At 41.3% G+C, this 55,814-nt stretch overlaps 1 protein-coding gene across 5 annotated transcripts; it reads left to right on the top strand.

Moving 5' to 3' along the window:
• Positions 1 to 1,336: 1,336 nt before the first annotated feature.
• TRAF3IP1 (TRAF3 interacting protein 1) lies at positions 1,337 to 46,570 on the top strand. Of its 5 annotated transcripts, none has more exons than XM_052792402.1 (15): positions 1,337 to 1,533; positions 2,362 to 2,430; positions 6,718 to 6,879; positions 8,752 to 8,883; positions 9,027 to 9,497; positions 10,712 to 10,789; positions 18,489 to 18,564; positions 23,894 to 23,992; positions 29,580 to 29,664; positions 30,443 to 30,526; positions 31,171 to 31,291; positions 31,442 to 31,478; positions 32,312 to 32,388; positions 43,221 to 43,444; positions 46,167 to 46,570. In XM_052792402.1, the coding sequence occupies exons 1-15, from the start codon at positions 1,411 to 1,413 to the stop codon at positions 46,330 to 46,332; spliced, it is 2,004 nt and encodes a 667-aa protein (XP_052648362.1). In that variant the 5' UTR covers positions 1,337 to 1,410; the 3' UTR covers positions 46,333 to 46,570. The 5 variants fall into 5 exon arrangements, with proteins under 5 accessions (XP_052648362.1, XP_052648361.1, XP_052648363.1 ...); XM_052792401.1 differs by having other exon boundaries at positions 29,577 to 29,664; XM_052792404.1 differs by having other exon boundaries at positions 1,381 to 1,492; positions 29,577 to 29,664.
• Positions 46,571 to 55,814: the final 9,244 nt, after the last annotated feature.

Below are 55,814 nucleotides of genomic sequence, written 5' to 3'. Positions count from 1 at the left end.
GGTCTCCAGACTAAACTTAAAGCTATCTGTTTTATGGCCTTCGGGTACTTTTTCAATTCCAATGCCTCCCTTTAGGTCCACGGGGACTCGTGGAGCTTTTGGTTCTTCAGTTAAATTGAGCTGTGCTTCCTCAGGGTACTACCTCTTCAGCAAAATGAGCATGCCAAAGGCCAAATTGAACAAAACCTCTGAGATTCCTTCTCAGGCATCTCAGACGCTTTGTAGAGAGCTGGTGGCAGAAATCCAGATAAACCACACGATTCCAGGATAAACAACCCACTTCCCCAGAGCAGCTTCTTCCCAGTCTTCTTGCTTCCTCTGAGACTTCTTCCGATGCCCTTGGATGTAGAAGGTGTCAACACCTCCTCTTCTTCCCAGGCCCACTAGATCCTGTAGTCCCAGTCCTGTCTGGGAATGTCATCAACCCACCAATTGTGTTGGGCTGGGGGAAGACAGAAATTGCTTCACTGCAACCACCTGCTCTCGGGGGCCCAGGTGTAATGACCCAGTCAGCATGGAAGCTGTCTGCTTCCTTTCCTCTGCTGAAAAAATAACCTCTTTCCTTGCCTGAACTAATACCAGATAAATTTGCTTTGTAACGTCTCTCTTTTTGTCCCCAAATCTGATTCATTCTTCTAAGGTTGTTTAGCAAGGCAGGGGAGCTGGAGCTGTAAGTTGAAGCACAGGCAGCACAGCCCCCATGCAGCCCTGTTGAAGTTCAGCTTTCAAACACTCACGGTCATGACTGACCAAGCAGAAAAACAGTATTTTCTTTCTCAGGTTCCCAAACCCGGTCAGGGAGATTGGCAGTGATGTGGAGGCTGGGGCACAGCCAGGTTTTTGCTTGTCTATGGGGGCTGCGATAGGGGGAGGACGAAGCGGGTTTGCAGGGAGGATGTAGTACGCTGCCTGGTGGGAATGGGCCTGCAGGAGATGAGGACAGTGCTGGGGCTCCTGTGCTTTTCTTTAATGGCCGTGGCCTGGCTTCGCTAGGGCATGTGATGGGGCAATCCTGACATTGGCTCCTTCTCCCCTATGCATCGCTCTTGCTTTTAATTCTTTACCTCAAGAACGATTAAAAAACCCAAAACGCGAACACCAAAACATACAGTTGAAGTTTGAGCACTGTTTATCTGCTGATTATTCAAACAAGGGCCTGGGGTGTGACTAGCTGCGTGAGCCAAGAGGCTTCGGGGCTGATTCCAGGGGCTCTTCCCGCAGGCGCGGGGCGGCGGCGGGGGAGGGCAGGGCCTAACCAGGCCGCCGGGCCGGTTGCTAGGGCCGCGCTGAGCCTAGCAACCGCCCACTCCTGCTCTGCGCTTGCGCAGTGAGGCGCCTTGCGCCGCGGGGCACGCCGGGAATGCTCGGAGCAGCCGGCGGCGGCGGCGGCGCGGTCCCGCCGCCGCCGCTATGAACGAAGCGGTGGTGCGGCGGACGCAGGAGTCCTTGGGCCGAGTGATCCGCAAGCCGCCGCTGACGGACCGGCTGCTGAGTAAGCCGCCCTTCCGCTACCTGCACGACGTGATCACCGAGGTGGGCCGGGAACCGGCCTGCGGGCCCGCTCCGCTGTTGCTAGGCAACAGGGCCTCCCTGCCGGCTCGGCCGCCCCTGGCGGGCGGGGGGAGCGAGGGGGTCGGCCGGGCGCGGGGCTGTGGGGGGGCTCTGCCGGGGGCCACCCGGGAGGGGGGGACCCAGACACCTTCCCGGGGCCTGCGCGGGGCTGGGCGGCACAGGCGGGTCGGTGCTGCGGGAGGGGTACGCTCCGAGTAGCAAGTAAATCCTCGGGGTTTTAGGGCAGTGAGTAAATCGCCCCGGTTTTAGGGTAGCAGGTAAAATCTCAGGGGTTTTGGCGTTGCTGGCGGCGGTTAAGACCAGAAGAGGGGTCTGACTCTTTTCCTCAGTCTGCCGTGCGTTTGATCTTTCGTGAAACCTGCCCGTAGGTTGTTTTTCCACCTCCCACTTAAAAAAACCAAAACACAAGTCTTAATTTTGACATTCACCGATCTGCTGCATTTGTATATAGTCACATGCAAAGAAGTCAATAAGGGAATAATGCAGAGCTGTGTTTAAAATGCATATGCTGGTGTTTACATTGTGAATCTACCGGATTCACCAATCATCAAGGTTAAAGATGGAATTAAATAGGAAGGGAGGCCCGAGCTGTAAGCAAGGATTAAGTCTCCTTGTTCCAGAGCATGTTCAGAGATGCAGCAGACCTCCGAACCTGCTTTAGAAATAGTTCTAAACAAGGTATCGTGTCTGAAAACAAATAAGGCCAACATATTTCCTATTGTCGCACCAGCTTTATTGAACAGAGGCCTGCAAGTGTTCTTAACTTAGTCCTTTTCTTTTATTTTGAAGGTAATCAGAGTGACAGGTTTTATGAAAGGACTTTACACAGATTTCGAATTGAAATCAGATAATGTTAAGGTGGGTACGAAACTTCCTTATTTGTTTAGCTTTAATATTAGTATTCTTTGAAACTTGCCGCAAGGTATTTTTGGTCTTTTCTGCGTTTGATGTCAAGTACCTGTCTTTATTTTTGTGAAGAAATTATAAAAGCTATTGCCTGTTGCTTATATTACGCAATGCTGAGGTGAACACCCATAGATTGCATTTGTGGATGTGACACAAACAAGATGTTGTGTGTAGAGAACTGCTTCTGTAAAGATCTCAAAACAGTGAGGGTTAATCTATGACCAGATCTAGGTTTCCAAAATACTATGGTATTACAAATGAAAAGAATCAATATGTAGCAAGATTGTCTTGAAGTAGTTAGGCATTGATAATAAATCACAAACACTAGAAGTCTACTTACAGCTTTTTAAAGAGTCTTGGGGTCTCTCAATGGAATGTATGTTTTTATATTTATTGCTTTATATATGTGTGTCTATACACGCATACATATATATATACTGTATACATACAAACAGCAAATAATCTTGCCTAATATCCTAGGACTTGCCAAGGTATTCGTCTAGTATATGCATTCCACAATAGGTTTATTACAGTATTCACATGGCTAATTACTGAAAGAGGAGGTTAATGTTATTACTGAAAAATGCTTTTCTTAAGTACAAGGGTGACTTTAGTCTCTGTTTGCTGCTCTTCAACTGTCTGCCTCTGCTGAGCTGATGCTGACTTCTCCGACTGCCAACTTGATTGGAAACTTTGGTTACTTACTCATGGCAAATAACGTAGTGTTTGTGTGTTGCTAGTTAGACAGCTACATCCATTGGTGATTGTTTAACATAGCAACTGAAAGTATCAGGTCTATGAGCCTGGCTTGTCATCCATACAGCCAATTGTATGGATGTTTTATGTACTTCTTGCAGCTAATTATCAGTCTGATATGTACGTTTACTTCTGTGACTGTTCTTATTGTTGTTGGGATAACCAAAATCTAAGTTATTTATGCAATGGATTGTTGTTTTTGTTGGTACTGTCCCTGTTGAAGCTTGTCAATAGGTTCTGTGGTGAGGAGCAGCTTAGCACATCCTGCCTCTTCTTGGGAGAGCACGATGCATTTTATTTGTTGATTGAAAAAGCAGATTTCTTAGCAACTCCTGAGTAGGTCTTTGTTTGCATCTACGTACTGTGATAGCTGTGAAGTTGTGCCAGTCTTGAGTACCTTTCTGAGAATTTCGTTCACAGACCATGAGATCGTGATCTTCAGGAGTTCAGGCAGAGGAGATCAAAATGGTGTAGTGTGGGGGAAAACATCTCTAGCTGTGTTCTTCTTCTCAAAACACTGGTCAGCAGAAAGGCTTGGCTCTCACAGGTTGCTTCCTTACTGTGATTTCAGTTGGATTTGTAGAAAATCAGGAGGGTAATCGTTATGCAGTGACCAAAACCAACTGCAGAGAGCTAGAGTCTGAGAGCAGCAGCTGGAGTCCATGTTGTGAATAGCTGTGTATATTTCTATGCAAGGGTGATCTGCTTTATGTAACTCGAGGGAATTGTACTCATCTGGTGTGATAATCTGGCAGTAGATGCACAGACTTGGAACGGGCAGGATGCTTTCAGAAAAAAGAAGAGGTTTGTACCCACTGTGAAACAGTCCCAGTGCTGCAGTCCACAGTCTGCTTGCTGTGGGCTGGGAAGAATTGACAGGTGCTCTTTGCAAGCTGGCTGTTCTGTGCTGTTGCAGATCATGAGGTGCGTAGACTGAAATGACGAAAGCCCAAAGCTCAAGCTGGCTCCTGGTCTGGACATCCCCTTACATGCTATGCAGCGTCATGCACACATATGTGCAGCAACTGTCTTCGTTTCTACTTTCAACTCACCTCTCCCACCTGGACACGGCAGTGGGGTCCTGAAGTACCCACTGTTTCTTCTGTGCTACCTTTTATGTCTCCACTGTTGGGATAATACATTCTGCTTCGGTAGCTGGTCCCCTACTCCTGCATAGAGAGATGCAGGAGGCAGGCTGGAAGCATCGCACCAGCCAAATCTGCCCTGCAGAGCATGCACATGGACCTCACTGAATTCTAGATTGTTTCAGGGATATATAGTCATAGCAGTCAATTGGAGAGAGATGTAAGGGGAATTTAAAGCATGAGGATTCCTTAATTGTTGGGACTTCTCAGAAACAAATACACCTCCTCTACTAGCTACATTGGATGATATTGCTGTCTGCGTGTTTATCAGAAAGGTTCATCTTGTTATATCTAGTAAAACATTGTTCTCTTATAAATGGAAAGATTGCATATCAGGCTTGCTCTTTTAATCTTTCACATCAGCTTTGTATAGATATACACACACAAAAAGGCTCTATATCTATATATAAAGTCTGAGCACTTGAAATAGGGGAGACACCTTTTTTTGAAATCTACCCAATAAAAAATATTTTCTTAAGCTCTCAGCACTGTTTCAGATGTTTGTGTCTATTTTGATAGAATTTTATTTACTGTTGCAAGTGGGAGCCGTAGATTTCTCATTGGGTTCGTGAGGATTTCTTATATGGACAGAACACACTGATAACGTAACTGCTGAAAACAATGAGGATGTAGGAGAAAATTTTGGATCTTTATTTGCAAATGCTTGCTTTAGAATAGCGTCCTTTCTCCTTCTCTAAGCTAATAGATTGCATATATCCTTGGAAGGACGGACAACTGTTTTCATAGAAGGAGGTTGCAGTGTTTCCTTCCTTTCCTTTTTTATTTTTCAATGCAGGGAGCACTAGTGAGGGTGAAGTGCTCCTGATGTTAATGGAGACAATCTGAAAATCCCAGCTATGTGGCAGTTGTTTGTTTTAATCCATTTAGAAGAGCCAAAGATGGGAAGTACCCTGACTCTGGAGACTGTCTTCCCATGCGTTTAACTATCATTTACGCGCTTGCAGCAGAACCCAGTTCTTGTTTATGGAGAGTGGCTCTGGGACTTGAGATACCATGTGAACAGCTCTGTTCAGCTGCAGTGCCACAGGAATAGATAGTGCTATGAGATGGCCTGTAAAGAGCGTTGGCCTTGCTCAGCTGAGGAAATACAGTTGCTTTCCTCTGTATCAGTATGTCTGTCAAATTTGATCCAGGTCATTCTGGATCTGTGCACCTGAGATACTCAGACAGTAAGTGCAGTGCAAAATCAGGTGTTTTACTGGATGACTACAATTGCTCCTTTTCTGAATTAACTGAAATGATAGTGGTCCACTTTTCAGTTATCAGTTTGAATGCAGTAGTTTATGTTCTTTTGAACTGACACCTATTAAAACACACATACAGAATTGTTCTTATATGGGTTTACTTTTTAACACGCTAGTAAAGTACTTTATCTCCAGTCATGAGTGTAAAGGATGAGTGAGTAGACTTCTGTGCTGGGCTGGTAAATATTCCTTGAATTTTATTATGTTTTATTAATAAAAATCCTTTTATTTTCCTCACTGAGTGTTCTACAGCTGCAGAGACTTCACACCATGATTTTATTCTCTGGGCCAGGAACCCTCCAATAAAATTTTACTTGGTGGGGGTTTGTTTATTTTGTCTTTATTTTTTTCTTATGATTTTGCATAATCACTAAAAGACATCATCTCTACTGAAGGGCACTTGGGGAAAGTTGTTTGTAAAGTATAGTTATAAAACTAAAACACATCTGGCAATTGTGGAGATAAAAATGTATGCCTGTATCCCTTTCCCACCATCTTTCGTATGTTTTCTTTACTCACTGTTAAGTCTGGTTTGTAAAGTATGTGTACAAGCATGTAAGTCCTTCAATTTAGACTCGTACTAGTCCCATAACTTTGGGACTTCTGTGCTGAAAAATATTCAGGGCAAGAACTGTCCTTCTAAGCAATATCTGCTGTAACAATCCCATTGTAAGTCTTTAGTGATTCTTTTGGTAATACTTGCATGATTTGTTAAACAAAACTTTATCTTTAAAATGCAATCCGTGAAAATAGAGTGCCAAGGGTCTTACAACGGTCTTAAAATGCACTGGAGCTAAATGATAAACATATTAAAAAGACAAAGTTATACTTTCACTTTGGTCATTCCAGTTCAGTGTTCGTCCATTATCAAAGCTGTCATTTCTTAATCAGAAATAAATACCTAACTATAAATCAGGGGCAGCCCTCTTTCCTGAATTTACAAATCACATGCTGCTCTTGTTGTACAGATGCTTTCTACAACTATTCCTCCCATCAGAGTTTTTCTAGTCTTTAGGTGGTATGTAGAATTATTTTGGAGTCTCAGTATTATTTATTAATTGCTCTTTTACCAGGATAAAGATGCCAAAATCAGCTTCCTTCAGAAGGCAATTGATGCTGTTGTAATGGTAACAGGAGAGCCACTGTCAGTAAAACCAGCACGTGTTGTGGCTGGACACGAACCTGAAAAAACCAATGAATTTCTTCAAGCAATTGGGAAGTGTTGCTTAAATAAGGTATGACATCACATAATATATTTTATACACGTGGTGATGTATTGTCAGAGCTTATTGACACTCCTCTGCTGTTTTTAATTACACAAGATAAACATTGGGTCACCACTTAATAACAACAGCAACAACAACAGAGAGATGGTGTATGATCCTTAGTAGAGTTTGAGCCAGGTCTCCATGCAAGTATGTTCTGGATATTTTAGTGCTTTTAATGTATACTGTTTTTTATTTTTCACCTTATTTCATTGGTCATTTAATAACATTTATTAGGTTTGAAGAAGAATATGAAGCTTCAGAACTTTTAAACCTTTTGGATGCAGACACATTAATTATATGACTAGATGCTGCCACTTTTTACTTTGTCTCCTTTAACATTTCAGTCAAATCTCTAATTCTGTAATAAAAGTAATTTTTCCAATATGCTTGCGCTTTTTTTTTTTTTTCTTTTTTGAATATGGAAATGCAGCAAAGGAGAAATTTGATAACCTGTTAAAAATAACTGCAGCAGCAGTTCTTAAATCATTGTTTCATTAAGTCATGGGGGTTCTTTGCTACAGGTGTTACAGAGATTTTTGAAATAGAAGGGTATTATCTAAAGCTCCTGAATTAATGAGTATGAAAAAATTGTGTATATTTAACTGTGACAAACTACAGTGTTTACAGGCTGTCTGCAAGTTTAGTTTGGATTATCTTTGTCTGATAATCTACTCGTTTAAACTTGTGTTATTTTGTTTTAATTAGCTGAGTGCTATGAGCTTCTTCCTTATGACTTGCTTGAGATCAGGAAGGGGGAAATTGATAAACATAGGCACAGAGACTGGATGAGTTAGAAAATGTGCTTGATGGAACAGCTTTGTAGAACGTTGTGATGAGATTTAATATCTAGAGGGTATAGGCTACCCATTTGACCTAAGATAATTAGCCCCTTGGCTTTTATTGTGAAACAAGCTTGATGTGCATTTTGGAAAAGATTCCTTTAGTCTCTAGCTTGATACTTTTAGTGCTGAGCTGAGCACGCTGCTTGGAGTTAGGTAGCTCAGGCAAGTGTTGATAATGTGCAGAAGTTTGTGTCCAAGTGTGAAAACCCACAAAAATTCATAGTTTTGCATTTACAAATGAGGAGAGAATCAGGAGTCAACCCCCAGGGCAATATCCGGTTTAGCGATCTAAAAGCTGTTCCTGTTTCAGGAAGGAGAATTTTCCTTCCTGAATGGGATGATTTTTTTCTTTTTTTTGTTAATGTAGTCAAACTCTCTTTGCCACTTGGACATGAAAACATGATGTTAATTTGCTGTCTAAATGATCTAATTAGTAATTGCTTGTTGTCTTAACAAATGAACTAGACGCAGAAGCTTTTAAAACAGTGTAACTGCAGCTTATTGGAAGTCATTCTTAATGTAGTTTTCTTTAGTGACTGTTGCTGATTAAGCAAGTATTAGGTGAAAGTGGAGTGGCCTAAGAGTGGATGGAAGTACAACATAATGTGGTTTTAAGAGTGTTTAACCATTCTAGCAGTCGTGGTATAAGGATTTGACAGTCATTTACCTTACCATTTTGAAAAATATTTAAGTTGTTGGAATGAGAATTGCTATTGTGCTATAATACATAAAAAGCACCATATATTTATATAGCTCTGGTACATATAATCAAATTATTACAAGAAGTACAAAGAGGTGTTGGACATAAAAGGGCATTATTATTCCTGTGAAAGACAGTTTCCAAAAGAGCAGAAATATCAGCTTTATGTATAAAAAACAACAAAAAAACAAACAAAAAAACCCAACCCCAAGTCATGGTGATTACAGAGTTAGGAAGAAAATAGATATTTAATAAAATAATTTACTCATTTCAATGATGGTTTTCTATTCCTTGCAGCTGTCCAGTGATGTTGCTGTAAAAAGGATCTTAGCTGGGGAAAGAGCTGATGCTAAAGGGAAACCTCCATCTAAATCTCAAGATAAAGAAAGCAGAGAATCCAAAACAGAAGAACAAAAAAGCCATAAAGAGGTAGGCATTTACAACTTTAGTGGGATACAGGGGTTACCACTCTTTGTGGTTTGTTTGTTTGTTTGTTTTTTGCTTGCATTTTTGTCTGTGTGATAGAGTTGCCATATATTGGAATTAATTTTTAGTTTTGACTTTCTTTTTAGGGTAGAAGAGACACTGAAATTAAAGACAGAAGCTCAAGCAGAGACAGAAGACCCAAAGGAGATTTGAAAGAGAGCGAAGAAAGAGAAAAAGAAAGTGATAAACGGAAGGATAATGAAGACAGGCACAAAGACCCTGAAAGAGACACCTTTAAAGAAGGAGAAAAACAAGAAAGGGAAAGAAACAAAAGCAGAACAACAAAGCAAGGAAGAGAAACAGAAAAAAACAAGGGAAAAGGAGACATAGAACGAGAGGATGATCTTGAGCGTGATAAAGGACAGGAAAGAGAGAAAAAAAATGAAGGAGGAAGAGAAAAGGACAGACTGAAAGGAAGAGACAAAGATAAGGCTAGGGACAGAGAACGAGAGAAAGACAGAGATAGAGGAAAAGATCGGGAAAGGGATAGACAGAGGGACAGAGAAAAAGATAGGGAGCATTTAAGAGAACATGGAAAGGATAAAGCAGAGAAAAAGGTAATTGAAGTGTTATTGCAGAGATCAATAACTTTTGGCATGCTGTGGTAGGGACTGAACATTTGTTATAATGACCTTGCATGTTTGTATTCTCTGCTCATTTAACAATTAAGTACTTTCTTTAACAGCAATTACTCTCATGAAGTGAAAGTGTCGGTGTGGATTTGATCTGGTAAGAGTGTGACTGAGGCCGTATGTGTAACTTCATGTCTCTGTCGTGATATATCTTGACTTGAGCCATCAGACTCATCTGACTGTGCTTCTTGAACATCTAATAAGCCGTTTCTTTTCTGAACTCTGCATGTCTGAATTCTCCTGATCACATTAGATTATGTTTGGCAGAGAGAGGTGGCAGCGACTATTGGAACTGTGTACTTCTATCCTCATGTGTCTCCCCAGTAATGCATGCTGTTCTTGCAGCCATAGCCGGCTTTTAGGGAAGATGGGGCTGAAGAGAGTTCCTTTGGGCCATAACCAGTCTCTCCTGAGCTGACTTCTTCTGTAGCAGGACACACAGGATGGAGTTGCACATCTGTATTTTTCTTCTGGCTTTCTAGATTAAGCTGCTTGCTTCCAGCTTGTTTTTTTTGTTTTGTTTTGTTTTGTTTTTCCTTGAAAGAACTGTTGGGAAGCCCATCTAGATTCTTGCAAGGGTGCTCTGTTTGCAGTGGACTCCACACATCATGTTACATCTTTGAGAAGGAACACATCCACCGTTTCCCCATACTTCAGGCCTTCTCAGTGTAAAGTCCTAAACTGCCTTAAGAGCCGTCTCTTCATTGCTTTTCATTTTTTTGTTCTTTTATCTTCTCTCTTCCTCCTCTAAATATTTCCTATTCTCCTTTTCTGTTCTGTTGCGTGCTGGTTCACAGTAGAAATTTGGGATTAATGGACATCAAAGATGCTTCTGTTAGGGGGTAGCTTAATTTTGTTAGATGTGAGGAAAGCAATTCTGTCAGTACCTGTCTGCTGGCTTTAAGGATTCTTGCCTTCCTGGTGTTACTCAGAGAGAACAATGTTTAACTGTTGATTTTGCTCGGTTAGTCTCCTGCGTGGGGGAGGCAAGGTAAAGAGGGCAGGTAGATGGATAAGGTAGATGGATGCATGTTGTAATGTGCTTAGTTCTACTCTATGCTCATTTCCCCTTTCACGTTATTCAGGTAAGTAGCTGGCTTCTCAGCACACTGAATCTAAAGCAATTAATTTCTTTTCAGTCTTCAGATTCTGAGGAATCCACACTTAGAAAAATGCAGAGGCCAACTAAAGACAGCAAGTGCCAGCCAGATAATGAGGTTAGTAGCATAGAAGATCTGGGAAGGTGAATATTTTTGTTTGTTTGTTTGTTTTTTAAATTTCTCTGAGCTTGGACGAAAGAAGGTCTACTCAGCTTATTTCATTTTCCAGATATTATTTCTGCATATTGATATGTGGGGTACTTCAGGAAAAATATTTATTTGTTCAAATCTTTCTGTTTATTCCTCTGGATCTTTCCTGGGAAAGCTGTTAGGGGTTTTTTGTACTTCAACAGAAGTTACTGTTTTGGAAAGAAAATGAGTCCAGTGTTGAGTCTGGGCCCATGTTTTGCAGCTGGATGATGGTAGGGCAGAATAGCGACTCAGTGATTGCTTCTGAACAGTAGCTGTTGCTTGTGATGCCATTGTGTCTGTGTCTGCTGCTTCTTGATGACCTGAGGCAATTGGGGGAATTATGGAGCCATATGGCTAAAAGTTTAAAGAGTGAGACTTCAATAAATTAACCTAAAGCAGCTCAGGCTAGGAAAAAACAGGCAGAATCCCAAGTCTAGCAGGAGTCTCTGTTGAGAGTCTGTGGGCCGCTGACGTCATCGTGTCTTCTACATGAGATGACAAATTTATAGCTATTCTTTGACTGAAATCCAACCAAACTTTTTAAATTATTGGCACTTGGAGGGAGAGCTTATAAAATAGTTTTTAGCCTGAAGCAAATGTTCATGGCCAAGTTAAACTTCCTGCAAATTGGGTCTCTAATGGAAATTCTGAGCCTCATCCCAAACTATCGTAGTGCTCTTGGGCACCACAATAATACACTGGGGCAGTAAAGTTTCATTTCCCGTCTTAAGTGCTTTTGGGAGTCATTCCAAGGCATGTGGGTTTATTACCTTAAATCTAGATGACATGCTTTCCTCTACTTGCTTGCGTAACAGTAGACACTGCTTAGTTTTTAGGTGATGAAAACACACACTTTAGACCAGTGCATGACAAATGGTCATCATCTTAAGACTGTGGAGGAGACAAATGAAATGAAAATGTTCCCAATGACTTTTTAGAGCTGGAGAGCTAAGATAGCTGCACAAAGTGGTTTAGAGGAAATTCCGGCAAGAAATAATTGGGAAATGCATCTAAAGGACTGGGGTTGATCTTCCTGTCCTCACAGTAGTTTCACAGCAGGGTAACGCCTTTATTTCCAGGGATTTACCCTGATTTAAACTACTGTAACTCCATTTGAGTCACGTGGCAGTGAAACAAGTGTATTAAAAAGGGGGGAAACAATTTACATCTTTATGCATATGAGGAGTATTGAATCAGATTTTATAGTCTCTGCTGCATAATTAATAAATATTCAGCATCTGTCTTTAGCTTTTTGTAAATATAATACAAGTGAAACAATTTGAAGCAGCCCCTCTCAAGCAGTGGCTGATATACCAGTACCTAACATGTCACCGCTCTTTTCTGCCTTAAGGATTGACCTCTTGTCTTTTCTCGTTTTGTTCCTGTTGTGCTCATTTACCCACTTCGCCTGGCTCCTAGTCCTGCTTTCTTTATCCTCATGCTCCTAGCCACAGCTTCTCTTTCTTTCCAAGCCTAGTCTTACATGGCTTCACATCATAGTGAACTATTTGTCTTCCACTTGACTTTCATCTTGCTTCCTCTGTATTTGCATTAGGTCCTTTCTTCAGACACGCTGCTTGGCAGCATAAGAACATGGAAACAGTGGGGGAAAAAGCAGTGGGGAAATGGGAACTTTTACTTCATTTGAGATGTCCACAGAATTTCAGGCAGAACGGCTTTTATGCTGCATTTACTTTAGAGAACAAAATAATTTAATTTTGTTTCTTTCATATTCTACATGTACAGCAAAGCTGGTCACTTAAAGTTTAGTTCCTGGCTTCGCTCCTATGAGATTAGGAGTCTTAATAAGATTCAATCTGTATTCATACAAGTCTTAATTTTTCTTGCTGCTAATTATCAGAGGCCAGCTTTAAAATACTACTTAAATTTTGACAGGCTGATTTTTTATTTTTTTAAATGTATTTTTCTGGTACTAAAGGAACTCTGTATGTTACCCAGCATGTAATAGTCATCACATGGGTATCTGTAGTTTTCTGGAATGAAAAAAAAGCAAGTATAATAAGTAGGAATTAAGAAGAGACATTTGGCTAACACATGGCAATCAGAAGAAGACTACTTGCTGCTTCAAGGCTAGCTGTTGCATACCACACTGTTTGTGATCAGATCGAGTTGAGTTGTATTCTGTTAGCTCTCAGTCCATCTCAGGTAAAAGTCTTGTTTAAAATGGACACTTCATAGCATGACTTGTTGACCTTCTAAATAATAAAGATGTTTGTTTTTTGACAAAAGGTGATTCAGGTCATAGAGCTTCTAAGCGTATGGTGCTGTTTATATGAAGTGACTGCAGAACAGGTATGTCATTTACCCCTAAGGCCAAACACGTTGGAAAAGTCTCTTCCATTTTACAGATGGCTGCCGAAACTCTTGGCTAAAGCTTTTTGTAATATCCTGTCACTTTTGGCCACTTCTATAATGACTTTTATTTTTGCCCTACAAACTGTATAGCTCTGGAACTGGTCACTTGAATCAGCCTTTAAGTCATATCTAATGAACTTCTACTTCTGTTGGATCTCATCTCGACTATATAATGAAACAACTACTGAATGAAAAAAGACATAACTGCTCTAGAAGCAGCAGAGAGAATCGTTCCATGGAAATCTGCTGGACATGGCTCAAATATTTTTGTTCTGGTGCTGTGAATGACCCTCTCTTTTTGGTGTCAGTTATTCATAACTGGCTCATAAAATACAAATCCATCATTAAAACTTATGTTTTAAAAAGTGGGAGATGTTTTGTGTTTGAAAGGTTTTAATTAGCAGAAGCTAACACCAATAGAACACCATCTTGCGAGCCTTCATTTGAGGAAAAGATAATTGATCGATATTTTCTGAATACGTTTATCACCACAGCAGTCAAATTGACCTTAACAAGTAGAGATCTTTCCTTGTTGCTGTTGCACACTAATAAATTCTGCCCATTAATAATGATAGCTGTTTTAGGAATAAATACTGGAAATACAGACAGTTTGAGAGAAAGAGCAAAGAAAGTCTTTGAGGGATACATAGCTTTCAGTAAAAGCATTAGAAATGAGCCATGTTTATTTGTTGAGGAAGAGTCTTGCACAAAATTAAAAAATGTATTTATATATGTAGTTGTATTTTACATAAAACTTTTACACACGCACGCACTATTTACAGCATACATACATGCAAGTATACCTGCTGGCACTGTGGATCTAAATAGAAGAAAAGTATTGTGGAGGGTTGATTGAATTAGATTTCTGTTCACAGACTTAATTCTTATTTATTATTAGTGAACTATCAGTAGATCTAATGAATTAGAGGGCAAAAATCACAGTGGCTGATTTATATAATGAGTTGTCTCCCTCCCTTGCTTGGGCAGGACTCTTTTTTCTGCCTTTGACTGTTGATGCATGGAGTGGCCGTGGCTAGAGGAGATGTATGTAAGCATGTATAGAACTAGTTATGAGAGCAGTATAAAAGTCACTGATAGAAATTGTTCATGACATCCTTACATGAATGTAGAGGTTGATTGTTGCATGGAAAGGAGGGAGAATTAACAGTTTGGCAGGATGTCTTTTCAAAGCATATTCCTCTTCTTGACCTGCTGAAACATTAGAAATCACTGTTATGTCTTAAAGTGAAGTGAACCTATTTAAAGGTTAATAAGGAGGACAAAGCGGCAGATTGGATGGTTTACAACAGGCTGCTCTATCCTCTCCAAATAGAAATGTAATTACTCAAAACTGGGAAGCGTGCATACATCCATCTAGGATTCCACTTTAATACGTTTTTTCCAGGATGGTGTGAGATAAGTGTAAGATTTCTTTTTAATGGCTCCAGTGACTGCTTTTCAAAGTCTTGGAGCCTCTGAATTTGTGAGAAGAAGAATGGCCTATTTTATCTCCCTCTGGAAAGACTCAAATCATAAATATTGTGGGATTTATGTTTTTGTGTGCTACCATAGTGATTAAATTTTAGCTTTTACTTTGCACCTGTTGCCAGTGTGCACATGTGGCTCTACAAAAATGTTAAGCAGTGTTTGTAGTCACTACCTGACATAAATAAATGACTGAATCCACTCCTCCAGGAGCCTCAGCACCTATTCTCAACTCCTTCCCCACCTGTGCTAATAATTACATCACCCAAAGAGCTGCTGAAGTTTGAGTGTACCAGATGTGGCCTGCGGGCCTGTAGAGCCAGACTCTGATGTTATGTGAGCTTTATTTTTGCTCCTTGCATAATGTTGTGATTGTGAAAGATGGTAGTAATTAAGATGAACTAAAATGAAGATTAACCACTTCAATATTAGCCATGCATTTTAGACTTCTGTCTATTTTTCTTCATAACATGCCTGTATCAGAAATAGTGTGGCCAGCAGGTGCAGGGAGGTGGTTGTTCCCCTGTACTCGGCACTGGTGAGGCCGCACCTCGAGTACTGTGTTCAGTTTTGGGCCCCTCACTACAGGAAAGACATTGAGGTGCTGGAGCGTGTCCAGAGAAGGGCAACCAAGCTGGTGAGGGGCCTGGAGCACAAGTCTTATGAGGAGCGGCTGAGGGAGCTGGGGCTGTTTAGTCTGGAGAAAAGGAGGCTGAGGGGAGACCTTATCGCTCTCTACAACTACCTGAAAGGACGTTGTAGCGAGGTGGGTGCTGGTCTCTTCTGTCAGGTGGCTGGAGCTAGGACGAGAGGAAATGGCCTCAAGTTGCACCAGGGGAGGTTTAGATTGGATATCAGGAAAAATTTTTTTACTGAAAGGGTTGTCAGGTATTGGAACAGGCTGCCCAGGGAAGCGGTTGAGTCACCATCCCTGGAGGTATTCAAAAAGCGCGTAGACAAGGCACTTCAGGACATGGTTTAGTGGGCATGGTTGATGGTTGGACTGGATGATCTTGAAGGTCTTTTCCAACCTAAATGATTTTATGATTCTATGTTTCTATTTCCTGAAGAGTGAAACGAAAGTATTGGTAGCTCTGGTTGTGGGTCCAATAATAATTGTAATAATCCAATGAAGATAGTGTAAGTCAAAACTAGTTTATGTCAAAGCAGGACTATGTACTGTCCATTCGGCTAGATTTTTGCGAAGCGTAGGATGTAGGGCTTTCTTTTGATTGATTGAATACCTGAAATTCTGAGTGTACATGCTATATTATGACACATTATATTACACCTCATGGAGGTGAAGGAGATGTAGTTTCTAAAGGGCTTAAACTAACTGTTGAAGCTGACTCTTGCACAGACTGCCCACTTTCCTATAAAGCACCTCCAAGTAGTTCAACTTCTCAGTTTATCTCACACAGTTTGCATGCTGTGATTGTCTGTTGTTAATAAGCATTTCCCCTTTGTTTGTCAAGAACTTCTTTTGAGCTCATGGTGCATTATAGCATATACAAAAGCAAAATTTGCCTTCAAAGCAAACTTACCACCATGTCCCTGACATGTAAACTTCATTCCCCTCATTCATGTAGCTGTCTCTTTGGGGCCGGTGGATACACTGTTGTAAGCTTGTAGAGGTGAGATGATGCTCTTGCATGGTCACCTAAAGTAGTTTGAGTAAAAATACTTACAAGTATCCTATATTTTTAGACACCTTGTAGTGTTATTTTCCATTACGACATGTATGGTCCATTGTCCTGTATGCAAGATATTATGGAAAATGAATGTTCTACACTGTAATTTGACAATTTTCTTTTACAGGTTATTGGAACATATAATGTTAACATTTGCATAGAAATGGAAGAATTTGTAGTTCTCATTTATGTTATAGATATGGTCATTATCAGCAGGGTTGACAATAAATCTTGAATGCAAACTGCATGGACTGTTAATTCACACAACCTTCAAAAAAGCAGATAAGGAGGAAATCCTGTGAGGTGCTAAACATATTTCAGGATTTTGAACAAGATGCAGAGATGATTATAGGGAGAGAGAGCCTAGAAACATAAAATGGTATTCTATAAATCACCTGTACTTCATCTGTTGTGTTCAGAGGTGGTTGCTTCCTCTTTAGCAACAAGTATTGCTCATGAAACCACGGACTTAGGTAAAAAGACAGGAAGGTTATTAGAAGCATGAATGGCTTGTTGGAAGCTACTGGTTTATTAGTGTGTACAGTACTGTAAGAAGTGGGAAGCCCTGTGTGCATGTATAGTGGGCCAGATGCCATCGCTGGTTTCATCATCTGGTCTACATGCACGCAGAAGACATAGAATCATTTAGTTTGGAAAAGACCCTTAAGATCATCGAGTCCAGCCATTAACCTCACACTACCAAGTCCACCACTACCAAGTCTGCCCCTTCTGTTAGCCAAGATTGGTGTAAGGGGATGGACTGCGTCCTTCCCACCCTGATCACATGCCCAGGAGTTTTGGTGGGCTGGCAGGAGTCCTCCTTTACACCTTGCACCTCCTCTGGAGGCATTTGGGCCCCAGCTGTCCTTCAGGTAGAGTGAGTAGTAAATCTGTACTATACCCTACCTAGAGTAGTGGCAGCTTTCACGGACCTGCCCCTCTGCCTGCTCTTGCCAGGATGTTTTTTTGAGCCTTTTCGTAGGGCAAGTGCTGTAGCTGCCTTCAGCTTCTCTAGTGCTATCTGTGCATAGGCTCAGTTATTCCTTTGCACACAGGGGACCTCACAGTTCAGGTGGCCTTGTCTCTGGGGACCGATGTTGATCTCATCTCATGAGAGGGTGCTGTTTATGCACGTCTTTTTCCCAACATCCAGCCAAATGGACCTACTGATTTAACTTGCTCCTTTCCAAGGGTGTATGTCCATTGAAACGTGTAACATAATGCCTTTGCAGAAAGTGTTGTCAGTCAAGCGTTCTTGACTTCAGGCAGTGCAAGCTATATTCAGAGAAAACAAAATAATTCTCGTGTGTGCTTGCCTGCTTTCATTTCCTGGCCCGTCTGAATCACTTTCGGACTAAGGTCAGAGTCCTCAGAAGTGTCCTGAATTTGCTTCCAGTTTGATCTTTTCCACTTTTGAACTCATATTCTCCTTCCTGTACCAGTTGCAACTTTGGATCATCCATTGCTTGTCTGCTGGACTTTCTGGCAGGACCCATTTCTTGGTTTGTCCAGGGTCTTTGTCCAGGGAAGTTGCCATTTGAGTAAAGGACCATGCAAGTCTAGTGGCACAGTTTTTTAGTCTTTGCTTCTATTTTGGAATGAAATTTAAAAGACTTCCCAGAAGGTTAAAGTGGAATTGTGTATCTGATGTAGCTGAAACATATAGGTGATTGTAAGCATCTTACTCCTTTTGGTAGCTCACTGGTAACTAAGCGTTGTATCCCAAGACCAGCAGTGGCATCATAGATGCTCCACAGATTTCACAAGATTGTTGTGCCTTGGATACTATTAGTTCACATTTGGAGGTTGTCTTTACAATAACAAAATCTAATCATATAGGTTCATTTAAAAGCATGTATCCAGGAAAAATACTTGCAGACTTTGAGGAAAATAGACTTGACATATTTTTAATCATATATGTGTGGGTCAGTTTTGCAAGTGAATATTTTTTATGTATAATACATATAGATAAAAAAGCAACGCATGTAAGTAAATTTAATATATAAATATATATATATTTTTTATATACGATTATATAAATTTGTGGGGCTTTTTTTTTTTTTTTTTTAAAGAGTGAAAGTCCTGCAGGAATGTTAAGGCAGCCTTCAACAAAAGGATCAAGGCAATGCGCCAAACCCGGAGGAGAAGGTAACTAGAAGGAGGATATTATTTCTATTAAATATGCTGGAGGGTTATTGAATAGGAATAGCATAAATACTTAAATATCCGTGTTTATTATTTTCAGTGCTTGTTTTATACTCCCAGTCTGCATTTATGAATCCAATAGGCAATTTTTCTGCATGGATTTGATACATAGAAAGTGGTACTCAGTTCAGTTTGCTCGTGTTCCTCGTGCACAATTGCAGATATAAATTCAGCCTGCTCTTGATATTTATTGTGTTCTCTCTGAATGGGCTTTTTTAGTTGGTCTACAACTATTTCTTTTTCTATTAGTTTCCCAAGAACTGTTTCTTTGTTTAATAATCTAGCAAGTTTAGACAAATATGGCTTGCAAAACTTTGGTGGTTTTTTTTTTTTTTCCTGTGACTGAGGATTAGTGGACAGTATGTCCGAGTTGATTAAATTAATGCACATTACCTTTGCATGAAGTCACATGTAAAAGTTTGTTGAATGTTTACAGCAGAGCGATATTCAGCACAGTATTTTTGTTTTAGTGAGACTTAAGATATGTTGTTTAAGGTTGTTTTAGTAAGATGAAAGACATTTGTGAGGCAAGATGTCCTTTCCTTTAGGGATAAATCATAAAGCCACGAACCCTGAATTTGTAACTTTATCACTTACTAATATTTGGGAAGAGTGCTCTTCCTAAATTTGGCTAGGGAATCCAAACTTCACTTATTTTCTCAGTTTTTCAATTGTTTCTCAAGGATTTGAAGTCTTAGCATTTGGTCTTCAGAAATTTTGTGTTTATAAATGAGAAGATCATATTTGTCAAAACCCCCCAAACAACAAAACAAAAAACAACAAAAAAAGGCCTGTTCCCTGATATTAACTGAATGCAAAAAGGAATTTCCCTGGATATTTGTTTGATAAGGAGTACACTACAGCATCCACATTTGTGTTACACTTTCTGGGGTTTCTTCAGTGAAAAAATGGTTGGGTGAATTCAAGACTAGCCAAACCTTCCTGAGTGATTTCCATAGCTTGAGACACTTAAAATACTCCAGGTGTAAGCTGAAGAACAGGTGAAGATAAGGTGTTAAGCAAAACCTCTGGCTTGCAGCCCATTTGATGATTAGAGAAGATTACTCTGAGTATTGCAATAACAGCACATGTTTGTAGATATTTGACTTTCTCCAATGTCTGTCATTACAGCTGTAGTCAACTGTATTGCACCTGGGCTGGTGTCAGTCTAGGACCTTCTGATTGGAGTTGGAACAGGGAAGGTGATCTGGGTATCACCAGTACTGAATCCTATCCCATGTCATCTTCCACAGTAGCTCAACCAGGTGTAAGGAACCAAGCCCTGCTGCATTTCTGCTGAGTGCTTGGGAAAGAAGGACAGATACTTACTGTTACAGAGGAATTACCAGCAGGAAATAAGAATCTGTAAAACGCCCATCTCTTTGTGCCAGCCAGGAGTCGCCCCTGGTAGCGGTGTGGCCACCACCCTGAGTCTTGACAGCGGACAAGGCGGTAGCTCTATAGTCATCTCATCCTTGCTTCAGTGTTAAGTCTGTCAAGACTGTCACTTGTGGATAATAGATCTGTGGTATCCATGCTTGCACGTTAGGAAGTGGATTGACGTAAACTATAATTGTATTGATTACAGGCCATTTTACCAGCCTCTGAGTCTTTGTTGACTGGAGCTATTTAACAAATGGTATAATCATCAATAAACATTTCTCCTCATCTGCCTTGCACCTGCATTAGTCATTTCTCTTTGTCTCTTTGGACAAGATTTACGTGAAAATTTTAGTCTTGGGATGGTTTTAACTGAGTTTAGTAGACAGTTGTGCCAGGCTTTGCATATAAGTAAATTATTTTATCTGTTAAGGTGCTTCATTGCAATTGATTATGTCACCAGCTTTTCTATGTAAGTGTATTAATTATTGTATTTGCATACTAACTGGAAACTAGATTCTCTTCAGAATATCCCAAGTACTTAATACTTTCACATTAGGAAAAAAGAAATCTAAACTTACTACTGCTTGCCCTTTGTATAAGAAAGCCAAGAAGAAGAGCCTAAAGAAACACGTAGGTAAGGAATAAAATTGGCTGGTACCCAGACCTCATACAACAGTGTGGCTGCAATTTCTGTCTGTATTTAAATGCCTTTTCCCCCCTACTCTTATTTCAGTGACTTGATTATTTACTATGATTCAAATTTTCTTTCAATGCTTTTGTGCCCAGGGCGCTGATATTTTATTTCTAATGAAGAAGTCACTGTACATAAATCAGTTTAACATCTCCGTTCAGAAGATATGATAACACCTGTGAATTGATACCTGTCAAAATAGCTAATTCTGGCTAAAGACTGGTACTGTTTAGACTAATGAACCATGAAGATCTTCATGCACTTAATCTGCCAATGTCACTATTATTAATTTATGTAAAGAGATTGTGGATTGCTGTGTGTCTTCCCAAGCATCCATGTTTTCTTTGGGTTTCTGTTTTAGTAGGTTTCCATGTGTCTGAGGCAAAACACTGAAGTTATATCAGAGCTTGGGTAGTGTTTTCAGAACAATTAATAGCCATGTTTTCAAAAGGACTTGGGGAGAAAAAATTAAAAAGATGTTTAGGCACCTTAAATACCTTGGAAAAGATCTGGCACTTTGGATATGAATGTCTGTTGACTTAGGAGCTTAATTGAAGTTGGTGCTTGAAAATCAAAAATTTTACATCACATCTCATGTACTTATGTGCTGTGAGGCTTTAATAATTTTGCAGCTGAAAAATACCATCTGGATTCCATTAAATGTAGTCTTATTTTACTACTTAGTGATCCTTAGCTGATCCTATAACTTTTTTTATTTCCCAAGATTTGAATATTTATTTTATAGCCTGAACTGGCACTAAACTACAGTGACCAGACATGCCCCATTTTATAGGATCGTCCCTTCTTTAAAATCAGGATCCAGTTTTTCTGATAAATGAAATATGGTTAATGACTTATCCTGTGTTTTGGCTTTAAGGTTAATATTTTAAAATATTCCTCATGATGCATCAAGCCAGTGCACTCAACTTTCAGTTTACCCAAGTGATAAATACTTTGGGGCATTAGCCCTCTTTTTGTTCTAAGGCAGCAGAGCTGCAATAGGTGAGTAGTGCTCATAGGTGCTCCAGTAAGCAATCCAGAGGGTAGTAAAAACCTTCTGGAGCTATGCTGATGCCTGTGCTGTTGCACACTGGTCTCTGTAATTACTGGTGATGATGATCAGAGCTTTCTATATTTTCTAGTATTAACTGGAGATAAATAAATGCGCAACAGGAGAACGCAAAAGAACTAGTGTCATGACTAAACTTGTAATAAAAAAACCTGAAGTGGTGAATGAAGGACTAGTTAAGCAAAACCAGGTATATTTGCTATCCTGGTAATTAAAACAAGTTATACCAGCATTTACCCACCTTTATTACGAACAAATTTCTAATGGTATTGGAACAAATGTTTTGGTTTGGGGTTTTTTTTTTGTAGTTAACGTTACATTTATTACTACTCAGGCGATGACTGCTTTTATAGTTGCAACACGCCTTGTGGCAAAACTTGCATCATGCAATAGAGACCATTTTTGCTAATTTAGAAGTTGATTATAAATGGAATGTAATTTTTTTTTTAAACTTGAAGTTGCTCTTCATTGAGGTCTGAACAGGTTTCTGTTCAGACACTGAATTACTTTCTAAATGGAAATGATGGAGTAAAGTGCTTCACTTTCCACTGTTGGTTTGGCTTTTCTGCTAAGCTCCAGACCTTATGGGTAACTTGTAACACTGCTGTATGGGTTGGTGATGAATGTTTAAATGCTAGTTTCAGTTTTATTAAATGACAATTCATCCTGGCCTTAGTCAGCACAGGTAAATGAAAGTGCCAGTTGACCTTTCTCTGCTGTGTGTTAATCTCCTAAACTAGTAGAACTCAGCATTTCTGCTGCAATGGACTGTATATCTTTGTGGATGCTTCCCATGGCATGGGTGGAGGAGTAGATCCTCAGCTATTGATGTATATGTCCTGAAAGCTTCAGCTTTATGGTGTATGCAGTAATTTCATCGCTGGTTTTGGAAGTGTTGGATGTTTGAACCCAAGCTTTAGGCAGGGCTCTATCTAGTAAACCTTTTCCCATGCTGTCAAAACTGTTTACTCATTTGTTCTGGTGGTGGAAATATTACTTGAGGTGTCCTGTCTGTAAATAGGGGCCCTGTGAATCTGTTCTTTACCTTTGCATTACAGTTACCGGTTGGCAGATATGGAGATTTGGAAGCGCTGGGTTCAGCTCCTGGGCAGCGCTTTGGGTACCTCTGTTTTAAACACGCATGCTCTTTCTGTATCTGTAATCTTGCCTATTTCTGAATTTATTCTGCTTCTGCTGCATTTTGAGAGTGTGAGAACTGAACGTATTACTCCAAGTGAAGGGGTATATGTGTGTATGTGTGTGTGTATATATATTTAATGATAAGACTAAAGCTAAATATTCTACCCATTCTGTAGATATCTTGACAAACTGAATAGTTTAACTTTTTTTGACCACGTGTGTTCAATGCACAGGTATATTTTCAGGAATGATGTACAAATGGTGCTGAATCGTTTCTCCTTTGCATCCCTCCACTCAGAATGTCTCTTCTCCCTGGGCAGATAATTTAGAAATCAGATCTGTACCTGAATATTTCAGCTTTCTTCTGCTGTGTGTTACTTTGCTTTTGTCAACATCTTCCTATTGTAACTGGGGGAATTAATTTAAGGTAATTGGTCCATTAAATGGTCTTTCATTTTTTTGCAAAAATAAAACTGGTTTAGGTAGCATCAAAAGTGAGCAGCGTTTGTGGACTAGGCTCTTCTGTGGCATTACCAGCAAGTTGTGGAGTTCAGCTACCAGAAATCAGCTTTTCTTGCTTGAAATTTCTTAATGGCTTTAGTATGAAATGTGTTTAAAGCTAAAGCCTTTGAAACAAACCAAAGGGCATTATGCATTCCAAGTAGTATACAAATAATATTGTGTATTTTAGCAAATTAGACTTTATTAGGTAAATATTGTATTGTTTCACCAGCTATCAGGCTAATAAATTATATCTGTAAATCGTTTCTGAATTGAGGAAGTTGCCGTTAGTTTGCAGTAACTTAAAAAGTTCAATCAGCGGTCATGTAAAAAGTCTTTGTAAATTTTGAATGTTATTTATTTACACTCAAGATGGTTTATTAAACTAGGATAGCCCTTAAAGAAATAGTAAGTATAACAGGTGTTTAACATGGCTAAATTTTTATTGTATCTCTGGTTTCATTTGACTATAAACTGTTTTGTTATAGGAACTGTAGAAACGAAGAGTGTGGCAGATGGAATTTCAGAGGACAGTGTTGCTAAACTGCAAGAGAAAGCTGAACCAGGACTTGCAGTAAAACAGAAAGGTAGGGAGAATAAAAACCTGACTGCCTTGGGAAGTCTAACTTGAGTGCTTTGGCGTTGAACTTGAATCCATGCAGCTAAATGATTTAAGGAGGGTGATTTACACTTAATCGAACTGCTGCCTTGTGTTTTAATCACATCGTGTGATTAATGTCCTGGTTTGAAAAATGTATGTTCCCTGATAAAACAGTTACTTTTATTTTCTCTTTCCTTAATTTTACAAAGTTTTCAAAGAGACCAGCACTTACAGTGTCCCAAGGAAAATACAGGGCTGCTGCGCCTGAATCCCTTGGTGACTTGTTCTATGTAAGAACTGAATCATTGCATGTTGCCTTTTTATACAAGTATTTGGAAGTCTCACTTAGTGTTTCCATTTTACAGGTTTTTAGAGGAAAATTCCATCTCTGCATTCTTATTTCTCCATATTTTTTTTTTCAAGTTGTGTATAGCTCCCAAGACATACGTTGTTAATGAGGTATTTGTATCCACCTATGGTATACATAGAGCCATAGAAGCAAAATGTAGCAGGAAGAACTGAGATTTAAGCAAAAAGCTGCGTTTTTGTTCTCTCCAGATCCAGATGCTTGACCTAGTTGGGAGAGTTGATACCATGTATGTGGGAGGTCAAAGGCTGTTTCCCAGTCCACCTGTGGCCTTCAGGGCCTCATAGCTGTGTCAGCCTAATGAAATGTAGATGGTTGGCCAAGACATTGTGTGACCTTACACAACTGGGAGAACTTCCACACTAATTCCTTTTAATCTTTTGGAGCTGTCTTGTCTGTTGGAATGTATCTGTTATGGAATATAACTTTATATTCCTCTATTTATAATTTGAATGTATGTAAGAGGAGTAACCCCAGGTTCATTATTGATTTGGATTGGATTCTCAGGTGGTATAAGAACCAAATACTATATTGACTGTTCTTTATTTTCAGGTTTATTCAATAAGATAGTATAACATAGTAGTATATTAATGAACCTTAATTTTCTGTAGGTTCTTATAGAGATGAAATCATCATTTGCACATTTAATAGCTTTCACAGTTGGAATGTGAAATCAATTATGACGGTTGATAAGAGCAGTCATTACAGATAACTAAGTTGGATGCTATTTGAAGTAATCATAAGACAGTGATCACCTGCCCCTTCTTGCTATGTTCTTGTGTCTTTAACTGCAAATGAAAGTTTCCAAAGGAAGAATCATTTATAGGATTTTAAAAACATTGTTTACTGGCTGAAATAAACTTATTTTCCTGGATCTTTTGGAGTATTATTTCTGCATTCTGCTTCAGTCTTATATTCTGTTTTTGAGCACTGAGGCTCTGAACCTTTCCATTGTGGGTTTTTTGGGTTTGTTTTAATATAAATGAGGATTTGTCAGCATATTAGTTATTCTCCCTTGGTGTCCTCCGTTAGGAATCCTCACTGGCTAGTTCATGGTAGCCTCTTAAATAAGAAGTATATGTTTAAAGCTTTCTGGCTAAAGGGTGTTTTGGCCTGCCTCAGCTGTTTGCTCCTACACCCCTGAAGTTACTTAGGTTTCACTTGCTTTAGAGATGTGCATATAAATGCACCCACTGTGGCAAGAAGGGAGGAACAGTTGGATTTCACAGTCACTCTATAAAAGTGTGGGCCTGCATGAGGCTTTTTCAGGAGCTGATGATTACGTAAGATTTTTCTGAACCATGTTATATTCCAAAACAAGCTTTTTGGGGAGTTTCAGTTTATCTTCTCACAGTTTTGGTAGTTATGTTGAGGTACACTTCTCTGGGAGGAGTAATGCCAGGCTCCTTTCTAAAGTTTATCTCAAAGTAACCTTAAGATGTTGTCACTCATTCAGTTGAGCCATCACAGCCACCTACCACCCATCCACAGAGAACTGGCATGTATGTAAAATATGAACGTCTTTTCCACCACAGGGTCTGGGAGGGCAGTGTCTTAAACCGAGTCGTGCTGATCCAGTTCTTCAGGCAGCGTGTGAATGCATGTGCTAACAGGAGGGAATGGGAAGTGTGAAGGCAGGAGTGCTTTTTTGGTAGCTGTGCCAGTTTACACTAGCAGAAGGGTTTAGGAAACTCTGCTTAGTTTGCCAGTGCCTGTTGAAGCATCCTAGAAATCACAGTCCTTACAAGATGCTTAGACACTGTCTTGTTTGCTTATGTAGCGGGCCCGTGATACCGTTTGGTTGGTTAATTGTGCATTAAGATTTATACTCCAGCTAACTGTAGTGGAATTAAATGGAAAGTAGGTGTTGAAACTGCTTGAAAATCACAGTTGCTGTCCTTCTGCAACTCCAAACCTACCTTTGGAGTAGGTTGGTTGGAGGGGAGCTGAAGATAGTTCTTTCACAAGGTTTTCAAAGGTTTAGGGGGTACTTGGGGCTGCTCAAAAAAGAAGTATTACATTCTATGAACTGCTTCGGAATTTCCTCTGGACCTTTAATTTTTATATTTGTGGACTGTGTAAACTTACTTTGAAGGGTGAGCAGTCCCTGTGCTTTCCTAGTTCAAAATAGATTGGCATGGCTTTGGCTCTCAAATCTGTTGTACAGATTGATACAATTCACCTTTTACACATCTCATTTAACTTTCAGGAGTGTCTACTCAGATATTCTATCACGACAAACATTTTGATCCTCCATTGTCTTTTGACTTTTAAAAAAAGTTTCATTTCTGATAAGTGTGTTCACCTTAGTGACCAGAACATTGATGTCGTTAGCACAGAAGTGCAATTTTGTTGGAAACGCTCCCTAATGTGTTTGTCCCTATTCTCCCAGCCCTAGTAGTAGTTCCCAAGCAAGAAGCTTGCTGTAGTTCTTGTGTGCTTCATGCCTAACTTGGTCAGATTCTTACTAAAGAATTTATTAACTTATCTGAAAAATCAATGGATTTGTTATCTCCAGGTGAATTTGCCAGTGACTCAGGAACATTATAGTGCCAAAAGACCAGCACTGAACATACCAATGATAGTTAAAAACTTCTAATAGAAAAACCAGTGCTTTTTTATAAATAAAGCACTTCTCTAGTTTAGTGCTTTTTTTCCTTCTATGCTATGTATTAAAGAATTTTTAAACAGTAACAAAGCATAACTTAGTTGTGTTTGAATGCTTTGAGTAGACTTTATCCAAGTAGTTTCTATTTAAAAGAATACCAAAAAGCCATCTATGAAAGTGCTTTGTCCTTTGGGTTAAGTGTTTTTTTAAAAAAAAAAAAAAGTTTATGAGCATTTTATGGGTTCTAACTTGCAAATAAGCAGAGACTGTGGGGAACTTTTTGCAATATATTACGGGTAGTTTTTGCAACAACCAGATTAATAAAACGTACATTTTCCATTTTCTTAATGTCAGTACATGACTTTGTTTCCCTCCTTCTATTACCTATTGCGTTTGTGGCTTCTGTTTATATTAAAAGTGAAAGCGATCCACAAAACCTTTCTTCAAATAACTGGATAATTGGGCCAGTAATAGACAGTGAATCTGGAAATCTCCTAGAAATCTGGTATATGTGAGGTCCCTGAAGCATCTTGGTTTGCTCTGTGCAGCTGTCACAGCACTGTGCTGTGATACAGTCACTGCTCTGTCTCCACTGGTGCTATGGGGCTGGGATAAACCAGGGACGTGAGATTTTAGAGATGCTCCAAAAGCTAAATTTCTTTAGCAGGCTGCCCTCCTTGCTTAATGGTAGCTGTTTCTGTGAAAACAAAAATAGTGGTTCTTGCAGGCATTGTTTCCTGGGAGCTGGGTGTATAGAGAAGCAAGGGAGGACCGTACATGCTTCCCACAAACCTGCAGAAACCTGCTGTGCCAAAGGTCAGTGATGGCTTTCCAGTATGAGAAGTGAAGCTGTGCTGTTAACAGACTGAACGTTAACACACAAAAAAATTAAAAATCCCAGATGTGCTCACGCCTCTTCCCAAGCCTGTCTGCATAAAGGCTGCCAAAGAGTTCTTTGTTCGGTCTGACTTACCCAGGCTACATGCGGTCACCAGTGGGCTGTCTCAGCTCCTGTGATTGCATGTGCAGGCTACAAGCAGAGCCTTTATGCAATATCAAATACTCTGTTAAGGAGCAGACCTCTGTTTTTTATTTCTCCATACTTTTGTGATCTCCATCATGTGGGAAAATGCCTTCTGCTGTGTGGAAGGGGAATTTTGAAATCCCTATCACATCCATTAGGCAGGGATGCTAAATTAGGTACCCAGGGAAGCGCAAGAAGCTCGTGGTACAGCCAGCAACAGAGCACAGCTTTCTGACTCAGGCCTGGCTTGGTCTTAACATAAGGACCACTCCAACTTGTGTCCCAACGACCATAGGATTGGCTGATGCATGGTGGTTGCTCCTGTACCAGTAAGACTGAGGGAAAACTTAACTGCTCAGTAGTTTTAGATGAGAAGATCCTACCTCTGAAATGGCTTTTCAGAGAATATGCACAAACCCATTAGGAAAGTGGAATGCAGTAGACTCTAGGAAAGAACTTGCATTTCTTTGCCTAAACTTGGGCTTGTAAAAGCCCAGCTGCCTTGGCCTTTTTTCTTTCAATGGTGCCATTTGTTGGTGGTTTCAGAGCAGAAGGACACTGAAGTGGACAATAGTGTTAGAGGAGTCCTTTACTGTGTGTGGCATTACATGGAAGAAATACTTACCAACAGATTGTTCATCTGAGCAAGCTTTCTAGATGGAATCCAGGAACATTGAAAGCTTTTTACCTCCCAAAATTATTAGTAGAAACACTAAAGCAGAAAGTGGTGAATGATGTCTATAATCCTGTGCAGTCAGATTGTCAAGGCAAAGATGTCATTTATCTTGTTCTGTGCGATTACAGAGAATGGTTTAACCTGAGCTTGGCAGGTGGGGGTTCATGCTGTTAACTGCACTGAACTGGTCAGAGTAACTTGGTTGGAAACCCATCAGCTGGGAAGGATTGGTTAAAGTGGTTCTGTGCGATTTAAATTTCAAATGGGGTCAGCCCTATGGAGAGCATAACTATGGTTGGATTACAGAAGAAGCCCTCATCCTTGAATTGTAGAATCCTCATTGTTGAAAGGGACGGACAGATGGAGGTCAGCCAGTCCAACCCCCTGTTCAAATCTGGGTCAACTAAGAATACCAGTAGAGGAAAATATGAAGTTAAGGTAAACAAAAGAAAGGTTTAAACAAAACCACAGCATAGAGAATATAGAGGGTTTTATTACAGCTTTTCCTCTTATGATTTTGTATAATGAGCAACTTGAAGTATTGCAAATGTTACCATGCAACTATGGAAGAATTGAGTGAGATGATGTCATTTTCACAGGAGAGAATTTCACAATATTAAGAAACAAATAAAAAATAAGGAAATCTTAAATGTTTTTTCAGCGTCCCTTTTGAATTATGAATGCTCAGAGATGTTTAAAAACTGGAAATTCACAAGATATTTAAGTTTATATAAGCTTATAGAACTTTATTTCTAATTTAAAAAGTTTGTCACGTGATGTATTTCATGAGCACACGTTCAAATATAGTGCTGATAAGATTAAAAGTACTGTTGTAAGAAAAGTTAAATTTGCCTTGCCAGCTAAGCCAAAATTGTATGTTTGTTTTGTTTAATAGAAGAAGTGGATAATATGGCTCCTGAAAAGCATGCAGTATCTGAAAATGGTGAAGTAACTAATGATCTTCCACCTCAGCCCATCCAAAGGTTTGTTTCTATGCTTTATTCTGTTTGAATTGAACTATGACATGTCTGGAGGTAATACAGTCAGTCCATTCGAAAACAGCAAGGAAGCTTGGAGCAGTATGTTTCTGCTAGTGGTACCGAATAATAAATATTATCCCACATATGGTTTGCCTTTATTCACTTTTATTTCCTTCTACAAAGAAAACTGTAACATTGTGAAGTGTTTTGGACTTATTTGCTTAATCCATAAAGTGCTTCGATGTAATGTTATTATAATATGAGGGATGTGTGGAGAGTCTAATGAGAAGAACATTGCATTACGTACATGCATTTCATAAGTACGTAAGGTGTTCATAAGTAACGTGTTATGGATAAGGTGATCTTGCCTTTTAAATCCCAATTTACTTTTTCTTTGCCCAGCAGAGGCTTGTGTAATTGTTTCACTTGCAAAAATCATTTTTTTCTGTTTACATTGCAGTGTATACTGTTAATGCTAAATTTGTTGTTAATGGTAAATAACTGTGCTGTATACAGGCTGCTTTTTTTAGTGAGACAAATCAAGAGGTGGTTTTACACAGAACCATAGGTTTTTTGGTTTTGGACACATTTTCTAGATTTTCCTAGACTCCTACTAGGATAGCAAGTATTGTGATATTGGATTGTATATTGGGGATGTTTTCAGTGTTGTTAGGCTTTGGCTAGTTTACTCAGCTCATGTGTGGGTACACATCTGTTCCTTTGGAGGATACGTGAGGCTTCCTTTGACAGTATAAATGAAAAAACCTCTTTGTTATTGCAGACGTATTCCTCGTCCTAGCAGTGCAAGACCAGCACCACCCCGAGTAAAACGTCAAGAAAGCGCAGAGGTCTTACTTCCAGAAAGGTAAGGAATATGGGAGATACAGAGCAGATGTTTCTAGCTCTTGTGCCACACTATTCTTGGATCTTCTGTGCCTTGCCTGCTGCTGAACAGCTTTAGGATGGATCACCTCACTGCTCCTTGTTTCAGACAGGAAAATTCAAGCCTGCTTTATTTGTTTTATTGTTTCTGCAAATCCAGTGCATTATCTAAATGTTGTGGTTGGTAGTCACATCTGGAAGTCCAAAAATATGATTTAATTTTTTTGCCTTTGGGAACTCTGAAACAGATAACCCTAGAATGTCAATCTAAACTACCGCTAGAAGAGAACTGTAAAACATGCAGTGAATATCCCATGTTCAAAAAAGGCCGAAACAGCCATTTGGAACTATGGACAAAATGGCTTGCTTGATCTCTGATAAGTGCCAGTCACCGAAGTAGTGTGTTTAGAAGGAAAATATACGTCCTTTTGCAAGAGAACGATGGCTAACTGTTTTCAGAGTTGGGCAGTGAATGGAAATGACAGAATTTGATGTGCTTTTAGTTGGTCGGTGCTGCTTTACTGTATGGGAGGAAAGGAGGGTACTGCTGTCTCTTCTATTCTGGATCGATCTTAATAAGTTTGGACAGATCTTAATAGGTTTTCGTTTTCATTGTGTCTTTTACAGGAGTGGTAGTGGTAAAACAGTCTCAAACGTGATCATAGACCAGCAGATTTCTGATGATGATGATGACCAGTTTGTGGTGGAGGCAGCAGTGCTGCCGCCAGAAATGCCAGATACAGAAATGGTCTGTTCATGTTGCAAATCATAGAACCTTTTTGCATACTTTGTTTGTAACTTAGTTGTTTAAGTAGCTTCTAGCTGAATATTTTTGAATAGTTGTATATTATAGCAATGCCAACTTTTTGCAACTAAAGCTGTCTTCCTGCATGTGTAGGAGCCAGAAGTGGAGCTGGTTGAGGATCAAAAGCATGGTATGTTTGCTTTTACATGAGTGTGTATATATATATATATGTAATAAAACCATGGCTTTAAACCAAATGCTGAACACTTAAAATGCTGAATAAAGCAGCAAAATACCTCCTGAGGGTAGGAGCTTGCAACTTTTGCAAGAAAAACAGAAATTATTTATCAAACACAGTCTTGTTTACTTGTGCAGCTAGATTTGCAACTGATGTTAACTACAGATTTTCTATGCATATTTAATGTCAGCAGCATTTAAAATTCTGCATAAAACTCATAAATTAATGTTTCTTACAGTGTCAGGTACAGTTTGTCTGCTCTGAGATATGAGATGGGATTGGCTGTTCAAGGCAAGTTACAAAAAAGCTTTTAGAAAAATTGATGGACCGGTTCTTAACAACATTTATGCTTACTTTTGACCTCAGATCTATTATTCAGGGGCTTCCATTATGGTTACACTGGATGTGATTTAGGCAGATATACTTATTTGCATCCAAAAATGTGTTGCAAAGGAATATATATCTATATACCTGTCGTGCAGTTCTTGAATTCTTCCAAAAGACGGGTGCAAAGGAAAAGCCTTTGTGTTAATACAGCTCAAGGACCCGGTTCTGTACCAAGGGTCATTCAGTAGATGATACTGATGATACAGTTTGCTTTAGAGGACATTGGAGAAAATAGATCAAATAACAAATACCTTGTATCTCAGTAATTAAAATACATAATAGAATGCTGTTCATGTTGCTCTAAAAATTAAGCAGTTGGCTTTGATTTTATTGTCTGAATGTTTAAAACAATATTTTAGTGCCAACCAATGCTGAGAAATATACTGATTTTTCAACAGGTGGGCTTGTAAAGAGAATCCTAGAAACAAAGAAAGATTATGAGGCATCACAGAAATCAGCAAAGACAACAGAGAGGGTAAGATGGTAATGGCCTTCAAAGAACTGTGAATATTAAATATAGTAATCGTGACCTTTTTCTCTGCCTTAAACGTTTTCTTTTTCCATTTATGATCAAGCTTTCCTCCTTGATGTGTTATGCTGCTTTTTTCCTCCGTTATTCTGTCAGATATTGTTACCTTCTCTGTGTAGCGCGCTCTCACCTTTAATTTTTGTGGTTTGGGGTTTTTTTCAGTATTTCAGTACAATTTTTCAGGGAGCCTTCTTTAGCCTATTCTTTTGTTTTCCAGAACAAAGTCTGCTGATTTCAGCCTTGCCCTAGATGTAGTAGGGCACACTGTGCATTTGTACAGCTGCACTATTATTGTTTCAATCTTACTTGTCCTCTGGGCATTTGAAGAGCAGTATCTATTGCCCAGCAGTCATTATCATTGTCTAAAAAAAAATGGGATCTCTGGTGCAGTTAACCATATAAAGTATTTTTGTTTCATGAAATGTTTCCCTAGTAATGTCCTAGCATACCCCAGCATTCAGGTCTGAATCTATGAAGTGATTTTATTTGATTTTTTTTCCACGATCAGTAGTTGGGAAAGGGAAAGTAGTTTTTGGTTTTGCTGAGTGGTTTTTTTGTTGTTTTTTGTTGTTTTGATCATTACAAAGGGTCTACAAAGGATCTAGCAGTGATCACAAACCAAAAGCAGAAGGTTGAACCCCCCTGATTTCAGTGTTAGAACTGGAGAGCTCTTGCTTTTTCAGCCTTGCAAAGCTCGCGTTACAGGAAGCAGCAAAAGACGAGCATTTAGATGGACTTTTCTGATCCATTGGCCTTTTGGAAAGTTTCTAAATCACTAAGCTAGTTTGATGTGCTGGTGAGAAGGCACCGAGGAGTGCATTGCAGAGTGCTGTTATAAAAATACAGACAGGTACGTAATGTTTTGGAAAGGCAAGTGCTTCTCATGAACTCTTAAATCTTCAATTCCAATCACATCTTCTCTCTTTTTTTTTTTTTTTTTTTTAATGTTAATTCAGTATTGTAGGTTTTTGCTACCTATATTCTTTTTCAGGAATGAGCTATAGTTTGGCATGCTGTTTTAAGATGCTGCAACTCAGACCTCAAGAGTCCAGCTTTTCACAGAGCATCAAGCTCTTTCAAATAGCCATCTGAAATCAGTAGTGACTTTTGAAGCTTTGACCACTTGACTGCCTCTTTTGGCTTTATCAGCTGTAGTAATTTGTCAATGAGTAATGATTTTATGATAGGTTATGAGCAAAGTGTACAGCAGAAAAAAATGCCTCTGAGGGACTAAAACCATGGTAGACAGTAGACTGTTTTAAAAACCTGTTCTTATCTAGAACCTGTATGACTTTATAATCACCTCTACAATCTGCAGCAAAAGTGACACAGTGTTAACTTGTAGGCTTGGATTTGGGAGGGTAAAATCAACAATTCTCTCCTCTTAAATAGAGATACTCCCATATGCTTTCGTGTCCAGTGGTAATGGGTTATGCTGCCACACAGTCCAGCCTTTTCATTTCTTCCCCAGCAGGTTGAGAAAGTTGGGATGGCAGATCAGACCCTTGGGGGAGTATCTTCCCATCTGAAGTTTGGGACTATCCGAGATCCAGGTGTGCTTGGCTGGAGGAAAAATTCCTTTCACATATTGCAAGGGCTGAGATTATAGAAGGAAATGAATTCTTAAAATAGGAAAACACCTTTCGTTTTCCTGTTCATAATCTGTTATGAATAGTGACAGCTTTATCCAACTTGCTAAATTATATACCGTTTATTATAAATGCTCAGCTTGTGGTGTCTGTGTACTGATCATTGGAACACTGTTGGCTATTTCTAAAGAACGTGTCTGATGTGAAAATTTGCCTGCTTGAATAAGTTCTGTCTTTATTTCGGAGAAAAGAAGGGTTAAAAGTTGATACTGCTGTGTTTATGTGGTCGCTCTAAAGCTTATTATTGGAGTGCATGTTGAGCTGGCACTCTTGTGAGAACAAGAGATCCAGCTGTTCCTGTTCCTGGTTTTGTAACTAGGTGGTGCTGTTGAATCATCAGTCTCGAGACTAAGTTTTGGTAGTCGTTAGTTTAATAATATCTTCTGCCAGTACGTAATTTTGCTATAGGCTGTACTGTTTGGTCTTGTGTCCTGTCAGCTCAAGCACTGGACATAGAAAGGGACAATGGGGGAGGGTTTACAAAACCGCATGGATTTCATGCTCGGGAAGCTTCCTCTGGTGTTTGTGCTAAATTTCTGCGTTTTTTTCTGAATAAGAGTAACTAACTAACTAAAACGATTCCCTTTTAACCCGTTAGATTTTTTTAAATGCATGTGGACAATTGTGTCCTTCTACAATAACCATTTAGTCCAGTTGCCCATTTTCAGTCTCTAAAACATTCATTCAGTCCTTGTTTGTCTTTTGTTGCATCTTTTGAAGCACTGATCTATGTTAGCAGCGCTGATAATAGACAACTAATTCTGGAAAAAAACGTGCTGACTTCCTAGTCCATCACGTGAAAACTTGCATACAACGCTAAGCTCCTGGAATATCATCTGATCTCATATCCAAGCAGCTGGCTGCTACTGCAGTAGGTTTCTTTGCTGCTACTGCTTTTCAAATTATGTTGTTGAAGTCGTTGCAATCCAGAGAGGAGAAGCGTAGTTTTCCTGACAGCAGAGGAAAAAGTGATTAAAAATGCTCGGAGTCAGTGACTGGGACTTGACAGATGTAGTTCAGAAAACATGAGCTGGAGACATTACTGAATCCTGGGAATATATTTTAGAGGTTAGAGACACTGTGACGCAGGAGACAGTAAAAGTAAAAAATACATTTCCAACGTGGCATTGCCTCTGGGAATATTTCACGGACCAGATATGCACAGAGTAGCAGGCGGGGGTCTGGCACACTCGTGTCGCCCTAGCATCATGAGCCCGTCTCATGTCTGAGGGGTGTTCCTAACATCATGAGGAAAGCAGTGGCAGCAAGATTTTTTTCTTGTGAGACTGCAGACCAGCAGTTTTTGGAGGAATAGTTACTGGTCTGTGGAATCTCTTCAGAGGGAGGCAGCAAAAGTAATTAAAAAGAAGGAAGAGTTGCAAGTGGTTTATTCCTGCCAAGTGGTCTAGGCAGGCAAGCGGAACCATGTCCTGTTATGTTGATGGGACTGCAAGAATGGGTCAATGAACTCTGGCCAGTGTGCTGTGCTCAAATGGCCATAGGTTTTGTGCCAGGTCTAGCTCTGCAGTCTGCTGGGAAGCAGTATCAGTCTGGGATTTGACCATTTCTCCCCAGACTGTCAGCTCTTTTATTTAATTTGTTTTCCATCAAACTCTCCAGAAGAAATATCTTCTACATCAGTATGCAACTGTATTCCAAAACATATTATGCATTGGAGAGTAAAATGTAATTGTACTTCTGTATTTTGGAGCAAGGTAACCAAAAGTCCAGTGAAAATTTGGAAGAATACTTGCTTTGGGAAATTATGTATGACGAAGTGAAGGTTATCCTTGTGTCCGTCAGTAAGAATGTTCATCTTCCCTCGTTTTGTTAAACTATTCAATAAATACAAAATAAATGAAATATTTTCCCAGTTATATTCATTAGTCTTTAAAGCCTTGTTCTTCTGCCCATTGGGAAACTGAATGGAGAAAAAAATACGTTTGTAGTCTGAGTGCTGGAACTTGGCTAATACTTTAAGTCCAATATTTAGCAAAAAAATGATCACTGTATCTACCTGATTTATTGTGGATTAATCACCTAGAAATTAGGTGGAGTTGGTGAATTAATACTTAATCCAAATGTAACACTGGTGAACTCTTGGGGATGTTTCACACCTTTACTTCTAACTGCTGATTGCTGAGGAGCATTTATTTGTGTTAAAAGCATTCCTCTGAAACCTTTTATGTGCTGCATTTTGCAAACATGCATTTGCTTTTTAAGAAGTTTTAATAAAGAAAAAGAAGAGAAAAGGAAAGAGGGCTGGGGCTTTCATCATCTAGGTTTTGCATGTGCAGAAACTTAAAATAATATACACAATTTTCAGGTCAAACAAAGAGGTCATTCTGGAAATACACAAGATTTTTGCTGCCTTGATTAGCTGTGTTCAGCCTAACAAATTCCTAAAAAGACTTCCTAAATGTATTTGTTTAGAATCTAACCCTCTAATGTTAAACAGAGAAAGAAACAGATGTTACATTTTGTATTCCACTTCATTTATTTGATGTGTGGAAAATGTAGGCAGGTTATTAAATAGTTTAAGCAAGTGCGATCACAGAATTTCCATCTTTGCACTACCAAATACAGTTCATGGGCTTCAGAAAAGAAGCAACTTTGAGGTTTCTGTGAGGAACAAGTGATACTAAATTGCTTAGCACCTGGATAATATTAACTTTAATTACCAATGTGATAAATTAAATATGTACTTCTAAGCTTATAACAAATACAATCATTGCTGATTCTGTTTGTTTAAAGTTCTTCAGGTCATTGATTTTTACATTAACCCATCAGCTGCACAACATTGGGTGTCCCCTCCAGTCAATGCAATTAGTAACGTGTCATGTTAACCAGATGTATGCATATGTCCCACCATTTAAGTGTTTTGAAGAGGCTCACCATTCAAGACCACAGCTTCTCAGCATCCTGCCAGCTTAATATGTCATAAGAAATGCTGCCAGTAAAATTTAATAGGAGTTACCTGCAGAAGGGCTTTCATCTTTGTGTGACAGCTCTGTTCATGACGGTGTGACGTTAATGCAGTGATCTGAATAAAGCTGCAGTGAGAAACTTTTAGTGCAAGCATACAATTCCTCAAACATAAGAACTGTACCCAGCAGTCTGGTTAATTACGAGCACCACAGGAGCTTAAATTGAATGAGTGTGTGCTTGAGTGTCCTAGTTGCACTACTACCCACTCTCAGAAACAAAAAACCTATGGTCCCCACGTAATTGTGTTACAAGCTGTGAACACAGGAACAGGATTTTTGTCACTCTTGTGATATTCCTGGTACCATGGCTCCTTTGCTGTGGCCCGTGCACACAAAAACACAAAATGTTCTCTCCTGTAGGTATGGTATAAATACAACATGAGACAGCAGATGGATATGTTAAACAGAAAGGATATATAAAAGTGCAGTGAGATAGCTGTGATTTCCATCCCTAGGAGAGGATGCCATGCATCAGCTGTGTAGCAACAGTGTGTTGTAAGACACAGTACAGGTGACTCACATATTTCAAGAAGCTTATCAGTGGATTTGGCTGGGGCATAGACTGGTGTGAAAGCAGTTGTTTAACACAAGGAACAGGTTTATTGCAAATTCTTTTTGAACAGTAAAGAGGCTGCTTTTTCAAGAGAAAGGGGGTCGTGGACCCAGAGTTTCAGCAGTTGAGCAGAAAAGGAAAGCTGGGCAGGACTGGCACCCAATATGCCATTATGGTTGAATTAATACTATCTGCTATCGTTAATTACCGCTAGAGTTGTCTGTTGGCATGTGTGTGGTCAGACTAGACTCACAGCATTCTGCTTAGCGTGCTGAATACTGCACCAAATACGTGAGGTTTTATGAACTGACTTCTCCCCAACATGGACTGAATGTGAAGGAAAACAGACTGGCTCTGGGGGCTGAGGTGGGGTGTTTATGTACGTCTGAAAAGTCCAGCTCTTTTTAGAGGTATCAAATATGAACTGGGGGGAAAAAAACCACCACCACCCCACGCCCCCCTCCCCCAAAAAAGAGAAAAAAGCCCCCTTTAAAGAGCTATCCTTTTATTTTTCTTTTGGTACCTTCCAACTCAGAAGCAGGTCAGACTAACTCTGGAAAATCTAATGGTAAAGAACATTGTGTCTCCGATTCCTTGGCCTGTTACTGAACTCGGTACCTGGCATAAGCAGAAATAGCATCCTGTTCGTTTGAAATGATTTAACATTTACTGTTTTCCCTGTGTTTCTGTGAAAGAGTTTCTTATGGTAATCCCAAGTGGATAGTTACAATCTACTTAAAATGCAGACTCTGTAAAAACCAGGAAAAGAAAACACCCTTTATGATCAAAAAATATTTTGTACAATAAAAAAAACCTACCTTGTTGTTTTTGCATTGAATGTATCAAAATTACTTGTCCAAAATGAAGTTTCTGTCCTGTCCTATAGAAACAGGTAGGGGGGAAATGGTATAGCTCAATAAAAGTATGATTACTTGGGTCTGTTTTCATAATGGGACCTAATACAATAGTTAAAAGGGGCTGTAGAAACTATTAAGTACTTGATGGATGTTTGTTCTAATCTGATTCATATTTTAAAACTGTTAATTAAAAAAATGGAAACAAAGGAGAAGCTATATAAAAGTGAGCAAGTACTGTTTCTAGAAATAAACTTTTCAAACAGTAGGGAAAAAAAAAATCTTATCACCTCTTTAGCTTAGTAGATGTCAGGCACTTCAAATGCCCTCAACAGCCCAGCTATAGGAAATGGATGTCTTGTGAATGATCCATTTTTAAGGAGCTGTGCACAATGCAATATTTATACTAATTGCTTTAGCGAGGGTAAATTAAACACAAGTAAATTCTGGTGGTTTCTGGAGCCCTGTTGATAATTTCCCCTTTATTGATGAAAAAGAAAATTCCTGCTTTTTAATTTCTCAGGTCCCTGCATCTGAGTCCACATTGTGTTCTGTTCACATTGAGGTAATGGGAAAGGCAGACTTTTTCTCAGGAATCCAAAATAAACATTTATCTTGGTGCCTTATGAAAAACACGAAGGAAAGGAAGCATGTTGGGCCTACAGAAGTGATATAGGCTTTTATATGGGGATAATTTATTGATTCTTGGGCTTTTGTGAAAGGAGAGTTCATTGAGGTGTAGGGCCTAATTAAATAGACTGGAACAATTCTGATTCTGGCATTTTTCTTAAAACTGAATATATCCTGTTACATGTTTGTGCAAAATGAGCAAAGGTGGCATTCAGGACTCTTACCACCCACGTTGCGTGTTGTAATAAACCATCTGCCGTAATTCATAGTGATTTAAAAGAGTGTCCCACGTAGATTTTAACCCATAACCGTAACTATGAAACTGAGAACAGACACTATGGCTTTCCCCACCCCCCACCCCTTGATTACTTATAATCAGCAATAGCTGGCAAAGCTTGGGTGCTCCATGGTGATAATTCTCTGTCCTGAGCTCAGCTTTCTGTAGACTGCAGGAAATGTAACATGGCATCTTGGTAGTACAGGTGTTAGTGAAATGATAGAAAGAATTGCTGGTTATTTTTTAACTTGTGTGAGGAGGGACACTGCTGTGCCAGTTGAGCTACTGCACCTTCAGGTGTTGGGAAATTTTTCTTCGGAGCTTGAAATTTAAGTGCTTCTCCTTTAGAGAGATATGCTAAAAAACTCTTGCAGGTTCTTACACCACTTCAGTATCATATAGTATGTATTTCAAAGACACAGGGTTTTTTAACAAGCCTATTGATGTACCTGTTTAAGTCCAAATAGTATTTCATGGATTTTTAGTGGTAGTATGTTTCAGTACTTGAAATGACTTTGGGTGGGATAATATTTTGTCCTTTTTATGTCAGTTTTGAAGAATTGTACTACACAAAGAGTATGCTGGAGTTACAGGGACACTGAAATTATTTTTGAGTATTTACTGATACACTTTAAGGGCATCTTCCTGATTCATAGAAAATATTCCATGGTGTTTTATTTCCACTTGAGCTTTTCAAGCAGCTGTGTATTTTAGCATGAAATATTTCAAACTGTTAGCTGGATCTGTGTTTTAAAGTATACCATTCTGGTTTGCTGAATTGTGGGATTTTAACTTCTTTTTTATTTTTTATTTTCATACCATACTTGCTGGTGTTGAGAAGTGTGGCTGCTTGGACTGTCTAGGTATCAGGGAGGTCACACCAGCATTACAAGAACGTAAAACATTGAACTCCACATTTGGAAGATAAAAATGAAGCGTTCTTCAGGTTTTCATACACTCAACTGTATCCTCAGATAATGGGCTAGCTGAGTCTTCTCGCTTTTGAGATAGTTGTATTTGAAACAAATTCCTTATCTCTTGACTGTGGCTTCTTATAATGGGTGGCAGGGAGGAAAGTGGTAAGGGCTTGGTGCACTTAGGAGGAGAGGAAAAACAAGGCAACGAGACTTCTTCCTGGGAAGCTGTTGGATCTGATGCAACTCTGCTCTGCTGCTGAACTGAAGGTGATTGTCTTTATAGGTAACTTGCCAATGACATGTGGAAAGTATGGTGCCATGGATTAAGCCTTCCCTATGGCTTTGGTGGAGCACAATGTGTAGCGAGGACTAGGAAAACAGAATTAGAATAGAGAGCAAAGGGTTCTGAAACACTGTTAGAGTGCAGATCTGTTCATACATCTTTACTAGCTGCAGCAAGGAGAGAAACTCTTGTCAACCTGAGATGTGTGCTTAGCCCTAGTAAATGGCTGGTATGCAGGACCCTGTTCTGTGATCTGTGCCTTCAGGGGCACCTGGGCAAAAGCTCTCTTCTCTCGGGAGCTGCAAGATCAACAGGGAGAGAAGCTGGATGACATTGATGGGAACACTGTTGGCCATTGTGCTCAGAGGTTGGCCAAGGAGGGGACCCAGGAGAGAAGATCTGCTCAACCCTAAGCGGCTGTGCTCAGAATGGGGGTGCTCACCAGGTCTCGGGGGATGAAATGGGGCAAGAAGCAGCGCTTTCATCTTTGCGTTGTAAAGGATAGCAAACACATGGATGGCTCCAGAAAGTGTCTAAATAATGTGTTTTATGTAATGTAGTATAATGAAACACCTGCTTCTGTGAGAGAGGTATGGGTCGAATGAGAAGGAATTAAGATGGGTGTTATTTTTAACAGTTTAGCCAGCACTCACGAATTGACTTAGGAAGCAAAGGTCACACGTTCAGCAGCATTTGTCACTTCAGCCCAGTTCCTAATTAAACGACTTCAACATTATAAAATTGCAGTAAACTCAGAAGTCCCACAGTTTTCATGCACCGCGTGTGTGGTAAAACACAAGCATCAGATGTAAATAAATCCCAGCCTTCAAATCTTTAGAAGTATTTTTCTAAAATATATATATATACATATCTGAGTTCATCAGTAAGCCAAGGGCTGCTGAAATGTGTTTGGCAGTAGTCCCTGCTGCCTCCAAACGCAGCTGAACAAACAGCCCACAGCTCGCACAGGAAGACAGGCCAATTGGGTAGGAGGGCAAGAGGGGACAGCGTGGTAGATTTGGTGTCCCAGTACGAGAGAGAAGCACACTGCCACCTCTGTGTTTATATAGCCGCTAGGAACTGTGCTTAGGAATTGGTTGATCCTGTGGTTGGGGTGGTAGAGAAAGACCTTTCTAGTTTTCCGGCATACATTAAATGACCAGAATGACTTTAAATAAACTTTACTTAAAGCTTTGTGTGTCTTAAAGAAAAAGTCAGTTTGGGAATTCGACCTGTAGGGCTCTTGGAAAGAAAGAAAAATTAGGTTGTTCTTCTTGATGGGGGAGAAAAAACACAGCGGGCTTTTCTTTAATGGTGATTGTTGTTTTCAGGGAAGGCTTTCCTGGAATAAGATTATTACAGTGTGTTAGTAATGTGGCATCACTTTGCTCTTTTTATGGCATCCTTTTTCTCTTCATGACTTTGCCGCTTTAGCAAACATTTTCTCTGTATTTAACTTGCAGTAAGCTAGGAGGCTTCAGGAGATTGACCACAGAGACTCTGCTGGCTGCACATGAGGGAAGTGTGCACAAGACCAAATTATTTTTGAGTAGTGGAGTTTATTGAGGCCACATCTGCAGCCTGCATGATTTTACAACCACTGTTAACAGAAGTACAAGGCATGGAATAACTGCCATCTATTTTAGCTGTGCAGTGTGAAGTGCTATTATTAGGACCAGCGTTAGGAGCTGGAAATCCAGATAGAGACAGTGGAGGGAGAGAAGCGTCTTGAAGGGACCAATTTGGAGAACTAGGAGGAGGCTGTGCCCTTCAGCATCCGCTGTAGCTCCCAAGTAGCAGCAAAACACTGTGGCAAGCAGGTCCAATGAATGCTTATGGTGCGGTAGCCTGTAACATCATAAGCGGGGGTGCTTCTGCTTCTCCAAATTACTGCCTTTCAGATTGCATAATCATCTTCATCCAGACTTTAACATGACCTTTTTTTCAGTGTCGTTACGCACTGTGACTTGCAGCAGTATTGAGTAAATGCCAATCCACCAAATCCTGGTGCGGGCTCTGGAGTGACACGGTGACAGCCCAGCCTTGCCCCATAGAGTGCGCAGGGGGAGGATGGATGGATGTGTGATTTACACAGTGAATGCCAGTAGCAGCAGCAGATTGATAACAGAAGTGTTGTTGAGTATGACATGTCTGCTGAGAGCTCTTTGATGATGCCACGTTAAGCCACGGAAATTTCCCTTTCAATATATAAAAATAGGTTGAGGTAAACCATGACTGAATGTGAAGCAGGTTTTCCCCCCGCTACACCCACTGCTTTGGGAAAGATCATGTCGAGAATGAGAACATCAGTGAGATCATTTATAGGATCAAATACTAACTTTACTTTTGTGCACTTGTGATCTGGAAAGCACTTTAATATTGCTGATGCCATTGCACAGTTTTGTAGCAGTCCTCTGTAGCAGTGGTGACTTGGATATGGCATGCTTTCTGCTCATCTATTTCTAGACTATTGCTTCATTTCTTCTCTTTCATTGCAGACTGTCATAAACATTTCTCCAGATACTTCACAGTTAGCAGTCTCTAAAACATTCTTCATTCAACACCTCATGTGCAACAACCATTTTCCCTAGTTTTGATGCTTTCCTTCTTATTCATCCTTTCTGTTAGGAGAAGCCCTTTGTATCGGAAGCAGCTAGGAAGAAAGAGAGAGACTTGGTAGCTAAAGAAATTGAGAAGTTTCAGGTCTCTATTCAGACTCTGTGCCGGAGTGCCCTTACGCTTGGCAGGATCATGGATTACATTCAAGAAGACATGGATGCCATGAAGAATGAGTTGCAGATGTGGCGGCATGAGAACAGACAGCATGCAGAAGCTCTACAGAAAGAGCAAAGGTGAGTGTGGTCAAGGAAAGTTTGATTTATCTCTCAAGACAGATTTCTGTTTTTAGGAGAGGGGAGAGTTCTACTCATTTTTTCAAAGGAAATTTGTCATCAGTCATGTTTGTGGTTTGGGGATATTTTTTTGCAGTCTGAATTGTTTTTTGAAGTGTTAAAGTCTTAATGTCTTTTCAGCTCAATTTCACACGATGTAGGTGACAGCAGAGATGCAAATGCTTGTGCGATACGAGAGGGCTTGATTTGTTTCTTCTCACAAATACGTAAGGAGCAATGGGAGAAGAGCTTAGTAAACAAAGTAGTTTTTGAATTGGGACTAGGAGTGGGTTCCTGAATAACAACCTGCTCTCTTTGTGCCATTGAGTTCAGCGTGTTCTGCAGTGGTGTTAATAAGTTGTTATTTGTGCAAGATTAAAAAACAACATTGGAAGGCCAGAGAGTGAAGGTGACATGCATAATAGAAACAAGGAGGTCGAGCCTAAAACAGTTTCTTTGGCCTTACTTGTCTCACCAATGTGTCCTTATGCTCCTTGAAAACAGAACGTCCCTTCTAGTTGTGTGTCCTCTGATCTTAAACATGAACTAGATAGTGATCTTCTTGGATTCGCAATCAGCCTAGATAGATTTGCTGCTCCCTGAATCGATGTGCTTCATTCATGCAGAAGCAAGTATGGGTGGTATTAGCTAAGTCCTATCTTGGTAGGTAGCAATGTGTTAATTGTTGGAAATTTACAGGTGCTGGCTTAGTCCACTGGCTGGGGTGGAAATTAGGGCTTTGGTTCACATATAAAGTGTAATGATGTTAATTCCTTGCACTTACATAGCACCTTCTATCCCAAAACCTTGACAGGCTTTAAAACTGTGGTTCGCCTCGGAATGCACCAGCCCTGCAAAGAGAAAGGAAATGGTGTTTGGCTTTATTTTACGGTTGGAGAAACTGAGGCATGACTCACTGGCCTTTGCACCACACCTAGTGACAGGGAGCAAGTCTCAGGTCTTTCTCCAGGCATGTGCTTACTCAGTGGATCCACTTTGGCCTTGCCAAACAAGGCATTTATACTTCGGCTGCTTTCCCAGCACAGTGACTGTACATGCTTCACTGTTCCCTGCGTTCCCAGGCAAAGTGTACTGGGGACAAGACTGTCTCTTTGACATGGGTGTGGAAGGAGAGGGGGAGTGGGCAGAAGGAACTGCCCAGCTGAATTTGTTTGCAGATTTATGTCAAACCAAGCTTTACAATGGCCAGCTGTTTCGTCCGAGACTGCAGGCAGGCTAGCATCCCTTCAGCTGAGCCAGTCGGTTCCCTTTCATGAGCTGAGACTGTCGCAGCATATCCCTGCACTGCACAAAGCTTCGTATGAGATCCTAATCAGATCAGTGTAGTGCTAAGGCATGTCCAATCCTTCAGGAAAGAATTACAGAGTATCAGACATGAAGAAGACAATGCTTCCCATATGTACTGGAATTTGGATGCACGTCTTTGTTTTCTTTGCTTCTGTGAAAGACAATTGAAGGATCCCATTGGGGAAATGTTAGTGCAATTTCTGGCGATGCTTTTTGTGATTTATGCTAATGGGGTAGAGAGGAGGGGAAAACTAAATGGTTTTGAGATGCAGACTTTAGCTAATGAGTCCTCAAAGTGACTGGGTAATTCAGAATGACAGCAGGCTAGTTCAGGCTGTCATTTCCCTGGCTGTTCAGTGTTCCTGGAGACCAGCAAAACATTACGGAAGGGGGCACATTTGTTTTAAAGCCAAACAGCCCCATTCACTTCAGATGCATCAGTGTACTTGTGGTTTATTAGCATAGGATTTATTAAATTTCCTACTAGTGTGGGATTGCCTGCCCTTGTCAGCAGCTAGTGATGGGTCAATTTTCATATACCTTGCTTCTTCTCAGATGTCTACCTGCTGCAGCTTGGTGCTGCTGGCAGCTGCTGATGTCTTGCTGCTGGCTTGCTGGTTTATTGTAGGAAATAGCTGGTAGCAGGCCAGCAACCTCCACAGCAGTCGTATTTGTCCCTCTCCGCCATGTGCTTCTCTCCTTTAAGCTCCTGTGATGAGGCCCACAGGGATAGCTGTTACCATGTGTATCATGGTAGGACTCAGGGGCCCCTGTAAAACGTGGGTGTCCTTAGAATCACAGAATGGTTTCGGTCAGAAGGGACCTTTAAAGATCACCTAGTCCAACCCCCCTGCCACAGGCCGGGACACCTTCCACTAGACCAAGTTGCTCAAAGCCCCATCCAACCTAACCTTGAACACTTCCAGGGATGGGGCATCCACAACGTCTCTGGTCCTTTTTGGGTTATATCCCACAGAGTCCAGTGCTGCTTCATCCCTGAGCCAGGTGGTTGCAGCTTTTGGCTGGGTAAAATGAAAGAAGTGCTTGATGTATGCACAGCGTGGGGTGAAATAACTGCAAAGCAGTTTTTAGCAGAATTTTAGCAGAAAGCAGGATTTTAGCAGAAAACTAGATTAGCCAAGAAGTGACTGTGTACTGCTGAATTGTGGGTGATCTCTCTTGAACAATATTCTACTCTGTCCATGTTGTTAGCTTTGCTTTTGTGCTGCTTATTCTAAACTTTCTTTCAGGAAGGGTGGGCGCAACTTAAATTCTTTGCGAACTTTCAGGTATTGAACGTACTTTCTTGGAGGCTTAAGTAACCCGAAGCAGCATAATGTTTCCAATAACATTACTCTCTTTGTGTCTCTTTCAGCATCACAGACAGTGCTGTAGAACCATTAAAAGCTGAGCTGGCTGAACTGGAACAGTTGATTAAAGACCAGCAAGACAAGATCTGTGCTGTAAAAGCTAATATTTTAAAGAACGAAGAAAAAATCCGGAGGATGGTTCTTAGCATAAACTTGTCTTCAAGAAGGTGAAGAAGGGGGAAAAAAAAGCAGCCTTGGGACTGACTGACATTCCTACCAAATAAAAACAAAATAGCAGAGAAAACAAAGATATGCCTTGTTTAGTTATGAAATGTTTAGGGACCAGAAGCCTAAAAATTGTATAAAATCCATTATTGCATTGATCTTTAGATGTTGCTATTACCCAGGATAAAATGATACTCATTTGAATGCTCAAGTTGCAGAGCTATTAAAATAACTTCTTTGTTTAGATGTGAACTTCTGTTACTCACTCACCAGGTCTTCACAGCCCTCTTTCCCTCCCTGGCCTGTTGAGCACAGTTTCTGAGCCACTTCTCTCTACATCTTCTTCTCCTCATTTCCAGAGGTTACTTTTGAACATGCTATCATGAAAAATGGGTATTAGATACTTCTTTTGCCCCTTTAAAAAAATGTTCCAAGCTCCTGCAGGTTAGAAGGTTCCTGAATCCTGTTTGTTATTAACAGGGAGAATTACCTACAAAACAATGCCACAAGATCAAGAAGTAAAGCCTTGTGTAACTTGCAGTTCTTTGCACCATTACAGAGGTGATGTCATGTTTTCAGAGCATTCAGGAATCTTATTAGGAACAACTGAAAATGCAATATGAGCATCACCATGTAAGGGAGCAGAAGTATTTTATCTGCACAGGTGTTAATTCCATTTTTATTGCATATGTTCATTTGGAAAGGATTAATTTAAGTACCTGTTTCCTCCCAAATGCATGTTCCTGTAGCTTTTTGTATGTGAATAATTCCACTGATTTTTTTAGTTAACTGCAGATGTCTGTACTGTTTTCCTAATGACCTCCTGAGTGTACTGCATGTTAGAGTCCAGCTTTACTTACTCCGAAATCTGCAAAGCGTATTAGCGTAGACACAACTATATGACACTGCACTGAGCACAGAAGGCTATAGTCCCCTGCAAGGCTGTTCTCTCAAGATTTTTGTAATGTGCAAGCACATCTTCTCCTCCCATGTTGTTTGGATTGTGTATGAAGTGCTAGTGTCTTTTTTTTTCCTTGTTTGATTGGCAAATCTGTGGGTTTGTGGGTTTTTTTTTCTTCTTGGTTTCTTTTTCTGGTATCTGGACCTTGAAAAATCTACCAAATGGATCATCACCAAATAGCGTGAGTATTTAGTATGTTAAATACAGACATTTTAAAGGGCAGGATGCTTTGCTGCATGGGGTTTTGGTGGGGGTGGAGAGAAAGTAGGGGACGTGTGAAGGAAGGAATAGGAGAAATACTCTGATCTGTTCTTAACAGCATATGACACTATGGTTTTTGCTTTTGCATTTTTGAATTGTCACTTCCATGTTTTTATTTTGATACGTGAACTTAAATGGTGAAGCAATATTGTGGGTAGGGTCCAGAGAAGCAGGACTCCTGCAGTGACCCAGCCCTGCATTACCACCCTCTCCTACCGTGCATTGCTTCTCACCCAGGGTTGGAGCCTGTCCGCTGCATCCTGGGTCTCATCACACGAAGGAAAAGCGGTTCAGGATGTCCACCAGAATCCCTGGAGCCCAGAACTGATGGTGAAAGCCTGCGTGGTCAATATATAACTTCAGAGTGGTTTGAATGCTCCCTCCCTTCTCCCTTTAAATACTTGCATCGAAAAACATGGGGATTGGTCAGATTGCTCAGACCCCTGCTTAGATGGTGTTTGACCCCGTGAGCCCCTGGTCCCTCAGTGCTTCTGTTGCCACTGCTAGAAGCCACCCTTTAAAAGCATAGAGAGATTTGTTACCAGTCCCCCAGCCCTTGTCACCTCCTTGGTGCCTCTTCCATCCCTCTTCTGCACCCACAGACAAGACCAGCGTGGTGCTGCTAGAGCACGAGGCTGGCGGGAAAGCAGTAAGAGGAGACCAGTAGCGGGGTATTTCAGGTGTTCTCCAGGGACATGAAGTGATTTCAGCTCAGCCCTGGGTTAAAGAGGTTTTAAATCATGACTTTTCTTTTCCCTCAGCTACTCCATTTCACTGAGTTCTCTTCACTGGACCCTCGCTCCTCGTCTTCCCCCTGCTGACGGGCACTGCCTGCTCTTTGCGTGGTGACATGACCCATGCGTTCATCTGTCCTTGCGTTAGAAGTCACTGCCCCCTGAGGTGGGGTGGAAAGCCTAGGGCTCACGTAAGCCTGGGGCTTGGAGGCACTGATTTGGTTCCTGGGAGACCTTAGGAATGACTTCTTGCATCTTTATGCACCCGTTTTGTTATGCTTTCTGCATCAAATATCACTTTAAACAAGAATCAGTTAGTGTTAGGGTTTAATAACGTCTAACGTCTCCTGCTGTCTTAGCTGGCTCTCTATCTAGGTTTGCTTTGTTTTCCAGTATGATGGAACAAAGCTAGTGCCTTGGAGCTGAGGCTCGGTTTAATTTTAAAGGCAGGTTGAGGATGCAGCACCAAAAAAGCAAATAAACAGCTGTGCCACACAAAGGGAAAAGGAGCTTCTCTGCAAATGGATAGAGAAGAAATGTCTGTGTGTGCACATCTGCCTGCGTCTTCTCTTGCACACGATGCCTTGCCTGTGCCTTGGGCTTGCGTTTCAGCTTGTGGGTGGTTCATTAGCAAGGGGAGCTTTGCTAGTGTGGTGGTTTGGGGTTTAAAACCCTGACATTGTCAGGCCCCTCTGGCGCTGATGGAGCCTGACAGTTCTGGGAAGCAGGACCTGTATTTCACGACGTGCCTGACATTCCTCCCTTGTGCAGATCAGGAGGTGGCTGCCAGCCCCTCTGGGTTAGGACTGGGGAATAGTTCTCAGCTGAAAAGGTAGAGCTGTTGGCAGGATCCCGAAACGCAGTGGCTGGCCAGTGAGGGACACTGGTGGGGTGACAGGACCTTCCCAGGTCAGGAGGACTTGGGTCCAGGGGCAGAGGAGGCTGGAAAGGGATGGTGGGGTGAGCTCAGAGGTCTCCATCTGAGGACATCAGTGAGTGCTCTGGGTGTTGGAGACTGTTCCCTAGGATGGGAATGGAAGAGGCCCAGTTCTGTGTTCAGTGGTGCAGGGGAAAGGAAGCCTGGAGGGTTGAGGTGTGTGAAATGGGACTTAGATGAAATTTAGGTACCTGAGGGTCCAACTGTGGTTGTGAGGGACCCCCTGCTCACCTGGGACCTCAGTCCTCAATTCCAGAGACGCCAGTGCCAGGTGTCCCGAGTCCAAATACACTGGCCATCTAAGTTGCTTCCAGATTCAGCCCATTTCCTGAGCATTCTTCAATACACCTGATTGTCAGGCTGAGCTCAAAAGTAGGGCTCCCTAGAAAAGCCCATTTCTCTGTGTTGTCTGCAAGAGTAGCCTTGGGCAAGAAAGTTCAGGTAAGGCCGTTTACTTTGGCGGCATCTAAAGCTGTGAGATTTGTCTCACCCACCCATGAGTTCATGAGTCCTTCAGTCTCGGACCCCACACCTTTAGCTACGAGATCAGGTGTCTTTTCCTGTCTCATGGAGGTTATCTGCCAGGGTTTCTCACCCATCACAAGGGTAGATGCTCTGGGGTAGCAGGCTCTGCATACCCTTTCTCTCCCAAATTCTTACTCCCCACTGGTGCCCTCCGGATGGAGACAGCTTCTTTAATTCAACCAGCTCGCTCAGGGGCAGAGCCCACTCTTGTTTCGGTCCTGATGGGACATGGTCCTGCTTGGAGGCATGTAGACGTGGAATTAACAGTTTTGCAAACGAGCAGCTCTTGCCAGAGCTGGCACTGAAGTGTTTGTGTTTCAGCCTCGGGGGTAAATGCTGTGTGGTTTGTCTCGTCCCGAACTGTGGCTCCAGGCTGCCTGCTGACCTGGGAAGACAGTCCTGCCACTGTTCACATCTCATTATCCTCACCAGTTTGGGCAAAAGGAACACCAACATTGCTATTTTTGCCTTAAAATCTGAAATTCCTGATCATGTATGTGCAACGCAGGACATACCACCTCCAACACAGCCGTGATGCACATGTCCTTGAGTCAGGTCTGGCTTTCTCCACTTCGTTGAGCTGGTGCCTGATCTTGCTGTAGCTCCTTCTGATCTGGCTCGGCGATACCGGTTTGCTGTGCTGCTGGGGATCTGAAGAGCAGATGGAAACTCCTTCTGCTTGCTAAGCCAGGAGAACTGAGAGAGGGACACGTTGCTTCCTTCATGGCCTGCCCTTGCTTTCAGCTGACTCTTCGCTGCAATTTGCTGTATTGGATTTCTTCCTTCATGAAGCCAGAATAGCTCAGAGGCCTCGGAGATAGTCTCCTGCCTATTAGGTTACTTCCCTTGAGCACATCTTGGAACGTAAAGGGGAAAATGCCAATTACTTTTAAATGCTTTAGAATTGCAAACCTCTAGCTGTATTTCTGTGTCGGTAGAGAAAAGCCTGGCATTTGTAAGCCAGCCAGCCCCTACATGATTTAGGGGATGCAGCCCATTGAAAGCTAATTGAAACTGGGCTCCCAAACAGCTTTGCTTTAAAAATTAAAAAGCCCCAGTGACTTTTTATTTTTTTTCCCCAAAGCACCTTGGGTCCATCCACTGAGGAGGCAACCACTGCAGCCTGATGGTGCAGCAGAGGAGGGCAGGACCGTGGCTGCGTGAAGCCCAGCAACTGCAGGGCTGCTTGGGTGTTTCAAGGGCTTTTGGGAATACTTCCTGCTCCACCAGGAGAGCCCAAGGGGGTAGGCTAGCACTGGGACCTTGCGTATCTTAGATGGCTGGACCCTGTCTCAGCTGAATTTGCACTCTCCCCTCTTCCCGGAGTCTGAATGCATGTGTGGAGGTGAGTCAGTCTAGTACGTGTGATGGTGGGGTGATCTTCATCTATCGGAGAGCCCCAGACATGTCCCGCAACGCCCCAGATAGCTGCCTGCAATGCCGAGGCACGCCTCTTCCAAAATGCTTCCTGCCGTGTTTTGTGAAAAAATATTAAGAAATAACACTTCCGTTTTCCAGTGAGAAATTTAATTAGAAGGAATTAAAAGGTATAGTTTATAGTTTAATTTAATGTGATGAAAAAAGGATTAGCTCCCTCCCCCTCCTTCCCAAATCCCAACCTGAGACGATGGCAGCCTGGCGTCCAATTGCATCCGACAGCCACAGAAGGGAAACGCTTCCCAAGAAGAAAAGGGAAAGAAATTCCACCCCAGATTTATGACTTGTGAAGCAGAGGTTGCATGGGTTAGCCTTATTTTATGTTGCGCGGGGTCCCACAGACTTGACTTTGTTGTGTGCCCAGGAGTAGGCTGAAAACTGATTTTTTTGGCTGCTTTTGCAGGTCACTTGTGTGCTCAGGTGCTATTTTGGGCCACTGAGGCTCTTGGTTGTGTGTACGTGTCAAAGCCTGTGTTCAGACGTGCGGGGAGCGTGTGCTTGTCCTTGCAAGGTGGGTTTTTTCCCTCTTGTGCAGTTTCCCTGTTTCTGGCATTTGTTTTGGCTAGTGATAGTGATTAGGAGTGAGAGGGGTCTGGCCCCGCGGCCATTGGCATTGTAGGGTTTCTCCCTCGCCGCGCTCAAGCCAGTTGGGTGGCAAGTTCTGGTGCGCAGGAGAAACACTGCCTGGTGGTCCCTGCTCCAGCCCTTCTCTATCGTAAACTTGCCAAAGCAAACATCTGCTGCTCAGGGGAGGAACCCAGGTGTGGCTTCTTCCTTCAGGATCTGTCAGCCTCATGGTGCAGCCCGATGCAAGGGAGCTTTCCGCACCCTCCCAGCCCTGATGGCTTTGACCACTGGGGAGATGATCTCTGGGGAATTTTTGAACATCTCGGGACTTCAGCAGAACCAGGAGGACTTGCAGCAATGGGTAACAGCATAGTTGTGCTGGTCAGCTTTGATTGTGCCATTTATTTTGCTCAGAGGCAAGAGGTGGGTATGGGAGCCCTGCTGTGAGCTGGCACAGGGACACCTTCTCCTGTCATCTTCATCGTGCCTTGTTTCTGCAGCAAGGGGTAAGCTGATCACCAGAGCTGGGACCAGGATGGAGCTCACCTCCTCCATTTGCTGGAAGTTTGGGAAGCAATGTGGCAGGATCTAAATGGGTCGGCCAGGAGGTACATGAGTCCAAAGCAAATGACTCAGTGATCCTAGAAAGCCTCTAATCCTCCCGTATCTACACTTGGTGGCAAATGTGCTCAAGGCATTTTCCCCAGGTGCCACATCAGGGGCACCCAGGACACATGCGAAGAGGGTGCCCAGGCATTGCCTGGCCTGGTACTTCACCCAAAGTGCAGCACTGGGAAATGGACTGTGGGACGTGCCATGAAGTGCAGGTGCCACCTTTGAAAATGCATCCAGCCCTGGAGGACAGGGAGTACGCCTGCTGCGTTGTTTTGGTCTCGCTCTGCTCTGCGCTGGATAAGGTGGAGAAGCCAAAGGTGCTGTGGAAATACCGTCTTTGGCCTTACAGGGAAAGCAGCACTGAACACGTATGGTGACAGCCTTCTCCGTGAAGGCAGGGAGAAAACGGACATGTTCTGCAAACGAGTCTTGTTCTGCAAGGAAAATGGATGTCTTTCTCTTTTTCCAGCTTTTGAAGAAGTGCAAATTTCTTTTAAAGAAAAGTGTTGGTGGATTTTTTTATTTTCTCTTTTTACAACTTTTTTTTCCTGTATGTGGAAAGGCCAGGTGATTTCTGTCTTTTTCAGTACTCAAGTACTTCCAGGTGTGCTGGCTTTGCAAAGGGACAGGACAGGGCTGGTGTTAACTGCTGCTGGTCCCACACCCTGCGGGTGATAGGCTTCCAGAGATGGCAGGGGACGTGGTCTCCCTGTGTGTGGGGCATGGCTTAGATAACTCCTTTCTACAAACCAAAGCAGCTACAACCCCATGGGTTCGCGGTCGCGTGCTGAGGCACAATGCTTTCCCGAGGGACGTGGAGGCATGCACGAGCAGGGTTAGGTGCTTGGCTGCTGGAGCAGGATGGGCCTGGAGACCTCACTGAGCATCACTCTCCCGCAGGATATGCTGCTGGGGAGGCTCCCTGCTCCCTCCTTCCTCCCAAGAGGATGTTGTAGAGGCAACGACCGAAACAAGTCTACCCTGGGGAGCCTATATGCCCATCTTTACTGCAAGGTCTGTTAAAGGTTAGTAGCATAAATAATACAGAGAAGGAGATCTACACCAGAGAAACTACTTAAATACCTAAAATAACTTACAGAATCCCAAACCTGAGACAAACAGAAGGAATTTCATTTTCTTGAGAAGAACAGCAGATATAGTCTGCTATTGGTATACCTGCAGGGTATATCAGGACCTGTCTTCTCTCTGTCTCCTGCTGAACCACATTTAGGGAGGTCTTGTGCTGCAATGCTGTGGAAAGGAACAGCCCTTGCTTTCCATCCAGTGTAACTGCTTTTGTTAGAAAGGCTAATTATGGATGTAAATTCCTCCCTCCCCAAAAGGCCAGAAGAGCCTGTTCCAGATGACTGGGATATAAACCGAAAGGACTTCCATTGATTTAATGGAAAAGGCATATTGTAACAGAGCTCTTTTTGTTTCAGAAGACTGACTTGGTCTAGAAGGAAATGGGTGGGAAGTGGTACAGGCGAGCAGCGTGGAGGAGCTGCATAGTATCTCTCAATTCCTGGGCTGGCAGCCTAGCCACAGGGACCATTTTCTGGCTAACAGCTTTACGTTGGATTAACTTGGTGGCAAAAGGTGCTTAATTTCTTCTGTGCTTTCAGGTTTCTCTGCCTTTTGGAATAGCATCTGCTGATGCTGGAGACCAAGTGTCGGCTGTGCTTGGGAGGAGCTGGGGATACACAGCGTATTGCAGAGCTGTGTGGGAAGGAGAAGCTGTTTGGATAAGAAGCAGTTGCTCCGAGCAGGAGGTTCCAAGCTCGTCTGGCTTTAGCCTTGAGAGAGAGAAAGGAAGTCTTTCTGTCCAATTCAAATACTCTCAGCGGTACTTCCAGTGCACGTTACAAAGCTGGAAAGTGGAGTCAACCTGAGGTAGGTCCTGGGTCAGCATCAGTGCATGGAGTGTAGGAAAGGATAGGTAAGAACCAGAAGTGACACTGATGGATTGTGAATGAGCAGTCAGAACAGAGAGATGCTGGGTTTTGTCTCATCACATCCTCCTAAAGGCAGACAAGCAGCCTTTAACCATTTGCACAATGCTTTTTTTTTAATTTTATTTATTGGAGAGACAGCAGTGGGAAGAGAAAGAGCTCAAGATGCTCCTCTCACAATACCCAAGTTACTCTGTTGACCGTCACAGATGTCTGTGCTGCAGTTCTCATTGTAAGGATAGATGGGAAAGAAATGAGAGTCCTGTTTTCATAGTTCTCAGCTACTATAATATCTGAGGATGCAGAGAACAAAGAATGGCTCCTCCAACATCTTGAAGTGTCTTGTGAATCTGATGACCAGACATCAGAAAAATGGCATTAGAGTCAAGTATGTTTGAAACAGACAGTGTCAACAAAGCACTCGTGGTTAAATGTGCGTATAAAAGTGTACATAGATTGTGTCATGGAGAGAAAGGTGAAAGTAAACAGCCTGACAACAAATAGTGAATATAAAAAAGCTACAATGAGCTCCTTTCTCCTGGCCTTCATTTGTACAGGTATTAAAGTCTGTAAATTTGGGCAACTGGAACAAAATTCTTGTAAAAGTAAGTGTTTCAACATATATGTTAACCTGAGAATAATCACTGTAATGGAGTGTTTTTACTTTGCATCAACACAGACAGAAATAGCTAAAGATGTCCTCGCCCCACTGGTGCTTGTATCTGGAAAGTCCCAGGAGGTACTGGGAAGTGGTGGCTCTGACTTTAGAAAGATGTAAAGCTAGGCAAGAGTGAGCTTGGTGAGCTCTCACTTGGCATATCTCACTCCAGCCTCTATTGGAGCAAGCTGAGACCTCTTTTCTTTTCGCACTGTTTTTATAGCCATGCTAGTTCACAGTCACCCATGACCCCATTGTCTCCGAGTCACTGTCTAGTGTGATATGTACATCTGCACTGCCAAATCTCTTTGGGTTTGTTGCAACTGCAGACTCACACCTGGCTCCTCATGCATTGTCTCTGCAGAGATTTGGGACGAGAGATAGGACAGGAGTGGAAAAAAATGGCTCCCTTTTACATATCAGTTAAGATTTGGAGTTCCTTTGCAGCTGATGTGGAGCTCGTCTGTCTGTCAGGATGACTCTTGCTGTGTTATATTTAGCTGTAACACCCAACTGTGCTTGGATTTTCCTCTGCAGTTCTTGCAGGAGGGATTTTCTTCCTGTCCTCTGTTTAGCATCCTTTCCAGATCTCAATCCATTGCGCTCACCTCTTGCAGGCCAGTCTCTTCACAGAGAGTTACGCTTGGACGGAGGAAGGAGAAGGGGACTGCAAGGAGAGACAGTGTTATTTAGGTTGGACAAAGAGGCATAGCCCTTCCTGGGGCATGCAGCTTGGTGTAGCAGGAAGGTTTATTTGTTCTAGTCACACCAAGAGTTTTATTCATGCTTCTTGTTGCTCCTGGCAGGGCGGGAGCTGAATAAAAGCACCTCTCTATCCCAA

Source organism: Harpia harpyja, chromosome 7 (assembly GCF_026419915.1).
Source record: "Harpia harpyja isolate bHarHar1 chromosome 7, bHarHar1 primary haplotype, whole genome shotgun sequence".
Taxonomy (NCBI): Eukaryota; Metazoa; Chordata; class Aves; order Accipitriformes; family Accipitridae; genus Harpia; species Harpia harpyja.
The sequence above is the reverse complement of the archived record's forward strand: the minus strand, read 5'-3'. Positions and strand labels throughout refer to the sequence as shown.

Bases quoted from the DNA above. Each gene is read 5' to 3' on its own strand.
- TRAF3IP1 (XM_052792401.1), top strand. From the start codon at position 1,411: ATGAACGAAGCGGTGGTGCGGCGGACGCAGGAGTCCTTGGGCCGAGTG. The intron at 9,498-10,711 runs GTAATTGAAGTG...ATTTCTTTTCAG, and splicing joins AGGATAAAGCAGAGAAAAAG to TCTTCAGATTCTGAGGAATC. The intron at 30,527-31,170 runs GTAAGGAATATG...TGTCTTTTACAG, and splicing joins GAGGTCTTACTTCCAGAAAG to GAGTGGTAGTGGTAAAACAG.